The following is a 72,089-nucleotide window of genomic DNA, read 5'->3' as shown; positions in this document are numbered from 1 at the left end:
CTTTGTTCTTAGAAAGTACACTGTGAAACCAACATTTTTATGCTAGTCAGGTCGGCTTTGTGGTTAACATCTTGGATTGTCACCGCTAGCTGGCTGAGTGTCACATGTTGATGGCAGAATTCCAGTGTGACATCTGACAGTTTGAGAGAGAGAGAGAAAAAAAACACTGAAAATTATTTACACAGACAAACAAGATGCACCAGTACACTCTCTGAACATTTTGTTTTAGTTTATTTTTCAAAACAGTGTTGGTCTCATTACATGGTATTATGCTAACCACTAAATAAATGTAAAGATAAATTCTTACGTTTATCTTAAAATTAATGGTTTTGCATTTCTCTCTAATTTATTCTCTCTCTTGACTCTCTGAATAAGGAGGTATGGGTAGTGTTTTAGCCACTTGATGGATGAGCAAACTTATACTTTATGACTACTCAAAACAGTTTTCATCCCTAAACTGATGTTTAAGAGTCTAAATGGAGATAGTGCAGTAATTGAGAGTAACTGTTTATAAAACTTTAGAACAATTTGTCAGAGTAGTTGCATATCTACTTAATATTATAATAAAATGTGGTTTGTATTTTGTATGCCTTTTTATTTGTTTCATTTCCCTGGTCATTTTTTCAGTATATTTTACAAAAGTTATAGTTTGTGATGAATGGGGAAAACTGATAACCTCACAAGGGATAGTTTAAGAAGCAGTATTCTCGAAAGTTTTCAATGTAACCAAGGTCATTTGGCATATTTCACTTAGGTACTCGAGACCAATATACAGATTTACAAGGTAAATAAAAAAAAGCAATTCTTCAACTGACACCAGGAAGCTGAGATTTACTCAGTCTTATCTGAAGCATGGACATATGTATTTGAAAAAACACAACAAAAATTATCCTGATAACAAACCAACATAAAATAGCCAAGGCGGGTGGATCACCTGAGGTTAGGAGTTCAAGACCAGCCTGACCAACATGGTGAAACCCCGTCTTTAAAAAAAAAAAAATAGCTGTATCCTACGAATTGAGGCCTTAGGTTCCAGGATAACCTAGTACTATTCTCTTTAAAGTTCCCTAAAAGAGTTTATGATGATGACCAGGCAATTTCTCCTCCCTCAGAAGTGAGCTTCTAAGAGGGTCCACAATGGAGAAATGGTGCTTGGTGGGTTGAGGCTCCATCAGTAATGCTGGTGGTCTGCATGGTAACAGTTACCATGGTGGAGGAACACCTCCAAAAATGGCTGACATAGTGTAAGAGAGGGAATGCAGAATATTGAATTGCTGTGATGGCTACACTGCAAGTGTTTCTGTGCTTCTCTAGGGAGGAATCGTGGAGCTGCTCCCATCATATTTCCCTTAATTTTGGCACATTGTGTCACAACTTATTTTTGGTTTGGTTTCATAGTAAGCCAAATGAAAGCACCAAAAGTCTAGTTTGAACAGTTATGTGCAATAATCAATTCTTCATCATTCAGCTGACCTCAACTTCCAAGGAAATAATTTGAAAGTTGGATCCCTCAGAAACACTCTTAATTTAACAAAGAATTTTTACAGGAAAAGAAAACAAATTTGTAACACTCCAGAAAGTATTTTCGTTAAGGATGTTCACTATAACGCATGTCCAAATGGTTGTCTGTGTGGCTGCATACTTCTCAAAGGTTTATGGCTGTATTTTCCTCTGAACAGCACTTGTGTCACCCTGAATGAAATAAATGGGGTAAAGTTATTACATATCAGAATTATTTGTTATTATAAATTCAAATTAAATTGCAATAAGATTTTGCTTGTTTTTTTATATTTAATAAGGAAAATATAACTGCTTATGAATACCTGAAGAAATGGGGTAAAATTATTGAATATCAAAAATTATTTATTATAACTTCAAATTAAATTACAACAATATTTTTCTTGTTTTTTATATTTAATAAGGAAAATATAACTGATTATTAATATCTGAAGGTGAGGTCTAAGAATGTAAATATTTCTCTCTGATTATTAAAATATTTGTAATGTAACAACACAGGCTCCTGCTGATCTCTTCATAACAGCATCAGAGGTGCCTCAAAAGATCTAAGAAGGTTGAGGAATCCAAATAATAAGCATAAAAACTGATAAATTGCTAATGACTTAAGTTGCAGCTATCCTAAAGAGAGGCTGATTAGCAGTCTAATGGTAGGCATGAGGAGAAATTTCTTAATGTGCCCATTTCATTTTTTTATGCATTGCCCTGCATAGACGATTATTATCCTATTTCTAGTTCAAGTCAGATAAAAACAAAACAAAATAAAACAATCCACTCACATCACACTTTGAACATAATGCAAGATCCTGCCAGAACCCTGCTTGGACTGGGGACAGTTAACAACGGTTATTATGTCCAGTCAAACGGATCAGCCCAATCTCTTGACCAATCATCTCATCATATATATACTGAGAGCTGATTTAAACAAAGGTGATACAATATAAAAAGTATCTCTTGGGAATCAGTAGTAACAGAAAATTCCCCAAGGGCCAAGAATACCCTGTAGGGATGAAATCAAACAGGGAGAGATTGTAGTAATTGAAAATCTTTGTCTTGGGATGCCACCCCAACCAACATGTGGAATTCAAATTAAAGACGAAAGTTAAAGTGTGGGCTTTTAAACTGCCCCCAAATTATGCCACTCATACATTAGGTCAAATTCCTTCTTCACTAACTGAAGACATATCACCAACAATTACGATTTTTTCTTGCACCAGCAAGTTTTTTGCTCCCAACAGAAACATTACCATAAATATTCAAAATACTTATGTTTTTTACTACTTAAGAAAACCTTAACAGCCTATTTCTCATCAAGTCCGTTTGAAATTCAGAGCCAAATCTCTTCCCCATTAGAGCAAAATTCCTAGAAATAGTTGTCATTTTTGTGAATGACACTATCTCTCCTCCTTTTCTCTCTTATGTCCAGATTTCACCCTTACCACTTCTCTGTAATTGTTCTAATGAATTTCACCAATTCAGCAATACTGTCTTTTGTTGCCATGGTTATACCTTGAACCCATTATAAGCTGAAGATACCCAAGTTGAAATGCATTTAATATACATAACCCAGTGAACATCATAGCTTAGTATAGCCTACATCAAACATCCTTACAATATATACATTAGCACACAGTTGGACAAAATCATTTAACACAAAGCCTATTTCGTAATAAATTAACAAAATGTCATGTAATTTCCTGAATACTATAGTGAAAGTGAAAAACAAAATGATTGTATGGGTAACTGAACATACAGTATCTACTGAATGCATATTGTTTTCTTGCCATTGTAAGGTTGAAAAATTGTAAGTAGAATAATTGTAATCTCGAGACCATCTGTTTATAAAAATCTCTGGGGTGTAGCTAAAGCATACTTATAACTTTGAGATGTTTAAATTAGAAAATAAGAAAAAAGGCTAAAATTGGTAATATAAGCCTCCACCATAAAAACTTAGAAAGGCAAAAGCAATTTATTCTTAAACTGAGTAAAACAAAGAAAGTATTAAAAACATGATGACAGGCATAGTGTCTCACACCTGTAATCTTAGCACTTTGGGAAGCTGAGGTGGGCAGATGACCTGAGGTCAGGAGTTCGAGACCAGCCTTGCCAACATGGTGAAACCTTGTCTCTAAAAATACAAAAAAAAATTAGCTGGGCATAGTGGCAGGCACCTGTAATCCCAGCTACTTGGGAGGCTGAGGCAGGAGAATAGCTTGAACTCGAGAGGTGGAGGTTGCAGTGAGCCAAGATCACGCCACTACACTCCAGCCTAGGCAATGAGAGCAAAACTCTCTCTCAAAAAAAAAAAAAAAAAAAAAAAAAAGACCAGAAATTAATTAAATAGAAAGTGGGCAGTCAACAGAAAAAATCAACAAAACTAAACTGGTTTCATTAAAAAGAATAATAAAATTTTTGGACCTTTAGCCTGACTAATCAAAATAAAAAGGGAGAAAAGACAAATTACCAAAACTAAGAAAATAATCAAAGGCATTTGTAAAGATCCAATAGCCATCAAAAGAATAATAGAAACATAATATTTCTGCCTACACATTTAACAAACCCAGTAAAATAGACAAAAATTTGAAACCGTAAGTTATGAAAACTGATAGGAGAAATACTAGAAAATTCTGAATAGCCATAATTGAACATCTGAGACACAATAAAAAATACAATCATTATATCTTCTCTCATTTGTACTGTTAAATCGCAAAGAAAAATCATTACCTAAATGGTTGACTAACACAATATGATACCTACTTGCTTAGAATATTCCATTTGAGTGAAGAAATCATTGGAGCTAATAAGAGCCTTCATAAGGTTTGCCAGATATAAGATCGTCTCCAAAAAATAAAGCAGTCTTGGCACATCAAAATAATGACTAGAAAATGTAGAAATAATTTTAGATAGCAACTAATTAACTTAATAAAAATATGTGAGACCTTTTGTGTAAAGTTTCTAAACTATTAATTGCCAATTTTCAATGATCTAGATAAATAAGAAGATATGTCATGCTTATAAATAGAAAAACTTAACTTTTAAAAATATGTACATTTTTCCCACTAAACCAAAATTTAGTGTATCTCAGATCTTGGTTTTAAATATTTATTTTCATATTTTATGAAAATGAATACTTTATGCAAAAGAATAAATATCAACAAATACCAAAGAAAAATATAAGAAGAAAAATAAAAAGGAAGTAAATGCCCTATACATTATGCATTTTGCCCTGCAAAAGTATAGCAATGATTATATACATGAGAAAAGGCAAGTAAGCTAATTGGTAAAAATATTGAATACAGAAATACTTGAACCATTTTATTATTATTGTACTTTTAATTATCTGATATTTTTAAAAGTTTACCTCACTAAAGTGTTTGTGCTATTAAAACATATTTTAACCCTTGTTGTATGCTTAACGCATATAACAGTGCTTAATAAGTACTTAATGAAAAAAGTATTTAATGAATGATAGAAAAGATAATTAAATGTATGTGACAGAGATTAAACCATAAATCTATAGAAGACTTTGGAGAAGCTACTTACTATCTGAAGACAACATAAGGTCAGGTACATAATTTATACAACAAAATTATAGATGGATTTATGACTTAAATATCAAACAAAGAAGAAAATAAAATGAAATAATATCTTTATTATCTTGGGATAAGAATGGACTTCTTAGAAAAGAATCCAATAAAGTAAACACTTCAAATATCAAATCATCTAAATAACTGGACAGCAATTTTCAGAAAATAAGATGCCGGTGATTCCTTTTAAACATATACACTGGAAAATTTATGTGTCTTCATTTATATTTATATTTTCCTTTGGCATCCATTTATTTTAGTTAATTGAAAATTCACTGGAAATTCAATATACACAACTTTTCAGAAAAGAATAGCTAATACGTTTTTAATAAGACTACAGTGGTGATTGTTTCATTATCTCCCAATATTTGTTTTCCATTCTATTTTTTTATAGTAAACACTCTGATTTTTTTCAGTCATCTCTCCCCAGTAAAAGAGTAAGAGATAAAATAGAAAGAAAAGACAGAGAGGAAGAATAACAGAGGAAATATATGACCTTTTCAGATCTTTCTTCTATGTAGTTATGACCAAAAAGAGCTGTTCCAGCCAATGGAATGTGAAAGAGTGTGACATAAGCAACTTCTGGGTCAGGGCCATAAACACAGGGTGAAAGTTCTCCTATGATCTCTTTTCTATGCTGGTTAGACTGCAGGGTTATTATACTAGCAACTCTTCAGATCATGCATAATGGGAAGACATTCCACAAAGGGAGAAACCCACAGGATAGAAGAAACATACCTACTACATGAGATAGAACTTTAAGTGAGAGAGAGATGTGTCCATCTTGTTTATGAATAACAGAACAACATGTAACCAACTATAAAACCTTAGTTTATACAGAGATTGCATTCATTGGACAGTGTTCACTGTAACAAATGCTTGACTTTCAGAAGTATGGGTGCATTGTTTGTTTTGATTATATTTTTTACTTAATTAGATGTTGGTAAGTTCTCCACTGAATACTATAGCAAGGAGATTACTACAGTTTTTATTTTTAACTTTTATGAGGAATCTTAGGATAGTATTTTTTCATCTAATTGTAGTAAGGCACAATCACCCAAATTTCTCTGGTTGCAAGAGAAGCCAGCATGACAGTTAAAAGAGGTGAAACATAATAACCCCAGCTTCTTTTATGTCTTCTTGGAGAGAATGAAATCAATAGGTAGACAAAAAGCATGCATATGTCTTTTCAAAGAAAATAGGATAGAATGGGATTCTAATTGTAATTTAGAAACTCTGATTATCATGTATCATTTCTATTATGCAATATTCTAATGGATAGCAAATTCAGGATAACATTATCCTGTTACTATAAATTAAAGAAATTATCTTGGATAGAATGTATGTTAGGAAAGAAGGTAATGCTCAAATTCTGGAAAAGCATTTTGCAAACACAGAAGTTTGAAAGGCTACCATGGAATTAATAGCTACATGCTTTCTTTAGATTGTCATGTGAATGAGATCTTAGTTTGAACGCCTTTTTCTTTCCTAGAAGAAAAAAAATACACTAGAACAAAGGTTTGGATTTTTAATACAGGTTTATTTAATAGACAAAGAATGCATAGGAGTGTGAATAGCAGTATGCCAATTACACACAGTATCTTTTGTGAAGATTGAAACTTAAAGCTGACTATATTTGAAAGTTTCTGTGTTAGTTGACCATATATTTGAAAGTTTTCATCAAAGATTTTACACCTTAGGTTATATTTTTATTTCCATCACAGGTGAAGATAATGAGGGCTATAATTTAGAGTCACTAGTAAATAAAATTATCACATTATCATTAAGAAATAGTTATTATATAACAGATTTTTTAAAAAGAGCAGATACCAAGTTCATAAACACAAACACAAAAATTTTGAAACACATGCACACACACTCACAGACATACACATAAAAGAAAAAAGAAAAAATATTCACCAAACTTAACCATCATTGTTGCTTCCTCTCTTAGCCTATTTTTTGCTGCTGTATCAGAATACCACAGACTGGGTAATTTGTAATGAGAAGAAATTCATTTTCTCACAGTTGTGGAGACTGGAATAGCCAAGATAAAAAGGCCATCATCTTGCAAGACTTCCTGTAGCATTATCCCATGGCAAAAGGCAGAAGGGCAAGAGAGGGTGACAGAGAGAGAAATAATCCAAACTCATTATTATGTAAGGAACCCACTCTTATTATAACAAACCCACTCCCACAATAATGGTATTTATCCATTAATAAGGGCAGAGCCTTCATGGTGTAATCACCTTTTAAAGGTCCTATCTCTTAGCACTTATACGTTAGGAATCAAATTTTCAAACCATCAACTTTGTGGGACAAATTCAAACCATAGCACTGCCTATTCTAAATGATTTGGGCTTACTCTGTACAAATTAATCATATATAATAAAATATTATCTAAGGAATCAACTTTTTCAATAAAGTTTAAATTGCATTTCAAGACATTAGACTTCTCAGTTTCTCTCTCAATTTTTCAATAATGTTTGAATAATTTTTATCATAAAGAGAGGGGTGGACTTGAGAGGCTATACATAACTGAACATTTATTTATTAGCACACTCTTTAAAGTTTGGCATCAATCAAAAAGAATAATTTCTAAAAAATTAATATGAAGTGAGACATATAAGATAAAAAGTTTGAGAATAAGATCTCTTAGGTGAGGGCAAGATAAAAATGTGCTTATCTCTCATCTTGAAATATTGGGAAAGAAGATTTAGATCTGAAACTGTTACTTACTGAGATAGAGCCAATATGGACAGCTGTTATTCCTGTGAAGAAGTAAAATGATTGAATCTTGACTCTTGTTTTATATGAGGAATGAAGGGGATCAGATAGGGAGCTTACTAATATAAACAGCATATTATTCACAGTATAAATAATGTATTATTAACAGTACAAATAGTATGTTATATTATATTATACTGCATGTTTTTGTTTCCGCAAAATTCATATGTTGAGATCCTGATCCTCAAGGATGATATTAGTAGGTGCAGTTTGAGGGATGTAATTAGGTTTGAGAGATGTAAGTAGATTAGGTCATGAAGGTGCAGCCCTCATGATATCAATAGAATTAATATTCTTAGAAAAGCTAGGGTTTCCTCTCTTGGCCATCTGAAGAGACAGCAAGAAGCTGACTACAATTCGGGAAGCGGGTCCTCATCAGTAAGCTAATTGGCTGGCACCATAATCTTGAACTTATAACCTTGATAATTGTGAGAAATAAATGTTAGTTCTCTATGCCAGACAGTCTATGGTAATTTGTTATAGCAGACTGAGCTAAGACAGATATTATATTAGTAATTTCCTGTCTTTTACTCCTATAATTTAAGCTCTATCAGGACAAGGAAGGATTTTTGTCTGTTTGGTTCCCTGCTTTAGTCTCAGTGGTTCACACAAAACCTTATATGTAGTAAGCCCTCAATAAATACTAACTGATTTGAAATAATAGTCCTTTCACTGAGTTGCTAGGTGTCTTTGGTTAATCTTTTAGCTTCAGTTTTTTCATCTGTAAAATTTAGATACTATCACTCTCTTACCAGCCTCATAATATTTTTTGAGGATTAAATAAGATTCGTAATGCCAGAATATACTGAAAAATCATAAAGTCATATAAATATAAGGAATAAGGAATTACCCTTCCTTACTTCATTTTAATAAATCTGCTGTGCAAAATGCATGTTTTCTGGATTTATTTGCATTTAGCATAAGCTTAAATTACTTAGTAATTCATGCATTTAATGTAGAAATGTTAAAGTTTTTACCTAAATTGACACCTTTGAGTTTCAGTGTGAACTGATTGATGATCAGTTCATCAATCAATCATTATAATTGATTTATGAATTAAGGATTTTATATCTTGATAATATTCTATATCAACCAACATGAATTTTTGAGCCATTGGACTCAAAATATTGATTATTTTTTACCCATCATCCAGCTGTCACATAGAAAAGTTCCTGAGGAAATTTATGTGCAATAAACAAGACAAGGAAAACGATCATAATTTGCCTCTAGTGTTTTTGCCCCAAATGCTTGGGTAGTACTTATTACATTTGGCTTCATCAGTGAGTATGCAGAAAAGAGTCAGAATAAAGACTAAAAGTAAATGATGTTGATCCTTTCCCAGAAAGTTCTAGATTTTGGTTTTCACCACCCTGATAAGACAAAATGTAAGGCCTATGTTCCTGGATGTGTTAAATCCACGGCAGCATTGATCATCCCTGCAGCTGAGTTGGGAAGTGGAAGGTAAAGGGGAGCTGACAGCATAATCCCCTTCATCCTGATATTAATTTTTATGCTCAACTAACATTTCTATTTTGTGATAACTAGACAATAACATATATCTGTCTGAAATAATATGGGTTATAATTATCTGCACATAACATAAGATGCTAACAAATGTGCATCTATGAAACAAATGCCCTAGCATTATAATGACCCTATCAAAATTGTCTGGCAATTCATTGATATTAATAATATATTTTTGCGTAAGAAAACTAAGAGTTCCAAGCTTAAAAGTAATGAAAAGTCAAGAAGAGTTTACAGGATGAAAGGTATTTAAGTTAAATCTTAAGCAAACTATTACAAACCTCATATCTTTTTTTAGATATAGAGGTTTCTATTTGAATGAGAGATTTTCTGAAGCAAGATAACATAAAAAGGAAAATAAATACATAGGACAAAAGATGAACTATAAAGGAGATCATCTTGCCTTTAATATTTCCCCTGGTAATATGCTCAGGCCAATAGATTCTCTATGTGTTTTGCATTATAATTTCCTTAATGAATACTACATTGCCTGGCTAATGAAATGGCAAAAGACTTAGCTGAAAAAAAATCAAAATGTTAGAAGATGACTAAATAAATTTTTATTTATAACCAGTCTGAGCAATTTTCATGCTCTTGAGCTATCAGCAATTTAGATAATTATCTGAAATATTCGTTATTAATTCTGCACTAATAGGTAGAGAGTGAATACATTTTTTCTTATTGATCATTCATAGTAAGGAAAAGGTTCTGAATAAATGTTGACAGCAATTTGTCTCTGATAGTCTCAGCTCACCTATAACTTAAATCTTTTTTGACTTATTTCAAGTATATTATCTCAAATATACAATGGAAATTAAAATCGTATTTATCAAATGTTTTGATATGGTGAAATCATGCTGCTTTTATAAGCAAAGATTAACAACTATTGATCATGGCCTATACATTAAGAAGGAATTTCTTCAGTAAACCAGAGTTCTATCGACAGTTACCTCATCATAACTGTAAACAAATGAAGGCATGACCATTTCAGAACACAAAACAACAATATCTAGACTTGATAAAAGTGAAACTGCTGCAATTGGATTTTAGCAATCACCTATCTCCATAATCTCATTCCACAAACAGGGAAATTGAGATAGTTAAGTTAGAGAGCTGATCAATGACATAAATCAGAATCCATGTTCTCAAATGACACCTAAATTTTAGTATGTCCTTTGACTAAAACGTTTTTTGTTCTCCTGCTGCCCTACTTCTTGCTCTTATTCTGCTTAGGGAATTCCTTTTCATCACCCAATATGAAAATAAAATGTCACTTTTTTGAGGTGCAAAGGGCATTTCCTATACCAAGCCTGTATCTACTCATTGTTACCATTGCACATATGGGCACTAACATGCCAATAATTTTAATGTAAAACATTTAAGTCTGTTCCAACTATTTGTTTAAATTTGTCTCTGTGAGGCTAGAAACAATATCTTATTTACATTTGAAGCCCTGGGCCTAATGGAGCTTCTGTGACACAGACGACATACAAAGAATCTTCATTGGTTGACTAAGAGAGAAGCATATGCCACCAAGTGTGATGGGTTGAATACAAAATTTCATACTTCACTGGACAATGAAAGCTTTTAGTTGAATGACATAAAAAGTAGTATAGACATTATGAGGCAGTACTTTGATTCAATAACATTCTTGTTCTTTTACAGGCCTGTGTAATATACAAAAGCTATTTTTTCAAGTTTTCAAAGAAAGGGAGCTTTCTTTTCAGCCAGACAGGAATATGCAGAACCCAAGAAGAAGGAAAGCCAAATCTCATTAACATTTTCTGGACAATGTGCGGTAGGAATAGAGAGGAAAATAAATTCTGCAATATTAAAATAATTGGCAAAGATTGACATGAGAAATTAGATATTAAAACTTTTGTGTTGTTAGAATATTATCCCTACTATAACAGAATCATCAACTTGGTGAAAATTATCATGTACAAAGAAATGTATTTGGGAATAGTGTAGCATCAGGGAGAAGAAAGAAACCTGAGAAATACATCACAATCAGAACAATTTCTACCAGGCATATTTGCCTGAACTGTTCACTAGTATGTTTCTATTGCCCTATCACCTTAGAATATTACATTGGCAGGCTCACATGTGCACTCTACAAAAGACCACCCACAAAATCTCTTCAGTTGGGCTGAACTACCCCCTACTCATCTAAACTTATACTATCACCCCTACCCTGACGCACAGTTAGGTTGATGTTTTATCAAATGAGTAACATTTATTGAATTCTCATTATTGTTGGCCAGGACCTCGTATTTCTCCATGTCTTCTGAACAGTGACATTGCCAGATTTTACTTTGGACTGTCTTTTAAAGGATGTTTGTATAGCAAACAAGATTGCCGTTAGGGACAGTGTCTCACTCAGAAGAATAGAATTTATTTGTTTGCTGTCTAGAAAAATAATGAAAATATCTCCCTCCAAGACAAAGGTTGAGCAGGTCTGATTGAAGCCCTTTAAATGCTGTGATTTCCTAAAATGGGAGTTTCTCAGCTGTGACACAGACCCACTGCATATGCACAGTTCACCTAGGCTGCTCCACACTATCTCAAGGTTATCTGTTGAGGGGGGAACTAAGGCACACTAGAAGCAGATGCTGCCTGTTATTGTGTGTGTAATCAAGTTGTCTCTGTGCCAGAAATATCATGCCTTCTTCCAGCATCTATGACATGGAGGACAGACTAACTTATTAGCATTCAAGGAGAGTAAAATCTCTAATCCTTCAAAGTTCTTGACAATTACATATCCAATATGATTCCAGGTTCTATAAATGTAATAATTACTGGCCACTATGCCCTAATGAATTTTGCATTTCATAGAGAAAGAGAAACTAAAACCCATTTAAATAAAAAAGAACATGATAGCCATGTTTCCATACAAGTGCTGTAATGAAAGTCAACAGGGAGCTGGAAGAGGAAATAATTGCAGATATAAAGAGTGGGATAGTGAGAAAAAATATATCTGAATAAGTATTATTTAAACTGGGCCATGAATTATGAGTCTTCTACAAAAAATATAAGAAACAAGTGCTAGATATAAAATATAACAAGGGTTCTGGGGTGAAAAGAAGCTTGAATGTCAGATCGGTATGGCTAAAGTGAAGAGGGCACAAGAGTAAAGGGTATGGAAATTATGTAGGAGACGATGATAAGGATCAAATCATACAATCGGCTCTTGAAGAATTCAGTAAAAAAAAAAAAAAAAAAAAAAAAAAAAAAAAATCAGTATTCTGCCGGGCACAGTGGCTTACGCCTGTAATTCCAGCACTTTGCAGGTGGATCACCTGAGGTCAGAAGTTTGAGATCGGCCTGACCAACATGGAGAAACTCCATCTCTACTAAAAATACAAAATTAGCTGGGTGTGGTGGGGCATGCCTGTAATCCCACCTACTTGGGAGGCTGAGGCAGGAGAATTGCTTAAACCCAAGAGGTGGAGGTTGCAGTGAGCCAAGATCACGCTATTGCACTTACACTCCAGCCTAGGCAACAAGAGCAAAATTCTGTCCAAAAAAAAAAAAATCTGAGTATTCTAATCAAGTTGGATTTTTTTTTTTTTTTGAGAAAAAATCTCCCTTGGTTAGCCATGCTGGAGTGCAGTGGCACGATCTTTGATCACTACAACCTCCGCCTCCCAGGTACAAGCGATTCTCCTGCCTCAGCCTCCTGAATAGCTGGGATTACAGGCATGCACCACTACCATGCCAGGCTACTTTTTGTATTTTTGTATTTTAGTAGAGATGGGGTTTTGCCATGTTGGCCAGGCAGGTCTCAAACTCCTGGTCTCAAGTGATCTGCCCACTTGAGATTCCCAAAGTGCTAGGATTACAAGCACGAACCACTACACCCAACCTGGATTTTTCTTTTTAAGAGATGGTAAGTTATGGGATGTAATGATATTTTATTTCTGTTTTAAAAAGATGACTTGAGTTCTAGAAAGTAAATAGATTTCAAGAGACTAAGTAAAAGCAAAGAAATGGGAAGAAACAGAATTTAGGAGGCTATTACCAAGCTCTGGAAAACAGATGTATATTGAAGTGGGGTAATGGCAATGATGATGCAGAAAATTTAGACAGAATCCAAATGTATTTAGAATTAGCATTAATAGGATTGAGGTTCAGTGTGGGTGACAAGCGAAATAAAACAAAAATGTATGCCTAATTTGAAGGCAAAATCAACTGCAATTATTCTTTTCCTTTCTTCCTTCCTTCTCTCCTTCCTTCCTTCCTTCTTTCCTTCCATTAGCAATTTTTCAAGGATCATATAAATGTTAGGTACTATCTTAGGTCTTGAAGATAGAGCAGTAAACAAAATAAAATCCCTCAAATACTTTTGCTTTTCAATGGGAGGCAGAAAAAAATAAATAAAAATGAAAAATATTCAATGTGAGGAAGTGGTAAGAACCATGGGAGAAATATGAGGTAAGGTCACAATAAAGATGAAGAGGGTGCTATTTAGATTGTGTGGTGAGAAATGTCACCGAGGAGGAGACACTGGAAAAGAGACTGGCATGATAATGATGAGTGAGCTAGGCAGATATTGGCATGATACTTAGGGGTAGTAACGTCTCAGGCAAGAGGGCAAATATGCAAGTCTTGGGGTGGGTGTCCAGAGATTATGGTTTGATTTAAATTAGTGTCTCTGGCTTTAAGTCCTGAAAAAGAAGTTTTTCTTTTTCTTCTCTGAAAACTGTAAATAAATTAAATAAATAACCATCATACCTGTCTTGTTAACAAGAGGTATTCCTCTTTGCAGGGTGCCTAGCACAGATTTGGCTTTCAATATTCAGTTGCTTCCAAATTAACACCTCTTTCTCCAGCAAAATCAGTACTGTTTTTAAAAAGTAAAATTTGAAAAAAATCCCTTTGTATATTTTTTATTTAAACTTAGTGTCACTAATAAATAATTTAATTTTCATGGCCTCTGCCTACCGTCCTATGAATTGCTGTTTCCCTTGACCTCTCAAGAGATTTAGCATGATCTCGTTCAGCTGAATTTTTGCCATCTGCATACAAACTTCCCTTAACTTAGCCTATCATTTTAAAATCTCACTTGTCTTCAGCATGTCTCCAGATACCACCCTGTGTTGTATGACACACCTCACAATAAAGCTATTCAGAGTCAGGTCTGGTTGCTTCCTCCTCATGGCCTGTCTGTTCTTGGTAAAGATTGTTGACTTGGGCCCTTTCTGTATTTTCCTAGTCAAGATTGAAAGGGGCATGTTCATGTTATTATTCTTTTAAGATAATCAGTTTTGCTTTTGTTTAAGATCTGTTTTATCTCTACTTAATTAATTTCTGCTCTTTTAATAATAAGGGCTAACCAGATATTACTGAGTAAAATCCTGACACCCTGTATCCTTTCTATATTTTCTTATTCAGTCCTCACCACAGCTCTGTGAGGCAGGTACTATTACTATCACCCATACATTATAAATGAGGAAAGTGGAGAGCTTAAGTTACTCACTCAAGGTCAAAACACTAGGAAAGGGGATAACAGATTCACACGTAGACAACCTGGCTTCAAAGACAGTGCCTCTTTATTAACGTCTACTTTCATTTTCTTTGGGTTTATTCTATCGTTTTTGTCTTTTAATCTTTAAAGTTGGTTGCTTAGCTCATTAAACTTAGCCTTTCTGTCTCTTTTTTTTCCAGTATAAAATTTAAGCCTATATATTCCCACCTGAGTTTCATTTTATTTATATTGCACAAGTTTGGATACATAATAATTTTAAAAATAAGTTTTATTTTCTAATACCTATTTTGATTTTTGTTGACCTGTCAATTACTTAGAACAGTGCTTTTAGATTTCTAAATTCATAGAAGTTTCTTGCTTAGCTCGTTTGTGGCAGCTTTCTAACGTAACAGAATCATTGCTGGATAGTGCTGACTGTAAGATACTTGTCATTAAAATTGGTTAAGCCTTCTTTTAGAGCATAGGATGAAGTCACTTTTTATAAAGGTTCACGTATGATTGAAAAGAAAATTACTGGATCTCTACTATTTGGATTAATATCTTTCATATTTCCAACATTCATTGTGCTGGTCAAATCTGTAGCATTGTTGCTGTTATTTGACCAGTTTGATCTATACATTGCTAAGATAGTTAAGTAATATATCCAAATGTGAGTGTATATTTTCTTTCAATGTTTCTATAAACTTTTATACTACATACTTTTTCGTTAAAAATGGAGAAACTGAATAGAATACTATATCCAGGGAAAGAATCCAAAAATAGCATTTCATGAAATACATAGAATAGTTTAACACTAGCACACCCTTATAAAGGGTATTCTTATAAAATTCTTTTAAACAGAATAAAAATAATCACATGAAAATTTTGATTTTCAAAGAGGAACGAAAAGCAAAAAAGTGGTGTTTTTTTTTTATTCTTTCACTGGATATGTAGTATTCTGGTTTCTACTCAAGTGTTAACTCGTCAGAGAGGTTTTGTCTTACCCCAACCTTTACTTTCTATCCTGAGTATCTATTCATTTCAGTTTCTCTCACCTGGAGTGCATTTATTGGTATATTTGCTCTTGTTTCCCATCCCTACTGGAATGTAAACTTCAATAGCAAAAGGGGTCTGTTAGGTTCACTATTAATTCTTCAGGAACTAAAACAATGTCTGGTCAGTGATAAGCCCTCAAGGATATTTGTTTTAAGACTAAATCTGGAATTAAGAAACTCATAAGATTATGATGATGCTAATATTTACCAGGAGTATGGAGATCTTTTCCTCCTGGTTAACTTGTATTCTCATTGCCTAGATTGTGCTTAGAAAGGTCAGGTCTTCACTAAATCATTATAGATTAATAAATGAATGAGTAAATAAGCCAAAATCCTTTATTTTATATAAACAAGGCTAAGGAAACCAAAATGAATACTGGAGATAATAGAAAATCATGAGGTTTTATTTCTCAAACCCTAACTTCTTTGTTTTACATTACCTGATAGAGAGTACAAGCAGTTTATCAAAGTATTCTTGGAATCTGACCAAGATGTGGCAGCATTAGTGGACATTTTCTTATGAGGCAATAGTCAACTTTTAAAGACAAGGTGCTTTCTCTTACACTTATGTCCAATCAGTTAATACCACAAAGAGATATGTATCTATAGAGCAACCTAGGAACAAAAAGTCAAATACACTGATAAAAAGTGAACCTGTGCAGAAAAAATATGGAGATGTTTCATTAATTTGTGACAGATGTTCTAAGTCTAAAGAAATTAGCAATAATCAGTATGCAATATGTGGGACAAAGGGTTACAATCATTTTTACATTAGCCTAAAAAATAGTCTCATCAATGATGACCTTCCTCCTGAGAGTTTGGATTTCAAAAACAAGTAAAATTTTGCACGTTACTCCCATATATCAATAAGACATGTAGGGTTAGCTTTAGTAATATTTGCCATCATGGATATAAAAAGACAGCAAATTATCACTATGTAGTCACATAAGGAAAACTTCTTCATAATAAAAATGTAAGAAATAATCTCACAATAAAACACTCATTTAAATTGAATACATTCTATGCTTATGAAAACTTCACTAATTTATCTTTTTTTATTTCTCTTTTATGTTTTTTTCAGGTAAAATATTATTACAGAATGTAGTGAGCCATTAGTCAGTAATCTAAAAACGAAACCAGAACTATGTATTTTATCATCTCTTCTCTGGTTTAGCAATTCCCATGCCTAATCAAGCACTTATTTTTTTATCCACTCTGTGAATATTCCAATCAGACCTATTGATAATAGACAAATCATAACAGGAATAGTTAAAATTGTTTTTTTATTGTTGCCCAATTCAAAAAATTACAAATGTTCTTTTTATTTTCCAAATAAATATTATTTATATATTAAATAAGGGGCCATGGGCAAAATATTAATATGAAGATAGAAGATGGTAGAGAAGAAAGAGGTAATACAGAAAAAAAAATTAAATAGGTATTTGGCACTGCCAAACAAGCAAGATGATAAATATCTATGACAAAAGCTCGTTTCGTCTCCTATAACACAATGAAAAGGTTTATGATCCATGCTGCACCTTCCCTTCAGCTTCTTCATAAATACTTCCTCTATGGAAGTGTTCATATCTTCAGTTCTTCAATCTAAATCATCATGTGTGATTGAACAATCACAATATAACTGAGTATAGTACTAAAGATCTAACTTGATTTAAAGTTAAAGAATCTACCACTCATAGCTGTTTGCTTTCTTTTATCAAGATTCTTTTCATTCTGTTTTGATTCAGTTGTCCTCAAATCTGTGTTAAACCAATTCTGATGCCCCAGACACACAAAGATATAAACCATAGGCTCACTTTAACTCAAACATCTCATTCCTTTTTAAGTGAACTACATTTTCTGGAAATGTAAATCACACAAGATAAAGACTCTGACAATGTCTATAAAGTGAAGTTGTATTTATTTTTTAAAGCTGTATTTGCAATAATCTAATTGAAACAGCTAGTTGTAGCTATGCATTAATCAAGATTTTTTTTTATGAAATGTAATATGCCAAGGTTATGACTAAGGGTTGCATTCTCTGTGCAATATCAAAAATAATACCAAAGATATTATCAAAGATAATAGCTAAACTTCAAAAGATTTCTGCTCATATGACTTCCCCAAACATAATTTCATGTACATTTAACTTTTTACTTTATTTTGTGTTTTGTATATTTGTAAAAATTTTTGAAGGCAAAATGAACTCTAATGGTAGACATTATGCCTATCTGGGTTATGTCCCTGGTTCTCTGAGACATATGAAATGGGAAGAAATAAAATTGCATCTATTATTTAAATATTTTGCATTGTTCATCTTTATTTGCAATGAATCAGAAATAATTTGCATGTACCTTTAATAGAAGGGTCTAGCAAATGTGAAGTATTCATTCTTTCATTGAAAAACTATTTTTAAGCACATACTCTTTGACAGACATTGCTGAGAATACTGAAGACATATCAATAAGTGATACAAAGTTCCTCTTTCATAAAACTTAAAAGTCATTTTGTTCACCTAATTCATCAAGAATTTGCTGTGAGTTCTAAAATAACAGCCATATGTAATAGAATTCGTATCTTTATAAATAAAATTGACAAATGGCTTCTAAATTTTAGATGATCTAGTATGTCATTAAATATGGAACAATGTCAGAAAAATTGTTAAAAATTATTTCATGAATGTATTTTTAGGCTATGCTCATGGGGGTATCATTTAAGGGTACAGTATAAGAACAAACTAAAAGGTCAATGTGGAGCTGACTGGAACAAAAATCATATTATGCTATTAACTTATTTTTAATTTTAAAAATATATTTAACATTCTAATACCATTTTTCATAGGATTGTGTAGCAAATTTTGAAAATGTATATTTAATTATCAGATATTAACAGATATTGCTTAGAATATTTAAAAATTTATTGATAACTACTAAATGGCTCACAAATATATATATATAGGCACTTCTGGAACATATACAATTGAGGTAATTATCTAAATTCAAATGTACCATATTAATCCAACACACCTTGCAAAACAGGAGAAACATGTTCTTTGAGACTGCACTAATAAGCCATTTGCCTCAATTATCCACTCCACTGCACAGAACAAAATTACAATATTTTCAGCTAAGCTTCAGCAGATAATTTCTGATACAGATTTATAAATAACCCAAAAATCAGTTTATTTCTTTAATATGGTTTATCCAAATTCCCCTTAAATCCATAGATTGTAATTCCCCTTAAATCCAAAAGCTATATATGAGTGTTGAGATATCAGAATATGTGCAATTTGGAAACACAATTATCTAAAAGTTTCATGTCATTCTTTATAAGCTATTTCTTAGTTAACTCTTTCCTAGCATTCCAAGCAAGAGTTAATTTGATTATTTATCAAAAATAATCAGATTCCAGAATTGTCACACTAATGATCTTTACCTTTTATTTGTTTGGTTCTGGAAAAAAACAGTGATTCCATCTACCTTCTAATTAGTTCTGAATTCTGTTCAATAGACTCTTATTTCAAAATATTTTGAGATTGGACTACATGCATTGAATATGTGATTTATACTGTTTAATATTATTTCATTTTATAATGATCACTTGATTATAATTATGATTCAAAAATAGTTATGCGGTATATCATATGTAATATAATAATATAGTATTTAGTAACAGTATTTAAATAATAATACATTTTTATAAACATGGTTAGTGTGCTCTTATCTTTTTCTATATCCATCTATTCTACTGTGATCCTTGGTTCCATGGAGAATGAGATTTTCCATGCTACTTATATTTAGAATTTGTATTTTATTTTCTATGACATTTGCTTCTTTTCTGACAAGCTGCATTGATTATTCTTACATCTGACTACTGCACAATTCTCTGCCTTGCCAGTTTATTGCCAATGTGTTTTCAGTGTCCAAAAGATAGCAACATCCAAGAATAAATGATTTTTTCTTAACTTGCATTTTAACTTCAGGAGTACATGTGCAGGTTTATTATATGGGTAAATTTGTGTCATGGGGTTTTTTTGTACAGATTCTTTTGTCACCCAGGTGTTTAGCCTAGTACGCTTTGTTTTTCCTGATGCTCTCTCTCCTCCCAACCACCATCCTCCAATAGGCCTCACTGTGTGTTGTTCACCTCTATGTGTCCATGTGTTCTCATCATTTAGCTCCCACTTATAAGTTAGAACATGTGGCATTTGGTTTTCTGTCCCTGCCTCAGTTTCTAAGAATAACGGCCTCCAGCTCAATCCAAGTTCCTGCAAAGGACAAATCTTGTTCTTTTTGTGGCTGCATAATATTCCATGGTGTATATATACTATATTTTATTTTTTCAGTGTACCATTGCTGGTCCTTTAGGTTTATTCCATGTCTTTGCTATTGTGAATAGTGCTTCAGAGAATATACACATGCATGTGTCTTTATAATAGAATGATTTCTAATTCTTTGAGTATGTACCCAGCAATGGAATTGCTGGGTTGAATGGTATTTCTATATTTAAGTCTTTGAAGAGTCATCCCATTGTCTTCCACAACGGATGAACTAATTACACTCCCACCAATAGTGTATAAGTATTTCTTTTTCTCTGCAAACTCACCAGCATTTGTTATCTTTTTTGATTTTAGTAATAGCCATTGTGACAGGTGAGAGATAGTATCTCATTGTCATTTTGATTGATATTTTTCTAATGATTAATGATGCTCAGCTTTTTTTCATATGATTCCTGACCGCAAATATGTCTTTTGAAAAATAGCTGTTCATGTTCTTTGCCCACTTTTTAATGGGGTTGTTTGGTTTTTTTCCTTGTAAATGTTTTAAGTTCCTTATAGATGCTGGGTATTTCATTTGTCAGATGCATAGTTTGCAAAATTTTTTTTCCATTCTGTAGATTGTCTGTTCACTCTATCATTAGTTTTCTTTGCTGTACAGATATTCTTTAGTTTAAGTAGATCCCATTTGTCAATATTTGTTTTTGTTGCTATTGCTTTGATGTGTTTATCATGAAATCTTTGCCCATTACTAGTCCAGAATAGTATTGCCTAAGTCGTCTTTCAGAGCTCTCATAGTTTTGTGTTTTACATTTAGGTATTTAATCATTCTCAAGTTGATTTTTATATATGGTGTGAGGAAAGGGTCCAGTTTTAGTCTTCTGCATGTGGCTAGCCAATTGTCCCAGCACCATTCAGTGAATAGACAATCTTTTTCCCATTGCTTGTTTTTGTCAAGTTTGACAAAGATCAGATAGTTGTAGGTGTGTAGGCTTATTTTTGAGTTTTCCATTTTGTTCCATTGGTCTATGTGTCTGTTTTTGTACTAGTACCATGCTGCTTTGGTTACTGTAGCCCAATAGTATAGTTTGAAGTCCAGTAGCATGATGCTTCCAGGTTTGTTCCTTATGCTTAGGGTCATCTTGGCTATCCAATCTCTTTTTTGGTTTCATATAAATTTTAGAATTTTTCTTCTGGTTCTGTGAAGAATATTGATGGTAGTTTAATAGGAGTAGTATGGATTCTACACATTTCTTTGGGGAGTATGGCCATTTGAATGATATTGATCCTTTCTCTTCACGAGCCTGGAATGTAAGGAAGAGCTGGTATCAATCCTAATGAAACGATTCCAAAAAATGGAGGAGGAGCGACTCCTCTGTAACTCATTCTATGAGGCCAGCATTATTCTGATACCAAAACTTGGCAGAGACATAACAACAACAAAAACTTCAGGGCAGTACCCTTTATGAACATTGATGCAAAAAATTCTCAATGAAATACTGGCAAACCGAATATAGCAGCACATTGAAAAGCTTATCCACCCTGATCAAGTAGGCTTTATCCCTGAGAAGCAAGATTGGTTCAACATACACAAATCAATAAATGTGATTCATCACGTAACAGAACTAAAGGAAAAAAACGCATGATTATCTACCTCAATAGATGCAGAAAAAGCTTTTGATGATGTTCAACATCTCTTCATGTTAAAAACTCTTAATAAACTAAGTTTTGAAGGAACATACCTCAAAATGATAAGAGCCACTGTGACAAAACCACAACCAACACTATACTGAATAGGCAAAAACTGGAAGCATTCCCCTTGAAAATCGGCACAAGACGGGAATGGCCTCTCTCACCACCTCTATTCAACATAGTATTGTAAGTCCTGTCCCCAGAAATCAGGCAAGAGAAAGAAATAAAGAGCATCTCAATAAGAAGAGAGAAAGTCAAACTATCTCTGTTTGCAGACGACATCATCCTGTATCTACGAAACCACATAGTCGCTGCCCAAAAGCTCTTTACACTGATTAGCAACTTCAGCAGTCCCAGGATACAAAATAAATATGCAAAAATCGCTAACATTCATATGTACCAACAACAGTCAAGCCAAGAGCCAAATCAGGAATGCAATCTCATTCACAATTGCCACACAGAAAAATAAAATACCTAGGAACAGAGCTAACAAGAGAGGTGAAAGATCTCTATAAGGAAAACTACAAAACACTAAGGCAGTGCTCAAAGAAATCAGAGATGACACAAATGGAAAAATGGATGTTGTTAAATCTGTGACTGATAGTAATTTTATTTAAATGATACTTACCATTTTCCAGAGATTCATTTGGGGCCAAGAACTATCATCAGACTTCAGAGATTCTGGTCATGATTTAGCTATTGTAGCAAGAGTGCTATAGGAGCTAAATAATGACTATTATTTAAGTACAAAACTTTTTCAAAACTAAAAGAATACAGAGATTTACACAGTTGTGTTGTTAATATGAAGAAAAAAGAATAGCAATACTTCACTTGGGGGATGTGAATTATTTATAGTACACAATTTTACTACATGACACATGGATTATTTCTCAACCCCCTGCATTGATTGTGTAGCATTAATTGTCAAATTTAATAAAGGTCATAATGGACATTTGGAAGCTTTGATTAACCTCATAGCAATCAAGGACTAAGCCAAAGCCAACCACACATTCAGCTGTTGTTGTTTTTTTTTAAATATTTTTTAATAAAGAAACTGTTTACAGAACTATGAGGAAGACTAAGAGAACCAAGAAGAAATATTGAAGCATCCATTGACCAATAACAGCAGAAAGACAATGTCATATGTCGGTCCCATGGACAAGTAAAGGAAACTGTTAGAATTTTATTGAGAGCTGCAACGTAGGAAGAAGGACAACCTGACATGAGCTGTCAACAAAAGAACATTTCTGCAAAAACTGTGAAGCAGCAGGGAAGGAACAAAAGGAGTAATTATCCTAAGTCTTCTCTCTTCCCATGCTTGGATCTCTTGTGGATAACTCCCATTGGCCAAACATAACTGGGAACCACTATGCCAGGAAGCCTGGCGATAGGCGCTCCTTAAGGAAAAATCTGTCAGGGCACACAGTAGAGTAAATAAGATAGGGGAGTGGGTAGGAACAGAGAGCCAATATAATGCACTTTAGAAGATCTGATTTATTAATATATATAATAAACAAGACTTACCCAGTGAGAAAATACTTTGAGGTCTCAATAACAATGTGATCCTGTTGTTTTTATAGTCTAAATTATTTCTCATTAGAACTACAATAATAAATACTGATTAGCCATCCAGATGTGATAGACAAGTAGATATTTTAATATGGTTGCTACAGAAGCCTCTTTTGTGTCCTTCCCTGGTCATACACCCTTTCTTTGTTCTTGAAATTATCCTTTCTCCTAACTTTCTGGCAAATATGTCTTTGATCTCTTTTTACTTTTACCACCACCTTTGTGCACCCCACTGACTACTTTGAAACTTCATAGGAATGGAAAATACCATTTATATAAATTTGTTTTGAGTTTTCAAAACATCTTTATTGAAATAGAAATTATAATTTATAAAATTCACTCTTTTAAAATGGGTAATTCAGTGGATTTTAGTATATGCATTTCTGTTATCAACACCTCTATCTAGTTTTAGAATATTTTTATTATGTCAAAAAGAAATGCCATGTCCATGAGCAATCATTCTCCATTCCCACTTTTCCTTAGATCCTGACAACCACAAATCTACTTCTGTCTCTATGAGTTTGCCTATTTAAGACACTTCATATACATAGGATTATACTACATGTGTCCTTTTGGGTGTGCCTTCTTCCACTTAAAATAATTTTTGCAAACACATTTTTAAAAAATGTGTTTCTTGGCCATGTATATTTTCTCCTTGGTAAAGTGTCTGTATTTTTTTTTTTTTTGCCTTTCTTACATTGGATCACTTCTGCTTTTAATAGTGATTTAAGATATTTTAAAAACATTCTGGAAATGACTAATAGTTTGCCTAATATTGACTCTGAGTTTTTGAAAAGTTTATAAATATTTACTCTAATTATGTATTAATACATTTTTGGCCTACTGCTTCATTCATTTAGTATGTTTTAATGAATAGAAATTCTTAAGCTCAGTGTAAGTGAATTTATTATTTTTAACAAGAAGGTGTGTGACCTATTCACAGTACTCTTCCATTCTTCACCACAAAATATTTTTTCTATAGTGCTTTTCCGTTTATTTCCATAAGTACCGCTCACTCCATTTACCCTTTCACTCCTGTGGCAGGCTCCATCTCAATGGTCTCCCGTTGGCCACTGCAGATACTGCTTTGTAGATAGTCCTCTCCAGTCTTCACCTCAGCACCACTACTCACGTAAAGTTGTGCTTTCAGTTCCACAAAGGATCCTAGTTCTCTCCCTAGTCAGAGCCTTTCCTTTTGTTATTTTGTCAGCTACTTTCCTTTACTATTGTATTGTCTAATCCCAATTACTCTTCGATTTCAAATGTAATAATTATATTTAACAAAGACAGTTTTAACCCTATAATGTTAATTTCATCATACATTATGTTCTTACTGATTACTCTGTGTTATTTTCATAAAACCTTAATTTGACTTATTTTTATGTTATTTAATATTTTCTAAATTAAACTACATGTTTCACATGAATGTTGGTTATGCTAATACAATTTTTTTCTAATATTGGACATAATGTCACATAACAGATAAATAGTAAACATTTATTAATTTAGTGAGCAGGTAAATAAACAAGAGAATAGATAAGTAATGAAGTATTTTAAGCATGTCTCTAAACTTAACTTTTGTTTAAGCAAGGTAAGAATTTTTTAACAATTTCTTTATGATTTAAACTTATACTATTTTAATGTATTTTCACTTACCTATATTTTGACATAGAGAGGTAAGTACTTATTTCTGTTCATATTTCTTTACCCTCCTCAAATGATTTCTCAATTTGTTTTTTAAAGAAAACAAAAGTTAGATCAAAACAAAAAACAAAAGTTAGATCTATAATTTAAATATATATTTCTTATTCTTATAACACAATTATTAAAGTATATACAAGGCATTTTCTCATTTACAGTTATTTTATCCACATTGAATTTGAAATTATTTTCAGTGGCTTCCTTGTATTCTTATTACCACTTTCATTGTAAATCTTAGGCATACATAATATTTAATTAATTTAACACCATAGCATATTCAATTATATGAACTTATTTGAGAACCAGCATTCAACTTAACAAGTAGAAGTGTGTGTGTAGAGTTGACTGTTATCACTAGCTCAGCATGTACATCACAGTCTGAAAATTCATAAGTTTTACAGACTGTGAAGTGTAATAGTTAATCTGCAAATCCTATATATATATATATATATTTTTTTTTTATTGTACTTTAGGTTCTGGGGTACATGTGCAGATCATGCAGGATTGTTGCATAGGTACACATATGGCAATGTGGTTTGCTGCCTGCATCCCCTCATCACCCACATTTGGCATTTCTACCCATGTTATCCCTCCCTGACACCCCCACTCCCCCACTGTCCCTCCCTTGGCCCCCCCAACTGCCCCCAGTGTGTGATGCTCCTCTCCCTAAGTCCACGTGTTCTCATTGTTCAAAACCCACCTATGAGTGAGAACATGTAGTGTTTGATTTTCTGTTCTTGTGTCAGTTTGCTGAGAATTATGCTTTCCAGATTCATCCATGTCCCTACAAAGGACACACATTCATCATTTTTTATGGCTGCATAGTATTCCATGGTGTATTTTGCCACATTTTCCTTGTCCAGTCTATCATTGATGGGCAGTTGGGTTAGTTACAGGTCTTTGCTATTGTAAACAGTGCCACTATGAATGTATGTGTGCATGTGTCTTTATAATAGGATGATTTATAATCCGTTGGGTATATAACCAGTAATGGGATTGCTGGGTCAAATGGAATTTTTATTTCTAGGTCCTTGAGGAAGCACCTCACTGTCTTCCACAGTGGTTGAACTAGTTTACACTCCCACCAACAGTGTAAAAGTGTTCCTATTTCTCCACATCCTCTCCAGTATCTGTTGTCTCCAGATTTTTTTAATGATTGCCATTCTAACTGGTGTGAGGTGGTATCTCAATGTGGTTTTGATTTGCATTTCTCTAATAATCAGTGATAATGAGCATTTTTTCATATGTTTGCTGTCCTCATATATGTCTTCTTTTGAAAAATGTCTGTTCATATCCTTCTCCTACTTTTGGATGGGTTTGTATGTTTTTTTCTTGTAAATCTGTTTTAGTTCTTTGTAGATTCTGGATATTAGCCCTTTGTCAGATGGGTAGATTGAAAAAATGTTTTTCCCATTCTTTTGGTTGCTGGTTCACTCTAATGACTTTCTTTTGCTGTACAGAAGCTCTGGAATTTAATTAGGTCCCATTTGTCTATTTTGGCTTTTGTTGCCAATGCTTTTGGTGTTCTAGTAATTTCAAGTCAGTTAACAAATTTCTACTATTTTCCTTTAGAAGATATTTTATTCAATAAACCATAGAGAATTTTCAAATTTATAAAGATAGAAGAAAAATGTATCATAAGTAGTTATATAAATGTGTCAGCCTTTAAAAGATGCTACCCTAAATTTTTTTCAGTATTTATAGTATAACTGTACATTAACAGCAAAGAACTACCGTTACCTGAAATTTTCATGCTGATTTTAGTCAAAACGCTGTTTATATCATTAAATTATCTGTCTCTATTATAAACTATAAAATCTTTCTATTGGAACAAAATTATACTTAAAAATAAGAGCCCTTTAACCAAATGATAAGGATCATAGATCAGCACTAATAGCTTCTTTCATTTATTATTTTGTTGTCCAATTCCAGTTATTCTTTGGTTTCAAATGTAATAATCATATTTAAGAAAGACTATTTTGCCCCACAAGGTTAATTTCATCATCTTATATATTATTCCTTATTATTCTGTATTATTTTTATAAAATAAATGTACCTCCTGTTAAGACGCTATCTGAAGATCACATCACCTCTACGGGGTTCTAGCCCCAAATACATAGCCTCGGTATAATTGTGAGAAAACATTTGAGAAACACAAATTGATGGACTTCGAAAAAATATCTGACCAATGTTCTTCAAAGGTGTAAGTTATGAAAAATGAGAAAAAAATGGACAAATGGTCACAGATTAGAAGAGATTGAAACATGACAACTAAATGCAGCACTGTATCATGAATTTGATACCAAAAAAGAAAAAGAACATCGGGAAAATTGGTGAACTCTAAGTAAGGCCTGTCATTGACTTAATAGTGTAATTTACTTAGTGTTAATTTCCTAGTTCTAATAAAGGTCTGAGGGAGTATATTCTCTTCCTGAGTCCACAAGGGGGGGCATAGTTTCAAGGGCAAGAACTTCCTGGCACCATGCCTTCTCCACCTCTCCATCCCAGGATTAGAGGTCTTTGTTTAAATTTTTGCTCACACTGGAAAAATCAAAGATCAATCACTCCAGTGGAAGTTTAAAGGAATTCCTTTCATAGGCCTGGAAACTTATAGGGGGAGGGAATTCCTCCCAGGTTAAAAATCCCTGTCCCTCACATCTGGGCAGATTCCATATTTGGAGTCTCGTGGAAGCTTTTCTCTATCTTTTTCTTTCCTTTTTCTCTGTCTCTGCCTAAATAAATCACTTTCTGCAAAAACTCTTTGGGGTTCGATATTTACTTGTGAGCACACTGAAGCCTGGCATGGACCCCTCTCCCATTCTTGGGTGAGTGAGAGACCAAGAGCCTGGAAGAACATCCTCTCAGGAGAGCTGAGTCTCCCCTGCACCCCTTACATAAGTTGTTAACACTAAGCAATGCTAGGTGAAAGGTATATGGAATCTCTTTACTCTCTATGCAACTCTTCTGTAAATACAAAAGCATTTCAAAATTAAAACATGTTTTAAAAAAGCAAGCTTTTTTTCTCTGAAAAGCTATTATAATATGTGGTTCCTTAAATGTGTCAAATATCAATTTTTTTCTGTAATGATATACCCAGCAAATGCTTGTAGGTGATCAAATTCTAATCCATGTCATGTGCACTGTTGTCCCAATGTGTCACTGTTTATGTCATTTTCTGGCAGTTATAATTCCTCCTGGGAAAAGTGCTGAACCTGTTTCTTAAATATATTTCTGATTAACCTTGAGTACAATTAGAAAAGTTATAAAAACTCCAGCTTTATTATAGTTAGGATATTTTTAAGAATTATTTTATCCAGAAAATTAGCCTTCTGGCATCTAAAGTACATTCACTACACTGTGGCCAGAATGAGACTTGAGTATATTTTAATACTGAAAGATAAGTCTGGTGGAATGTGACAGCCTAATTCATCTGGTTTGTTTTGTGCTTTATCACAATGTACAGCACCCAGCTAGATTAAGTAGTTGGACTTCAACATATCAAACAAAAACTTTGCTATGAACTTGTTTGCTTGGTTAAACTTGTGAGACAGCCTGTACTCTAAATTCTGAAAATAAATACAACATTATTTGGAAAGATATTTTAAGTGTTCAAGTTAGTTAACGCTGATAACCCTCGTCTTAGAATCTCACCGTAATAAGAACAATAACTTACAATAATCATTACAAGTTATACTCAAGAAGATAGCCATCAGAATCTTATTGGTAAATGAAAAATACTGAAACAGCCTATACATCCAAAGAGGGAAAAACAATTTAGTAAATTTTGTATAGACAAATAAAGAAATAATAAACAGTAGAATATGCTATTATGGACTATAACTTTATCTTACATTTCTGACATAAAAAGAAGTTTTAAATTATTACCTCTGTTCTCTGAAATTGTAAAATAAGCATTAAAGCAAAATTAAATGTAGTGTAAATAAAGAATAGCCTTTTTGCTTTGTTTTGATATAAAACTGAATTCACAGAGAAAATTTGGCTCCCACTGTTATAAAACATTTGAATTAATTTTGAACTCAGCTTGAAGAATTTTCATGTTAAGTCTACATATAAAACATTTTTGTACTGTAATTCTAAATATGCTAAATTTTGGGCATGTACAAAATTTAGATTTTTTCCTACTTTTTAATATATAGTCTTTATGTAAAATAATTTATCTATATCATTCAGATATATTGAATAAACATAAAATGTTTACTTACTGTATAGGCAACAAATAGTTGTTTATATAAAATGAAGGACTGAAATTTCTGGTTTAGGTTTCTTCAGATAAAAGCCAACCAAATTTATTGTTAGAACTTTTCTCCTAGAGTTATTTCTTTTTTCTACTTAGGTCCTGGTCAGAGTGCATGTTGTTTAATTTTAATTCACTCTCTAAAACAAATCATTTTACTTGGTTCTGTGTTATTACCTATAGATCAACCTTACTTTAGAGGATTTTATGTGAGAAACCCTGGATAAGATGAAGATAATTTGTTACCATGGAATCATAGAAGTAAAAATAGCACCCGGTGAGTTGGTGCACTCAGCTATCATCTCAAAGAGAATATTTCAAGCAAAGTAGCATTAGACTCAGGGATTTCATTTCATTGTTTAAATCCCATTAGTCAGAAGATGGTTGTGCTTTTCAAACTGCAAGGCAGCTAAAAGTTTAGATAAAATGAAATATAGTACTACTACTAATGTATAAGACAATGCAACCTGAGAAATTTCAGTAATGATGTAATTTGGAAAACACGTCTCACACAGCATGCGTTTAAAATATTTACCATGTAATAATTGTTTATTGCAATGTTGATTGTTTAAATATTTTCATTTAATAATGAAATTGTCCCCTAGCTGCAAACTTTTCATTTAGTTTTTCCTAAGAATGATTGATGCATCATATCATTTCATATTTTTCAAGATTGCCAAGTCACTGATGTTTTTAGTGGTTTACTTAAATACATGACATAAAGAAACTTTCTTAAAAACTTGTAATATATTCTTTTAAATTTAAGATGTCATTAAACATTGAACTATATACTATTATTCATTAGTTAGTAAACTAATTAGGACTTATATGTTAACCATCAATTTACATGTATTAACCAGGACAAGTAGAAAAAAATTACATAAACAACGATGAAGTAACATTTAATGAGAAAAAAACTTATTTTTAGATCTAAATGTTAAAATAGAATGGAAAAGGCTCTTCCTCAAGAAAAAGAGAAAAATATTTTCTAAGTACCTTTATCACATTTTTTCCCTTTTTTAAATTTCTTAATCTGTTTTTATTATAATTACATTTTGTTTTCAACTTTCAATTGTATCACTCATAAACTTGTTTAAATCTTATCTTTTAACTTCAGACAGAGAAAATTAAAATTTATTCTAAAGAAAATAAATTCTAAATAATTTGTCAATGGTATACTTTTAAAAATTAAACATTTTAGATATTTAGAAAAATGGAAGATTTTACTTAAAAGATTTTAAAATTCAACTTCACCTTTTATTTTACAGCTGATCTCTCTGATGCTCATTTTATCCTTTTATTCAATAGAACCACTTAAACGATAGTGGTCATATTAGTTTCTTTTGTTTTCAATTTCATACCTTTTTAAAATCTATTATTTAATTTTTTTAAGTATTAGGTAGTATCTTAAATATTATTGTTTATTTCTTCTATCTCTGTATTATCAACCTGCAGTGGAAATTGGATAATATATCTTAAAAATAATCTATTTTTTTCTACCAAGGTGACTACATATAGATTGCTTACTGTCACAGAAACCAGAGGGCCAATGCATAGTTATCCTTACTGATACATCACATGGAATAAAAACAAACAATATTATATTTTTATAATTGGTATATTGGTTATTTTTTCAATTAACTATCTGCATGAATTTTTATTAGTGAAAGTGAGACAAATTCATTTACATAGATTACATTTAGGATAAATGTCCTAAACCATGGATAACTAGGGAATTAAAAAGGGTGTTGTTTATTTGTTATGAAATAATTCATTGTCTTCTACTAGGTTTCCATCAGGTCTATACACAGCAGTTTTAGAAAATCTATTTGGCTTTTTATTTCTCTTAAAGACTCATCTAACAATATCTGATGTTCAGACTCCTGATACTACATTTCTAATGTCTTTATTTCCTTGGGAGATTGTGGGGAAAACTGGAAAAGTTTTTATTTACCAAAGAACACAGGAGAATAAAAGGAGAGAGAGAAAGATCTGGGTAGTGTGGGGACTGTGATAAAAACCAAACAAATGTAGAACAACAAAGAGATGGAAGACAGGAGAATAGTAGCAAAGAAAGTAGCAATCATGTGGCATACAGTATGGGGTAATATGTGCTTCTCATCTGGACCATCTCTCATGGTCAAGGTGAGTGATGGTCCACTGGTAACAATGGATCAGTTTAATTAACATACATGAGTTAACACCTTAAATAAGATTTTTCTGTTCTGTTTTAAAAATAACAATGAATTTATAGGCATAAAAGAGAAAAAATAAATCTGTGCCAACTGGCTGTGTGTCAGATGTACCTAGAATATTTTAAAATTATTTTAATATTTAGATTTTTGTCAATTTAGAAAGAAAAAAATGCATTTTTATCACTGGCATTATAACCAGATCTCTAATGTGAGTATAATATATCTACATTTCTCACAGTGTCTCTAAGTAATTTTTCAGCAACGAGATCACCAGACATTCCCTGTATTCATTTAACATAGTTATGGTGTATATATGTATTTTTTTCTTTTTTTGAAATGGAGTCTTACTGTTGTCGCCCAGGCTGGAGTGCAGTGGCACAATCTCTGCTCACTGCAATATCCGCCTCCCAGGTTCAAGTAATTCATCTGCCACAGTCTCCTGATTAGCTGGTGCCCACTGCCACTCCTGGCTAATTTTTGAATTTTTAGTAGAGACAGGTTTTACCACATTGGCCTGGCTGGTCTCAAACTCCTGACCTCAGGTGATCCCCCAGCCTTGGCCTCCTAAAGGGCTGAGATTACAGGGGTGAGCCACTGCCCCTGCAAGTTATGCTAATTTTAAAAGTTGACCTAATTACCAACCTATAGAACTGGACAACTGTTTGTGTTCATGTATCATTACCCCAAACCTCGTTAAAGCTATCTTACTCTACAGGTTATTATGGGCCTGCTATAATCTCTTATTTTTTGTGGGTAGAATCTATTTCCTCCCTCGATTATCTCCAGGCTCTAATTGAATAGTTCCTTTTTAGTTTGAAGGGTAGTGCATTGATGGTATTTTTATTATTCAACTCCCTGAGGGTATTATAGAGGGGACTGGGACAATGACAGCTATAACTTGAGGATATTTTGGTGTGTAAATATATTTAGGCACCCAGTGCCATGTCTACTATGTGAATGCCAATTTTTACATGCTTCTTGGTGAGTTAATCACTTAGATGAGAATTAAGGTTAAAAATAAATTTGTCAACTCATAGGCCTTTTTCTTTTCCTTCCTCCCCTCCCCACCCCAGGCCAAACCTTATTTTTCTTCACCTCTACTCTGGAGCTTGCAAATATGCTTGCCTCCAGAATTAATCTCTTAAGAGGGTGAGTCAGAGAGAAAAAAAAAAGAGGAGAGCTCTTCTCCTACTCCCATACTCATACATTTCTCCTCCAACCTCCTCACTCCTGATAGTCCCTGTGTGTGAGTAACCTGAGGACATAGCTCTGATTTTTTATCTTACCCAAATTCCTACCTAAGGGGTCTAGGAGCCATACTCTACAAACCATTGTTAGATATAGTGAACTCCAACTTTCTCTTCAAAGAATCAGTATGTCAGTATGTTCAGGTCTCTTAGTCTTTAATTCTCCATTTTAAAGTTTAACTTCCTTGTGGTTTCAGTAAACAACCTTTTCCATCAGTTCTAATTAGTTCACATCTCTTCCCCCAACCCCTGCTCCATCCTGACTCATCCTGGTCACCTGCTCCAGTCACCTGCTCTGGTCACCTGCTTTGACCTGAGTTACCCCTGGTACCTGTCCCATAACTGTCATTCCTGCCAAACTACCCACTCTGCCACACTGGCTCATTCTCCTGTTCTCTTTAAAATAGCCAATTGGAATTAGCCTAGACTGTGCAGTCTAACACTAGTCAATAGGGGAACGACACAGCAGTAGGGCTACTTTTGTTAGAAATAAGAACCACTTCCCCTCCCTTGTCCAGGTGAGTGCTCACCATTGTTCCATCTGTGAGCTGCACCCTTTTATAGAGGTAAATTGCCTTGCTGAGGAAATTTATATTCAAGTGCTATTTCTTTTGTGGCGCTAAACATTTACATGTAACACCATAAATTCTCATCAGATGGGTTTTATTTGGCCCTATATATTGTGACTTACTTTTTAATCTGACTCTGGCATAACATTATGAGACAAGGAAAAAATATTAACCCTTAAATATATTTCCTTGTCACACCTCAAAATTGCCCTGCAAAGTCTCTTGGGAGAAAAAAAAAACACATTCAGTACAGAATCTCCTTCCCCATTTGTTTTCCTTCCTTTCTTTCCAGATCCAGGAGATAATCAACTAAGAGCTAGACACCCTTTTAAGTCCAATAAGAAACAATTTACAACCTGCTCTCTCTGAAGTCTGCTATCTAAGAGCTTCATCTGCATAATAAAACTTGGTCACCACAATCCTTTATCTTTAACTTGAACGTTCCTCTCTATCAATCCCAGGTCTTTAGAGAAACTCAACCCATTGTCAACAAGAAAATGTTTAAATTTACTTATAGCCTGAAAGCCTTTGAGTTGTCCCACCTTTTTGAACCAAACCAATGTATTGCTTAAATGTATTTGATTGATGTCTCATGCCTTCCTAACATATATAAAACCAAGCTGTACCCTGACCACCTTGGGCATATGTTCTCAGGACCTCCTGGGGGCTGTGTCATGGGCCATGGTCACTCATATTTAGCACAGAATAAATCACTTAAAATATTTTACAGAGTTTGACTCTTCATCAACAAACCCCATTCAAGTTGTAGACCACAAAGTCTTTAAGAATATTGTCCACTTCTTCATCAAAGGTTATTCTATGTTCATAAATGAAATTCATGAATCATATCCTGCCTTTCCTTATTTCTTCTATTCAACTATATTTTATTTTATGACTTTGGCATAGACCTTGTTAAATGGTAATTAGGCTCTTCTCTAGTTGGAATTTAAATGAAGTTTTTTTTGACAAGTATACCTGCACTCCCTCTGCTGTTTCTCCAAGTTTTCTCTAACTTTAAATAAAATTTGATGTCTAAAAGTCTACATGAAATTTGAAGTATAATAATAAAAATATCCATACAAATTGAATTAAATTATTGAATTATTTTGTTTTGTTTTACATGTGTCTGTACACACAACCATGTGTACACAGAAGTAGCCAGCATTATTAGACAAGACATATGGAATGAGCATAGTAAAATGATTCTATTCACAGAAAACTGTCCCTGCCAGTTTTAAATAATCTAAATTTATTTATTTACATAAATTTTTATTTGTTAGAGACATGTTCATACCTCACTGCAGCCTCGAACTCTTGGGCTCAAGCAATCCTCCTGCCTCAGCCTTCTGAGAACTGAGCTGGGACTACAGACACAAGCCACCACACCAGGCTAATTTTTAAAATGTTTTTGTAGAAACAGGGTCTCACTGTGTTGCCCAGGCTGTTCTTGAATTCCTTCTGGCCTCAGTGATCCTCTTGACTTGACTTCCCAAAGCTCTGGAATTACAGGTGGTCACTGTGCCTGGCAAAAAATCTAAAAATTATGCTTCTCACTAAGTATTACATTACTATTGTCATGGGCAATAAAAATGAAAACTGAGTGTTCAGGTAATTGTTTATTACATTAAGTAAAATAACTTTTCAAATTTTGTAAAGTTGATAAGAAATTAAAATTAGAGAAAGGAGCATGCTTTTTTTTTTTTTTTTTTTTAACTCCAAATGACTTTAAAAAATAGTTGAAATTTCTTTCATAAGAAATATATAGGAGTTTATCATTTAGGAGACTTATTTAGAGTGTTAGGGTGGAATATTACAGTCCCAGTGTTCTACTTTTTGGAATACTCAGTTTTCATCCCACAAGAAGCCCAGAGCACAAATTACTGAACAGTTTTGAAATTTCTTCATTAGTTGAAAATATTTGTTAAGTGCATTAGATTCTTTCTCTGGTCAATTTCTGAAACACTTTTTAAAAAAGTATGTTTGGTTTTCATGTATTTAGAAGTAAGTAAATATCCTATTTCTTCTCACTTGATAAGGAAAGATCATAAAACCATTCTCTTTATTCATTTGATTTAGGCATGCTATTTGAAAAGGCTGATTTCTTTTATACATTAACATAACCAGTCTGTAGAACTAGACAATTTTATATACTAATGTAATATTACATAAACATCATTGAATCTATCTTACAGTGTATGTGATCTAATAAAATTAATTTAGCACATGCTTTAAAAGACTCAAGAAGCAAATTTGACTTAATTATTTTTGACATATGTACAAGGCAGAAAATTCAGAACTACCTGAACTCAACATAAGGCAGAAACATAGCAAGCTGCAGAAATAAGTGTACATCAGTGTGGCCAAGTTATACTCAGTGTTTTCTCACTTCTAATTTTTTATCCTTGTGACAGCCTTTCTTTGTAGAGATCTAAGGGCTTCTAGCCCATTCAAAAGTAGCTGTTACATATTTAAAAACTGTCAACACACTGAAACATTCAATTAAAATTTTTCTACTTTCTGTGACATTCCCTGAGGGATTTTCTATTTCAATTATAAAGTTATTGTATGTTCAAAATGTAACTAATTCATGTTAACAACGTAAATAGAAAAGTGATTTTTTATTCCAAGTATTACTATGTACCCATGATAGCAAATAATCAACAATGACTTCAACAACATGTAACATTTTTGATTTTTTGTAATATAATAATATATAATAGACAAATTGAAAACACTTGTACTACCAAGCAAATTCCAATAAGTGTCACAGAGATCTGTGAATGTTGTCTTCTGGTTGAGATGATGACAGATGGCTTTAGAGAGAATGAAGCTACATATCTGAGTTTTGAGGACTAGATACAATTTGTGAAAACACAGATGGAGAGAAAGACTACTTTCAATAATAGCAATAATAAAAAGACATAATGTAAAAATGTTAAGCATCTTTTGGGGAACAGAATGGAGCGATATAGTTTGGAGACAGTGAACTTTTTTTGTAAAAATGTTGCAAGAAAGGCAAGAAAGTGCAAGAAAGTGAATATACAGGGGAATGTATTGAGAAGTGAAGTGTCTCCTGAAAGGGAAAGTAGTGAATGGTACACTAAAATTTTTCTTGTTGATGTTTGGTTCTATTTTATTTTCAATTTGATGCCCCCTTAATATTTTAAATTTCATGCAGTGATTTTTATTTTATTATTAACTTGACTCAGTGGAAACCAGAATTTCAATGACAATCAAACTAGTTGCTTTCAAGTGAGTAATATTACCCTAATTTTTACTGTTATTTATTTATTTATTTTTGAGACAGAGTCTTGTTGTGTCACCTAGGGTGTGATCTCAGCTCATTGCAACCTCTGCCTCCTAGGTCAAGCAATTATCCTGTCTCAGCTTCCCTAGTAGCTGAAATTACAGGTGCCTGTCACCATGCCTGGCTATTTTTTTTTGTACTTTTAGTAGAGAGGAGGTTTAGCCATGTTGTCCAGGCTGGTCTTGAACTCTTGACCTCAGGTGATCCACCTGCCTCATCCTCCCAAAGTGCTAGGATTAAAGGTGTGAGCCACCACGCCCAGCCTGTTTATTTCAAAGTGACTTTTTTTTATTGAAATGCATTTCAAATATAGATACCAAAAAATAAATAACGTATGAGTGTAACTAAGTGAGTGCTTACCTAGTGAGCATACCTGTGTAATCACAGTACAGATGAAGTAGAACATTAGTAATTCCCAGTAGTCTCATTTCTTTTTAGTTACTGTGTCCCCTACAAAGTTTATTGATGTACTGACTTCTAACATCATATTAGATTATGATTGTCTGTTTATGAATGTTATATAAATGGAATAATAACTGTAAATTTACTATTTAGTGTCTGACTTCTGTAACTTAACAGGAGGCTGGTAGCATTCATTCACACATGCATTATATGTAGCAAAATTTCTTACTTTCTCATTGTCATATAGTATCCCATAGTCCATGTTAAGAACATATCACAATATAATTATTCATTTTACTATGGTTATTTATGTTATCTCACATTCTTGGCTACTGTGAATAGTGTAGGAATGAACACTCACTGATATAAACTGAACTCTTCCCCGCACTTTCTCAAATTTATATGTTAAAGCCCTAATCCTCAATGTCACTGTATTTAAAGGTAGGACCTTTAGTAAGTAGGTAGTTAAGGTTAAATGAGGTCATTGGGGTGGGGACCTAGTTACATAGCATTCGTGGCCTCATAAGAGCATGAGACACCAGCTAGATCTCTCTCTCTCTCTCTCTCCATCTCTTTCTCTTTGTTTGAAAAAGCAGAGGACGCAATGAGAGGGTGGCTATCTACATGTCAGAAATAGAAACTTTACCAAAAACCAGCTAAGAATCTTGAACTTAAATTTCTAGTCTCCACAACTGTGAGGCAATAAATGTGTCATTGTTTAAGCCACTCAGTCTGTGGGATTTTGTCATGACTGCACAAGCAAACTAATGCATTGCCATACATAAATATTACAAAATCCTTGTATTCACTTAAGGTAGAAATGTTGCACATTTTTCATCAATCTCATTCCTAGGTAATTGAGGTTTTCTCAAACTACTATAAATGCTAACAGTCTTTAAATTTTACTTTTTAATTTTAATTTTCAATATATTATATAATTATATTTTAATTGGCTTTGTATATAATTCCCTGAAAAATTTATCTTTTAAGTTATAATAGTTTCTCTCTAAATTATCGCAGATTTTCTATGTACACATTAAGTAATTTCAAAATAATCAGTGTTTTCTTCTTTTTTAATTCTTATAATTTATATTTTCTTTTTTTGTTGTTGTACCAGCTAGGATTTTCAACAAAATGATTAATAAAGCTGGTAATAGTAAGCATGCTTGTTTTATTCTTGATCTCACAATGAACATTTTCTACATTTCATTGTTAAATATGATATATAATGGAGGTAATTTAGAAATACTCTTTAGCAAATTAAGAAAGTCCTTTTCTATTTCTAGCTTACTAAGAGGCTTCTTCATATAGTTATCAAATAATAAAATGTACCTCCTGAGTATTGTATATTTTTCTTTTTATTTGTATCAGACATAGTGTTATCAGAGAAGCAGACCCACTAGAAGTGATGTCACATGAAAGAATTGTTATGTGGCTTTGATCTTATCATTGTGATAATTAGACAGGCAGTTTATTAGTTCTGTTGAGTCAGAGTCTGGTACAGTACTGGAAAGCACCTGCATCAGGAGTGCAGGCAGTTAGGAAGGAAGATGATCAGAAGGTAGAGAAGACTCAGGAAAAACTAGAGTCCATGAAGACAAGCTAGAACCCACAAAAATAAATTGCAACCAAGTTAGTCTCTTGCCATATCTAAGCTTCTAACTTCTACATATGAGTGACCTGTAGGAGAAGATGGTGCCTTTTCAACTGTCCCACTAGTCAAAGGAGCAAGAGAGAGTGGCCTAGAAGCTGGAGGACCTGCTACCGCATACCAACAACATAGGCCAGTTGATAGATGACAACCTGCATGAGCAGCAAGAGTGCCTAACCCTGCATGGAATTCCCAGCATAAACATGGCAGCTGTGTAATTTTTCACCTTCCAAATGTTGCACAGATTTCTCTCATAACAAGTCCCAGGCAAGCAGCACATGAGAAAGAGAATTTTGGGAAACATAATTCCAGCTGAGCTATATTGACACATAACACACTTAAGTTGACATCCATGTATACACTGTCATTGACAAATAACTTCCAAATAAAAACAATAGCAAAAACATAGTTCTGCATGATACAGTATCATTAAAGCTATTGTAGCAGAAAACATTTTGGTAACTGTCAATCTAAGCCTTACCCCTAACGATCTCTCTCCTTAAAGTAGCAGATGTCAGGGTGGAGTGGGAGGAAAGAATTGGGGTATGGAGGAGAGAACTGTTCTCTGTCAATAAGCAACGTATTGCATTTAATTTTAGTTTTGAGCAACTGCCTGCAATGCTCAATCAAACACACCTGTAATGTTTGTCATCCACCTAGAGTTCCACATCCTTGTTGCTAATACCATACATTTCAACCTTGGGAACCTCCTGACTTGCTAACTACAGGCATGTTGGCTTTAGTCCAGGCAGGACTTGCTGTCCTGTTGTCATCGTAACACACCTCTCTCCTCCTGTCTCAAGGAGAGTGGACAGTCATCAAAGCACCGCTGGGGCAGCTTGTTTTAATTTGAAATCTCACTGTTTATTCTCTAAACATTTATTAACAGGTAGGGGAGTGAGGGACCCTTAACACTCCTTCCCACTCACGTTTGGATGAGAGCATTTGCTAACAGCTCTGAATGAGAATTTTTACATTCCCCATGTCATCTCACAAGGACATCATTCTTTCTCTTCCAGAAAATCATGTATCTGTCAGCACTTTATCCTCATTGCTGAAACTTTCAATAACTATAAAGAATCTAAAATATTGCTCTACTTGCAAACTAGCATGTTGTTATTCCACTATTTAATGGATGCTGGAGAGAGGCATGAGATGACTAGGCCAGGATAAAAAGTTGTTACTCACAAAGATAACAGAAGCCAGAGTATCAGTTTCTGTTTCTTGTTACTTGAGCCACAATTACCACAGAGTAATTCAACGGGGGCTACAGTATGCCTGTACATGTTGCAGGTTGTATTATAGTTGAGAAATCCTAAGTTTGGAAAAGTCTAAATCCTTTATAATGGCCAGTAAGTCTGCCTGATCTTTGCTCTGGAGAAAGACATTATCTCTGCTATTTTAGATTGCAGTCAGGCCTCTAATTTTCTCCATAGGGAGACACCACATCTTCCAAAGCTGTTTACTAAACAAACATTCTTTAAAAGATTGGGTGGAACAGGATCAGTTATTGCCTTTGTTTACAGACCATGCAGAAACGTGAAAGAGCCATGGAGATTTAACCCTCAATAGTCAAAGGAACTGCCCTGAGACTAGATTATGTAACCCACTAGATTATGTAACTAGCTAGATTTTGTAACCCACTTATGACTTTAGGACCTCCCCAAGCCCAATCTTGTTTATGTCACTTCCATTTGATGAGGGAGTATTGCTGTGCACATCTACCTTTAAAGTTTGGCAGGTGGTTAACATGTGACTCATTATGGGAAGCTCAGATTGCATGGTAATTGCATGCTGTATGGCCAGAAGCTGGATAAGGCACCACTTTACTGTAACTTTCTAAGAATTAACCCAAGGCTCTAAGCAGCATCCTTGTTCTGCCAATGACAATTCATGCAAAATGGAATATTCTGGGCCATGTGGCTAAGTGGCAGAAGGTTTCTGTGGAACATAGTGTCTTTTGCAGGGAATTTTATTATTTGGAGTCCTGTTCAAAACTAGCAACTTTGAAAGTAACTTATGACTTTAGGACCTAAGCATGGGTCACTAAAATGGGGCATATGGAGGCACCAATATGCAAAAGTATCCATAAATATTGTGCCTTGTTTTCTAGTGGTAGAAGGTGCTGGAAGAAAAACCTATCTTTCCACACTGAAAGATATATCTTCATGTCCTGAACAATGGGACCCCAAAAGATTTCGCCTAAGTAACAAGCCCCTAAACTTCTGTGGGATTTATTTCCCATTCTCTGGAGTACAAGAATCTTACAAAGGATTTTAGAATATGTGCTACTTTCTGCTCACCACATGAAGAGAACATGTTATCATCAATGCAGTGGAGCAGCATGATGTCCTTTAGAATAGAGAAGCAATCAAGGTTGGAAAGCTGAAATAGCCCTGAGGGGACAGACAGGTAGACAAATGGTATCATTTGCCCTGGCTGCTTAAAGAAAATGGCTTCAAATAATCTCTCTCTCTTTTTTTCTTTTTTTTTTTTTTGAGACAGAGTCTTGCTCTGTCACCCAAACTGGAGTGCAGTGTTATGATCTCAGCTCACTGCAACTTCCGGCTCCTGGGTTCAAGCAATTCTCCTGTCTCAACCTCCTGAGTAGCTGGGACTATGGGCTCAGGCCACCATGCCGGCTAATTTTTGTATTTTTAGTAGAGACGGGTTTCACCATATTGGTCAGGCTGGTCTTGAACTCCTGACCTCAGGTGATCTACCCGCTTCAGCCTATCAACTGATAATCTTTAAGTAATAAATATTGAGGAAAAAAAATTCTCCAGATTCATAGCCACATACCAGGTCCCAGTGGATATGTTTATTTCTTCTGGCAATGAAATCACAGCTGAAAAAGCCATTGTAATTAGAATAAAGACCCAATTAAGTTTACAATAATGAACTGCTAATATCTAAAATCCATCTGTTTTCTGCATAGACCAAATTATAAGTTGAAAGCCTATGTAGTAGTATTTATTATCCCTGCATCTTTCAAGTTTCTAATGGTGGCACTGATCCCTGCAATCCCTCCAGTAATGTGCTATGTGGAATCTATTTTATTTTAACATTATTGTACTGAGAAGCAGTTTTGGTGGTTCTGTTTGGCTTACTCCAACACCATGTTTCCCCCTTTACAAGTCAGGAAGTCCCTGTGGCCACTCTGCATGTTATAGAATAAGTCTATTTCTATCAGCATTCCATACCAAGGATCTATTCACAGAGAGAATTCACAGTCCATTGGGTCCACTGTGAGAATGGCTCAAGTCAAAATTTCATTTATATCATAACCTGTAAAAGTCCCTAGTATGACTGTGAACCACAGCTGTGTTCCTGGGGTCTCCAGGAATTATCATTTCAAAGTAATGAATCCAGTAATATCCCAAAATTCTGATCATTTCTCTTTCTCAAATGCTTAGTCATGCTGGTAAATAAATGGTCGTATATCCCTTTGTAGAAGACCTGGGAGAAATACAAAGGAAAGCTTTTGGCTGTATAGCAGGAGCCTTCCTCAAGGGGCCAGAGAATATCCTGAATCCAAGGTGCTCTTGAGCTGTGAACTAGCTCAAGATTGTAATTGTGGAGCTGTTTTAACTATTGTGGTGATTCAAGTCAGACTTCTGTTCACCAGAGCTAGAGATTTTCAGGGTTTACAAATCAAACATTAAGCTTCTACCATCTGAATCACTTCTTGGGTCATATTATTATCTAGCCAACCTCAAAGACTTCTGAGGGTCAGAATACTCTGGTCACTGCCTTGTCCCTGCTGTGCAGAAATGATGTGCAGGCTTATTGTGTTTTTGTTCATTTGTGCCACCTCTTTGAATGCCTGTTTGTCAAGTCTGTTAATTTGTGCCACCTCTTTGGCAGCCTGTTTGTCAAGTCTGTCTTTTAGCCCTAAATTTATTATGCCTTCTTACCTACTTTATGTGTACCCACCTGTTATGCACCATGAAAAATAAACATCTGTACACCTGTGCATGCAAACACATACAATCATACAGATATGCTGAGGAAATTGCCTTAAAATTATGTGCTGTTATGCCTAGAAGAGTACTTTGCACATGGTGTAGTCTCCTGAATATGCTTTAATTTAAATTTCCTCAAAATTAATAGATGATTTTGAAATTTAAATCAATTCCTCCCAAATATTACTTCTGATAGAAAACCGGGTCAATATAGCTTAAGTGTAAAGGAGACAGTTGCCTCCTGTAACTGATCTGTAGAAATGGCAGCAGTGGCCGGGCATGGTGGCTCACTCCAGTAATCCCAGCACTGCAGGAGGCCAAGAGGGCGGATCACGAGGTCAAGCAAGCCAGACCATCCTGGCCAACATGGTGAAACCCCGTCTCTACTGAAAACACAAAAACTAGCCAGGCGTGGTGGTGCACACCTATAGTTCCAGCTGCTCAGGATGCTGAGGCAGGAGAATCGCTTGAACCCAGGAGGCAGAGGTTGTAGTGAGCCGAGATTGCGCCACTGCACTCCAGCCTGGTGACAGAGTAAGGCTCGTCTCAAAAAGAAAAAAGAAAAAAGAGGAGAGTAGAGGGGAGGGGAGGTGAAGGGAGGGGAGGGGAAGGGAGGAGGCAGCAGTACAACCTCACCTTTGGTGTACTGGGAGCTCTTTGTTACTCTATAATCCGGAATTTTGTCTCCATTGTTTGTTTTCATTTCTCTCTGTATGTCAGTTTAATTTTCCCCGATTAGTTTTCTCAACTTTGGTCATCACTGTAACCATTAGAATATGTTAGACTTACATGTTTGCCCTTTTATCACTAGAGTAGAGTAGAGGATAAACAGGATGAAGTGAACTAGGTAATAAAATTGGTAGTCAATTCCTGGAATACGTTATTGGTATAAAATTGTATAAAACTGGTATAAAATTGAGAGAAATGTTCTCTCAAAAGTGAGATACACTGTTCAATAGAGAGGAATTATATATAGATAAAGCAATAGTCAAGTATTACTAATAAAAAAGGGCTATTATATTCAATTACCTATGAATCTTGTATACAACACTGAAAAACATTTTAAGATTGAAAAAAATAAGGGAATGCTTTTTGTTCATGGAAACATTGCATAACATAGAAACTGTAAGTTGCATGTTATGCACAGGTGTATAAGTATATACATATACATGAACATGCTTGTATATGTATATATATATGCATGCATGTGGATAGATTGATAAATAGTTTATTTAAATCTTGTAAGAAAAACAATCGTGTCAAGAAAATGCAAAATACTTTAATAAGGACGTAAAAATGTGTTACCTCAGTTGTATTCAATGAACTAAGAAAAATCATTTAAATCACTGAGCAAAATAAATGATCCCAATTTGAAATGATCTCAAAAGCCATCTATGCTCATTGTACATTACCTGATTATGTTATCTTATAACAAAGTTGGGAAATTTCTTTACAGTATTAAAAGACAAAATAGAATTGTAAACTGATGTTAAGTGTATGTGTATGCATATAAATATTTGCATAGTTATATACATACACACATGGGAAAACATTATTTAAATATTTTATATTTGCAGTAGTTTAATAAGTAATTGTTTAAAAAATGAGTGTACACATTTTAACATAAATCTACAGGCCTATACTATACTTTGACAATGTAACAAAGAGTGCTGCATATTAAAACTTGTGTTGAGTGTAGCAATGGGTTCACATTGCCATGCTCCAATTGAGTTGAGAAGTGGACTTTAGACTGAGACCTGACCATGCAACCTACTGATTAAAGAGCTGTTTCACAGAGGACTTATTCACAAAATAATGACTGTGATATAGATTGGTTAAAGACACTGTCATTTTATGGCTAGCTCTGTTTGGACTCCAAATAGCCAGTGACAATTCAGTGGGGTAATTTAGATTTTTGCCTCACAAAGATATGATATGTTAGGGAATATGTAGTTAGGGAAATTTTCAATTTATTCAAAGTAAAACTACTTCTCTTTTCTTAGATGAAAACAATTTAGATTGTATAAATTATGCCACTTATAGCCATAGAGTATAGGAAGATGGTTGGTCGATTTTGTAGTTTGGACATAGATATTGCTCTTATCTCTGTATTCAAACATGATTATAAAGCCCTTCTGTTTTATCTTGATCCAGTACAGAGAGTTGCCTTGTTTGATATTAGTGTTTTATGAAATGGTTTATGTTCAACAGTAGAATATGACGGCCTAGCAGTTAGAAGCAAACCAGACTCTAACAACCCCAAGGCCAAGCTGATAAGGCCAGGCCAACTCCTATCTGTCAGGAGGTTGATTTTATATGGAAAAGTAGATCTGCAAAACTTATCTAAAAATCATGACAGTAGAATGAAAAAGTAAAGATGTCATTTGATTGAGTTCTGAATCTAACGCATCAGCTAGATTCTCTTAGACTATTTACCTTGTGGAATTAAGCACGTATCTAACAAAAAATACAAGTATTATTGGATTCTGGAAATATTTCTGAGATCTGCTCAGGTTATAACAATCACTTTAATTATATTACTAAGTGAACATTTTGTCTAAGGCATACATAATTTTATATTGCACAATATTATTAGTTAATGGTTTTATTGTGTATTAGTCACGTTTCCCACCGAATATTTTCAATTGTTCAATGGCAGTTACTGTGCCATATACTTCTTTCTATACTCTATATACCATTTACTTATGGTTAGCATTAGAGTAGATCTTAAGAAACATCTAAGTACTTAATTGTGGGGTATAAAACAGAGCTGGATTAAAAGGAAAAGTGACTTCTTCAAATTATTGTAATTCCTGACCCCAGTGACTTCAGAAAATCATTTTATTTTGAACTAGTTTCAAAATGCAATTTGTAGAATATGTTATTTATATCTTTCTCTTCTTTGAAGGCCTACCCACAATAACTATATAAGCTGCTACTGAAGATGATGACTTTTTAATATTGTTTTCAATTGTCTCAGAAAATTTAAGGATAACAGGGTTACTTAGGCATTCAGCCTTAATAAGCATTTGTGCAGTGACCTCTGACTCCTGGGATTGCTGCCTAACTGTAGTGCTTCCTATTGAAGAGTAATTGGATTGTCATACACCCACATGACCTACCTCCTGGAAGCTTGCTAATAAGAATAGTTTCAAAAAGTTATCAAAACTTTATTATTCATGAGAAACACCTGGACAGCTTGTAAACTAGTAGTTTTTGGGATACCACTCTCAGAGTTCCTGATTCAATACATTCCCAGGTGGTGTAAACACTACTGGTCTGGGTACTACATTTTGAGAAATATGAATTTGGACATTAACAGATTTATTTTGAGAACTACTGATTTAGGTATTGTGGTAGGCAGCACACATACCCCAAAGATATGCACATTCTGATTCCTTGAACTGTTAATATGTTACAGTAAATAGAAAAAGACATTTCTTCTGAGGTGATTAAGGATAAGGAGGGGAGCTGACCTAGGTTAAGAAAGTGGACTAGTATTAACAGATTGGTCCTTAGAAGTGGATAACCTTCTCAACTGTATCAGAGGGAAGAAGATATGATGAAAAACAACAGTCAGAGAAGTGAAACATCATTGCAAAATGGAAGAAGGGCACCATTATCCAAAGAATATGGGTGACCTCTAAAAGCTGGGGGGAAAGAAAATAAGTACATGGATTATCACTTGGGGCCTTTAGAAAGAAACACAGTCATGCCAACACCTTGATTTTAGGCCAGTGGGACTTCTGTTGAATTTCTGACCTACAGAACTGTATGATCACAAATTTGTACATTTTTATTCCACTAGGTTTGTGGTCATTTGTTACAGCAAAAGTAGAAAAATAATACAGATATTTAAAACTTCCATCACTTAGAATTACACATTCTTATCTGTTTTTTCCTGATGCTTCACACACCATAAATCTAAAATTTAGATGGCCATCATAGCAGCGAAAGCCCTGAACTTGATAGCAGAAAACCAGCATTTGAAACATCTATCCACTACTTACCATCTGTATTACTTTAGACAAGATTATTTCTTCATTTAATTGACAATTATTTGAGAACCTTTCTATGAAAACTGAATTTGTGTTAGGACAGAGAAATCAAATTAGATGTACCTGCTGTCTTTAAGTGGCTTTAATGTTGGTGACAGGGTAGGAAATCAAAACACATTAATAGCATGAATTGACCTAAATACTGATGTGCACAACTGTGATATAGAGGCCCAGAGGAAGGGTGTTTCAACTCATCTTTCCCAGGTCCAATGTTTTATATATAAAATAAAGCAAATTATAGTTGCCACAAGGAAGGTACTATAGTCTGAATGTTTGTGTACCTCAAAATGTGTATGTTGAAATCCAACCCCCAAGACAATAGTACTAGAACATGGGGATTTGGGGAGCTGATTAGGTCATGAGAACAGAGTCTGCACGAGTGGGATTAGTATCTTTATAAAGGAGACCCCAGAGAGCTGTCACATAACTTTCACCATGTAAAGACACAGCAAGAAGAAAACCGTGTGTGAACCAGAAAGCAGGCCCTCAGCAGATACTTGATCTGCTGCCACCTTGATCTTGGAATTTCCAGCTTCCAGAACTGTGAAAAATAAACTTCTGATGTTTATAAGTCACCCAGTCAATAATAGCTTGCTCTAGCAACCCAAACAGACTAAGACAGAAGGCAACCAATATTATTGAGGTCTGTCAGAGCTGCTAGGTATCTGGATAGTCAATTAGAAAAATGTGCCAAAATAAAAGTAGCAACAAAGCATTTATTCACTGACTGCAATGGTATAAAAAAGACACACACGCACACACAAATGGAGTGCCAGCTTCCCCCTGCTTTTTCTCCCCTGACAGACCAAGCATTAGGTGAGAGTCAGGTGACGCACAATGCAGATGAGAGAAAGTGCCCTGGACAAAAGGCTGTGGATGATTTATGGTCCTAGAGGACTCAGGGGAAAGAAAAAGCAAGGGCTAGGAGGGGAAAAGTACCATGCCATCTTAGTCAACGCCCCTAAACAAGGAGATCCTTGCGGAGGGGCCTTAAAAATACCTTAGTAAAGCCCTCTCTTTTACCTCCAATTAGGAAACCTCCAAACGAGGTGCCTAGACTATTAATGCTGATATATGCATGATACATATAGGAGCATGACCAGCCATGGGAGCCTGTAGCTGCAGCACCCACCGAAGACTGAAATGTCCTGGCTCTGCATCAAATTTAGAGTGCAGAGGACAACTTTCTCCCATGAGGCCTGCCAGGCAAAGCCTTTGTAGTTGCTTGTGGTTGAGCCCTAAAGATCACACATAGGATTTTGGCCTGGAGTTGAAATCCTCAAGGTCCTGTGTAGACCAGTGCTGTAAAAAAGAAATGTAATTTGAGCCACTTACACAATTTTAAACTTTACAGTAGCCATATTGAAAAAAATTACGAAGAAACAGATAAAATTAATTTTAATAGCATAGTTAATTTGAACTAGTATAACTGTATTAGTCCAGGTTCTCTAGAGGGACAGAGCTAACAGGATAAATGTATATATACACGGGGGTAATTAAGGAGTGTTCACTCACATGATCACAAGGTGAAGTTCCGCAATAGGCCATCTTCAAACTGAGGAGCAAGAAAGCCAGTCCGAGTTGCAACACCTGAAAAGTAGGAAAGCCAACAGTGCAGCCTTCAGGACTGTGGTTGAAGGTCCGAGTCCCAGTGTTGAAGAACCTGAAATCCGATGTTTGAGGGCAGGAAGCATCCAGTACAGGAGAAAGATGGAGGCTGGAAGACTAAGCCAGGCTAGTCCTTCCACGTTCCTATGCCTGCTTTTATCCTAGCCATGCTGACTGCTGATTAGATGGTGCCCACCCAGACTGAGGGTGGATCTGCCTCTCCCAGCCCACTGACTCAAATGTTAATCTCCTCGGCAACACCCTCACAGATACACCCAGGATCAGTTCTTTGTATTCTTCAGTCAAATCAAGTTGACACTCAATGTTAACCATCACAATAACCAAAATGTTATTTCAAATTATATTTAAAATTAAGAATTATTCATGGAGCATATTACATTCTTTATTTCCATGCTAAATCTTCTAAATCAAGTAAGTATTACATATTTATAGAACATCTAAGTTGGGACTATACTTCAAGTGTTCAATAACCACATTACCAGTATCTATTACATTGTCAGCACAGAATAGAGACATTTCTAAGTACTTTTTTTAAAAGGCACAAAGGTGTAGTCTAGAATCTTCCAATATCAGTTTTCAGTTTCAGCTTCTTAATTCTTTATTAGGCATGTGGCCATAAACACATTTCTTGACTTCTTTGAGTTCATATATATTAAGTACCTAGTAAAGGGTCTAATATGCTTTGGGACTCAAAACATATAGCTTTCTTTTACCTCAAATTCCCTAAACTTTGTACAGATTATCTTAATTTTAAAGGATCACCATGAACCTTTTGATAAGATAAAATATATTAATGTTTTGGATGTTGTGCAGAAAAGAGTTACTATAGTAGATCTGAAACTGTTATGTTCAGAGGAGCCTGCTTGTGACATCAGCCTTTGGCTGACTTCTGGGAACTTAGCCTTTTATCTGTTCCCAAACTGATCAAGGGTAAATCACTGTGTATAGACTCTTTGTACAAATAATAAGATTCATGGTAAATAACTGTTTTCCTTCTTAGAATCTGTAATTTGAACATCCTGACAGAGAGTGCTTGTGTGACCAGCCTAAGAAAATCTCAGGTGCTGAGTCCCTCCTGGGTTCCCTAGGAAGAACTATTGTACACATTTTATTGCATTTTTGATCGTCAATAAAAGGATCATCCCCAATTTGCTCCATCAAGGAAGAAGAAACCATAATAAAACCTGTGAATGGATTTCTACAGACACTACCTGTCCCGTGTCTTTTTCCCTTGCTAATCCTGTCATAAATCCCTTCTCTATAAGCCTTAGCTGCAAATCCATCTGGTGACTCACTCAACCTGAGGGTGGTCTTGGGGAACATTTGAAACATGTGGCATTTTAAACTTTAATAAAATATGTTAATAGAAGTCTCTCTAATAAAAGTATTTCCACTTTATTATACTATGGTTTGAATAACAAGCAAAATTAAATAAAACAAATACAGTTTCTATGTAGAAAAATTCAGAAAATGGGGTTGAAGAAGGACTTCTGGCAGAATTGTCGGGAGTTTTGATAGCATCTACAATGGAACCCCCACCAGACACTGTGATTTGATGCCACAGGTTCAAAATTATTCAGGCCCACAGCTAAGAATAAAATCAAATGTTTTCTTCAAAACTCTGATATTAGTTTCATGAAGGTGTATTAAAACAACTGAACTTAGGTCATCACAATAAATTTACATTTAAAAGTCTCATCAAAAGTAGCAAATGGCACTATTTCAGTATAAATAACTGCCCTAGACAAATTGCTGACTCTTGCCATGGTGGGCATTTGTTGATGGGAAATACCTAAACTAGAACTATACATCCTAGTATTCTTTATCCAAGTAGGACTACATGATGAGTCATTATTAAAACATGAGTGGAAATGATGTGCCATGTCTAAGTTGGACTTAAAAAAAAAAAAGCAGGTGTCCTTTGCTACTGTCTCCCGCCCTGTTAACTGGGCAGAAGCGGGAGAATCCAATATTGTAGAGGATGATAAAACAAACAAAAATGAAGATCCCATGCTTTGATTCATATAATAGGACTACGAGCTGGCCAGGAACATCCATATTGGACTGTTACAGAAATAATAAATAAACATTAATTGTTGAAGATTTTTAAATTGTAGGAATATTTATTATAGTAGCTGTTACTCAAATTAACACAGAAAAATCTCAGGAAATAGACTTACAAACTTTACCCATTTTCTTCAACATTCAAATACACCTCGACAAAATTTTAGCTCTAGAATGGCCTGTTATTTCTGGACACAATACTGCATAACAAGACAATAATGTGGACACTCTTTTTGGTAAACATTTTTTACAAAAGGTTGAAATGCTGTTCATGTAGTTCAATCCTAGATTAGAGTTGCTTTTAAAGAATCATAAATCAAAAAGTGATAGCAATTTTTTTTTTTTTTTTTTGAGATGGAGTCTCACTCTGTTGCCCATGTGGGAGTGCAGTGGTGCTATCTTGGCTCATTGCCACCTCTGCCTCCCAGGTTCAAGAGATTCTCCTGTCTCAGCCTACAGAGTAGCTGGGACTGCAGGCATGCACCACCACACCCAGCTAAATTTTGTATTTTTAATAGAGATGGGGTTTCACAATGTTGACCAGGCTGGTCTCAAACTCCTGACCTAAAGTGATCCTGACCTCAAGTGATCTGCCCCCTTGGCCTCCCAAAGTGCTGGGATTACAGGTGTGAGCCACTGCACCTAGCTGAGATATTAAATATTGAATCCTGGTTATTTCATGAATATTTAAGGAGATTGTGTAACAGAGAGACACCTACAAATCTTAAACAATCTTCATCTATCTTTTAATATCTAGATGCTCCCTGTCTCTAAAGCCTTGCACTCTCGCTCACTGTTACCCTAAATAATCTTCCGTTCTTGGTGTTCTATAGATTCCTTCATCCCTCTCATTTACTAAAATGTGGGTTGCAGTGGGCAGAAATGTGAACTCCATCAGCATGAAAATTTCAAAAGGACATCTGTGAAGTAGAATATACAATGTTAAAACAGATTTTTATATATGCAATGAATTATATTTTGGTTTCCAATTTGACATTCATCTATTTTTATTTTCATATTTCTACATAGTAATCTTAGTCATTTCTATGTCTCTTCTGAAGAGTTTAAAAAACAAAATCAAAACCAGCTCTATCTGTAGATGCCTGAAAATATTTTTTTAAATGTGATATGTTAAATGTAGCAACATATTTTTTCTTTTCTAGGTATATACTTTTTATCTGATACTTCTTACTGGATAAGACTCTGAGCCCAGGAGATTTCTGCAAGGTAAAATTAACTTCATGAATTTAAACTTTATTTTCATGCCACTTAATGATGTTTTAAAGAATGTCACCAAATTCTAAAATAGATGTATTTACAAAAAGAGACAAAATAGGCTATGCTCAGACTAGCTTGACTCTTATTTTATGAAAATGTGAATCTGTAAAAGCTTCAGAGTGACAATACTAAGATCATGTGAATTTGATTGATAGCATAGTTGAAATTAGCCTTCAAGATCCTTCAAAATCTCTTTTACTTTTTTCTCCCAAATTGTCTTCCAGAACCTGAAAAGTATATAGGATGAAATAAATAAGCACTAAATAAATCATTTTATCTCTATTTGGACAAAACATAGGAAAATATCTTGACATTTCTTGAAAATACGTACATTTACTTTCCACTTTTATAATAACAAAATGAGAAAAATAACATGATTTATAGTAGGAAAGATTATGTAATAGACAATTTTAGTTTTCAGGAAAACTTTTATCTTGGAATGCCCAAGATAGTTCAATTCTAAAAACAATATTTTAAAATTCTTTTAGAATTTAGATGAAATCTGCAGTGGAAGTTTCTAAATAAAATAAAAATCACCTACTGTGATTTATATTGCTCTGAATGACACATTTAAATAGTTTTTATTTTTAATGTGAAACCAACCTTATGGAACTTTTATAATAACGACTAGTAGTCTGTGTTATCTCATTTCATTATCAACTTTTTTCACATTTAAAAAAATATTATTATACAGACTCTGCTTTTCTCTTTGTGAAACAAAATCAAATTCTGAATTCCAAAATGAGCACCTGTCAGGTCAGGCAGAATAATTTGTGTTATTTTACCACTTTTGATCTTTGTTACAAGGATAAATCTAGAAATAATTGGTGAAATACTATCCCATGTATACCTTGGGGCTCTTCAATGAGTCACAATGATTTGGCAGTAATTTACAAAGGAAAATAACAAAAATTACTATGTAGAGGATAACCAGTTTATTATTTAGCTTGTTCTCCCAAAAATGACTCTAGATTAAATGTGGAGTAAAGAAGAAATCTAGTTCAATCTTAAGCCAAGGGGTAATAGAGTGCCTTCATTTTTGGTCCTGGAAAGTGTTCATTTCTTTCCAGGGTCAAAATGTTTACTTTTCATTTAGAAAGGAATTTGTAAGTGATGTATAAAATATTGATTTTTTGCAAGAAGTTTATTTAAGAATTGTACTGGAATACCCAAGAAAATGCCATACTTCCAAACCAGATTAAATATCATATTTTTTAATAGAAAAATGCTTTTAGAGTGACACAATAAAACCTAGAACAGTAAAAACATGGTGATGGTACCTAGTAAATTTAGTTGAATAAATTAGAAATAATTGATGAACGAATAAAGCAATAAATAAATTAATAACCAAGGGGCATGGATGGATGATGTGATTTATTTAGTAACTTGTTAGGAAGTGGGAACCTCTTAAAATGGCATTTTGAACAAACAAGTGCTGTACAGGGGAGGGAAGAATTAGTTCACTCTTCCTTATCATCCATATTGTTAAGTCAAATTGAATTATTTTAACACTGACCCACATGGAAAAAAATGAAGAGAGTGGATCTAACTCAATGCAGAAGACATAAGAGAAATTGCGTAAACTTCAATAGCTGACTCATTCTCTAGTGCTTTGCACAAAGTGGAGTGCTAAGACAATCAGGTTGTTTTCCGTCGGTGAAAACATAGCTCAATAGCGGGAATGGTACATACCTCAGCTATACCACAACATATTGATGGCATACTTTCTTTGGCAATTGCTTTTGTTTTTAAGAGTTAAGTAATGAAGTGGAGTTAGAGCTCAATACAACATTTGAACAAGTTAAGTGATCAGAAAAGCAGTTCCATCACTGGCAAGAGTTGGTGTTTTTAGAATGATCTTTGCCATGTTATTGTGCATGGTGGCAAAGCCCAATTCTTCTAGCTGCTTTGTCTAAATTTGAGCTTTCTGCTACTTACTTGCTACTTATCTGTGAGCCTAAAACTATTTCACAGGAAGATAGATACTAGTTTAATATTGGTTGAATATTTATCTTAAAGAGAAAAAATATTTGAAATAAAAATATTCTTTATGTACAGTCTCATTATCCAAAAAATAATTATATCTAACTTCTGAACATATAATAACATTCTTCACCAAGATATACTTGATTACCTCCTTTCCATGGTAAAAAGAAATCACAGATATAAAATTTTAGGAAAGACACAAACAACGACATCTGCTCTTTTTCCTCATCTCACAAAACAAGGTATCTTAAACAGGACTCTTGAAAGTATCTTGGCAAATTTGATTAAAATTATTGATATTTATAAGTAGGTTAAATGTACTCCTTCCATTATCTTTTAATGTACTTATATTTTAAGCTGCTTTCCTACTATATTGACCCTATGTATGTACTTTCCTACTATATTGATTCTTTGTAACTTGAGGTAACTAAATATCAAATAGTTTTTAATATTTTTCTATGCAAAGTCAAGCCTTAGGCTTTTAGACTTTTTATTGAGCAAGCTGCTTTAGTAGGTTCATTGATATTTTTCAAGAGAAAGCATTTATTGGAGCAAGCAACTAAGCACTTTTATGCCTTGTGTATTGTTTAATATGGGAGCAGAATTGTCTTGGTATTGTTTAATATAGAAACAAACAGGAAAATATTTGGTATAATAGTTGGTACAGGTTCTCAGTCATTGGTTCAAAGTGAAATACCAGTTAGCGATGGAGCTAGAATGAGAATTCAGTACTTGTAACTTTTGCTATTCCAGATATTAGAAGATAGTCATCACTACCAGTTCAAACTTTAACGGAAAACATATAGTTCACTCTGCTTTACCATCACAGAAAACAAAACAAACAAAAACTTTCTCAGAAATAATGAAGTCAGTATGTCAGCCTTCAATATAAATAAACTTTAAAATTGTAATGATTGCTATGAAAATGTATACTTACATATTTTAGTGTATGAAACACATAGTGGAAAGAAAACATAGATTATTCACCAATCCAAAGCATTCATGAAAAGGAGCAAATAATTCACTCAAAAGCAGTTAATGTGTATTAAGTATATTTTACATGCATCTGTGGAAAGAAAATAATCATGCAAATAATTAACATCAACACATTTATAAGAATCAGTTTTCAAGTTATCTTTAAAATACAATCTTTATAAAAGTTCATCAGTAAACTTCCTTATTTAAATGTACAGTATATCGTCTTGCACTGTGCACTGACATTCCTAAAACTAAGTAAGAGACACTGCAGCAGTTACATATTGCTTTTCAAAATCTGTAGATTTTCTCATTCTTAAAAAACATACCATTGAAAAGTACCGCATAAACATCACAGCAATTTGAAGACAAGTAAGGGCATGCCATGAAAGCTGGTTTTCAAAAGCAAAGATCTATCAAGTATTCTTGAAAGAAAGAGCTTTACACTGCTTCTGCAAGCCAAATCCATCCCTGCTAATGAGTTTTCTTTAGCCAAAGCAGAATTTTTGCTTTACTTTGGTTTGACTGGATTTGTTATTATCAAATTGCAATACCTTTGGTGGCAATGGGGAAAGGAATCTGTTCTTTCATGTTTGCTGAGCATGACACCGCTCAATTCTGGTGAACCAGCACGCAACCTGTCTAGAATTGGAAAATATTTAATTTTGTGACTGTATGTTTTAGTAACACAGCACTTAATGGTGTTTAACCTACTTAGCACAGACTTCCAAAGACAAAGTAAAAAACAGGTAAGTAGAGGAGTTGATATTTCAGTTGATGAACATGACACAATAGTAACTAGATTTCTGATGTATAGAGGAATTGCTAAATTAAAAAGTCTAGGTGACAGCCAGATTATATAATATTTTAAATTCAAACAACTGAGATTAATTTTTAGTAGCAATGGCAAGTTATCAACTGGTATTAAAGAGCTATATAACTTGATCAATGTCTTATTTTAGAAAATAAGTTTGTACTGTGACATAGGATTGATTGAAACAGGGAGAGTGGGAAGGCAAAGATGGTATGTAGAGACACAGTTACCAATGAAACAACATGAATAGGAGAGAGAGTTCTGAGGACATTTTGGCCAAGAAGAAACAAGTGAGACAAAGAAAAGGCATCAATAAGACAGAAACAGGACTTATAATACTTATAATACTAGGAGAATGATGATGTTATTAGTTACAATAAAGTAGACAGGATTAAATATTATTATAAAATATAATAAACTGTTTTTAATACAAGTATTAACTCACTGATGTAGAGAAGGTAACCCCCAAGTTGGAGATTAGCCTGGGAAGATTCTTGGCTTCACCCTGGGAAGAATTCAAGGGCGAGCTAGTGGTTTGAGAAAGCAACTTGTATTGAACCAGTGGTGCTTCATGCAGAGCAGAGCTAACCCATAGGCAGTGTACTCAGAGTTGGTGCCTGTGGGCTGCTAGCTAGCTGGATTTACACCCACTTTTAATTATATGCTAATTAAGTGGCCAGTTATTCAGAACTTTCTGGAAAAAAGGTAGGGAGTTTCTGGAACCATAGAAAGTAATTTCTGGGCCGTTGCTATGGTGTGTTGCCATGGCATTTGGAAGTGGTCATGGCGCAGGTGAGAGTGTCTTGATGCTAATGAGCAATAACAGCAACTAGAGGACACTTGTTTTTAAATCTTATTGTAAGTTTAGGGGTACATATGCTTGTTACGTAGGTAAACTTGTGTCATGGGTTTTTTGTACAGATTATTTCATCACCCAGGTATTAAGTTTAGTACCCATTCATTATTTTTCCAGATCCTCTCCCTCCTCCCACCCCACAACCCTCTGATAGATGCCAGTGTGTTGTTCCCCCGTAGAGGTCACTTCCATTGCCATCTGTTGGGTTTGGCTGGCTTCAACGCTGCATCCCCTTTTAACCTGATCCTGCTCCAATCAGCAGGTCACACAGGAAAATTAAGTCCTGCCAGTCTCTGACCTCATCACCATTTCATATCAGAGAAATGCCCAGTATGTCATCAGAAATACAAACTCCATTACTATTTACACACTATTGAAGATTTATGTAAAATACTGATTTAATTAACCAGCCATTTTTTTTCTTTTGCATAAACAGCTATCAATGTTTAATAAAGAAGTATAGCATCAATAAGACATTATTTTCAAAAATAAAGAAAAAAGAGACCTATGAAAAATGACAGGTCACATGAAAATATGCAAAAAAATGTATATGCATTTTTTTCACCTCTTTTTCTAGTTCACTGATCCCACATCTCCCACCTGGTTAATTTAAGACCATCATATATCCTGGAAAATTACCTTTTTTTTTTTTATAATCCACTGGAAATCTGCATGAACCATGTAAAATTATTAGAAAAGTAATTATTATAACAATCTTATCATTTAAATTTGAAGACTATCCTTACTCATCTTTACCAATCTGGCAAATTAAGGGGTTGACCCAAGCTGTGGCCTAAAATTGTGGTTCTTCATTTTTAATTCAAAAACTCCTCTGAGACTTTTCGGAGTTTTGCCCAAGGAAAATATATGTGCAACATTTTTGCATCAACCTTCCACATTATTTGTACATTTCCTGAGGTGTATTATAAACAACAGTTTTAGAATCCCTGAGATAAGGTGTGTAGCCCATATGCAAACCCTATTTTCTCTTTGAAAATCTAATTGCTAAGCAGTTTCAACATCTTGCTCAGTTCTCTAAAACTCATCTCTACACAACTTTAAATTTTCAGAACCTTGGAAATGTTTAGAATCTTGAATTTGTAACAAAATTTACATTTGGAATTTCCCACTCACTGTTTGTCTAACATATAGAAGGAGTTTTGAGTAGTTGACTTCAAAAAATAACTACCATCCAATTATTTTATATATCTCCTAATGAGAATTCTAGTTGGGCCAACCAGTGATAAGGTATTAAAATTACTTTTTCAGTATATTACTAAATCTTTCTATTTATTTCATGATATTTCAAACCATTAATCCTCCATGGCTGGAATCTGTCTGAGCTCTTGGTTTACTTTCGTTTAAATAATTGCCACTTACTCTTTAACCTTCATACTTAGCTTTTTATTACAGCTGCCTATTTTCATATTCAAAGCCATGCATTTAAGGTAAATACACATTTAATTAGCTATTTATCCATTTTTAAAATTTTTCAATTAATTAAAATGTTAGGCTTTATATTAAAATAATCCTGCTCTGATTATACCATAAAAGTATAGTTTTTTTGCTTTCTGAAATTGAAGCATTTTTGCCTGAGCTTCGTTCCCAAAAACGTGACCACCTTAAACACATGATTCTACTTTCCTCTACTAATTTTCTTCTATTTTTAGATATACCAATTTTACACTTAAAAGCATTTAACAAGAAAAAAAATTAAATTATACACACTAAGTAGTAATTGCATTTCATTTTATGTCCCTTCTTAATTATCTTGCAGCCACTTGAAAATGAAAAGGTCAAGTTTGAAGTTCAATCTTTTCTTGATATGCTGCTCTAGGAGTAATTTCCCCACCTTGGTAGGAAGTACAATTGAGATAACTGTAATTTCTCAGTATTTTATTTATGCTTCAGTTTTCCTCATTCACTTCAATATAGTTTTAAGGCTTCCTTTCATTTCTAATAGAACCATTGTCCTACACAATATCTGTCTGATTTCTTTATTTCTCTGGAAGTGGAGAACTGCAAATCTAATTGCACCTTATGTTTTCACTATACCTGCACCTATATTTTAACTCATAACTATACTAAAGAACTTTTTGAGCCATTGTTAAGCCATCACACACTTCAATTACTGTAGAAGGAAATATAACATATTTCCTTATAACACATAACATATAACAAGGGAATATGTTATATATATGTTATATATATATATATTCCTTGTATAAGGAAACATAACATATTTTTATAACATATTTCCTTCTATAGTAATTTGAATAAATATAGTTCTTATACGCATATTTGCAAGATTATCTCTATATCAAATTGTTTAAGTGTAAGAAAAAAAGTTTGCACCTGTCTTTCCACAGCCTGTGGGATAAATTTTCCATATTCTAACGACTGAATTTTGAGACTTCATTTTCCCCACAATTCCCACGTTATTTTAGATATTCAATTGGAACCAGAGAATTCTCTATAAGGAAGATAATCAGATTATTTTTCTGTGGGCTTGAGTGGGGTCATAGTCAATGGCCTGGACAAGAAGTGTTTAATTTAATGCCTGAAACAGAGCAGCTAACTGTCACTATGGCTCATTGTCACAAAAGTCGGGAGACACCAAGAAAATGATCAACTGAAATATCTCAGTTAGAAATTCTCACAATTAAAGGACCAGGGCAAGAAAAAACTGTAAAATAATAATAATAAATAAAAATTAAAAAAGAAGAAATTTTCCCTTGCTTACATCATTGCTATAAGGTCAATTAAATTGTGTAAAAATTATATTATTACAAAGCAAATTGTTGACCATGCTAATTTAACAAAAGATCAAACACTAAACAACATTCTTTTAAATTTTAGATAAAATTAATGAAAGTCGGAGTAACAACTCCAAGGTTACATTATCTAATATGGTAAGCATTAGTCACATGTGTCTGTTTTGATATAAAATCTAAATTAATTAAAATATAATAAGATTTAAAAATTAATTGTTCAACTGAACTTGGTATATTTTATGTACTCAGCAGACACATACATTTCCATCATCACAGAAACTTTTATTGAACAGTGCTGATAAAGTATAAAGAATTACACTCCAACTTAAATTTTACTTTATATTGCAAAGCAATTTTTCTCTTTTAAGTGCATGGAAGCCAGCAGAAATGCCTTTGATCAGTCATAGACAAAGATAGTGATTAGTTTAGATAAACAAACTCAGCTAGTTTTGCACTAATAAATAATCACTTTTATGTTTGTCAGTCATATCACGTATCAGCACATGTAGGACAGTGTTCCCATAAGGTTATAATGCTGTATTTTTTCTGTGCCTTTTTCATTTTTATATACGCTTAGATACACAAATACTTGTCATTGTATTACAATTACTGACAATATTCAATACAGTAGCATGTTTTACAGATTTATAGCCTATAAGCGATAGGTTACACCAGATAACCACGGTGTGTAGTAACTAATACTGTCTAGGTTTGTGGAAGTACATTCCATGGTGTTTACCCAACAAAATCGCCTGACATATTTCTCAGAATATTTTCATATTATTAAGTGAAGCATGACTGTATTTAATTTAACAATGACAAATCACTGTTCCCAGAGAACTTCCGCAAAAAATTCCCATGTCCAAAATTGTAAGTTGTGAACCATACCTTTCCTTTTTAAAAGCATGGAGAAAAAAATAGCAAACAGAATGCCAACACCAAACTGGCACATCCATACAGTATTACTTTTATAACTACTACTAGAAGTATAAGAACTTTGTTCTGCCACAGTTGTTTGTGGAAATAGAAAGAAAAAAATTGTACTTTTTAGTTTCATGTTTTTTTAATAAATGCAAGTTCACATTTAAATTCCAAAACACAACTTGAAATCTTGGCTATCTTTCAGAGAATATAAATCACAGAGTTTACTTTTCAAACCTGCAGGAAAGAATTTATAAAATCACCAAAATTAGAAGAGAACAATGTATCTATAAAAGGCAATATATATCGGGAGGCTGAGGCAGGAGAATTGCCTGAACCCAGGAGGCGGAGGTTGCGGTGAGCCGAGATCGCGCCATTGCACTCCAGCCTGGGTAACAAGAGCGGAACTCCGTCTCAAAAAAAAAAAAAAAAAAAAAAAAGGCAATATATAAAGAGTGAACATTTAAGACTGAACTGCAGAAACATTCTATCATTTTTCACAACAAGCAAAACAAAAATCTGTTTTCACAATACTACTACCAATATGCGCTTGTACACACATATTTTATAAACTATTATAATTGTAAGAAACAAATCCACCAAACTACAATTTCTGAAAATTTTTGTTTCAATTGTGTTGAAAATACTTCAAATCTTCTTTTCTGAATATTTTGAAATATACAATGTTATTGTTAGCTGTAGTCACCTTACTGTGCTAAATGCCCTGATTGAATTAATACCTATTGTGTGCATGTGTTGAAATATTACATATACCCCATAAATATATACTATTATGTATCAATAAAATACAATTTTTATTATACACAGAAAGAAAAATTATCTGTCACAGAAATAATGCAAGTGTATGCATCTTAACAGCTACTCATTGTATTTTAATAAAATTCCGGTTTAGAGAAAAAAGTTCAGTTTTATGTCCCATCGAATAATTTACATAAAAATAAGATTTATAGAAAGCTTATATATATATATATATATATATATATAAAGCTTATATATACGTATATTTTTATGTGGAAATACACTCAGAGTCTTAACTTGTGCAACAAAGCTTTACATTGATTTCTTGATGATTTTCACTGCATGGAAATATTGAAAGGACAAAGGCTAGGTAGGATGATTGAGACAAAAATTCTGGACTTCAAAATTTCAAATTTTTCGTATTTATTCACAATAGACCTGAAAATTAATTACAGAGAAAGGTTAGTATGTCAACTTTTTTTTTGCTTATCTGGAATTGGGAAATAAATGGGAATTTCCGACTCATGGTATTCAGGAAGTTTGAACTAATTAATTTCAAGGTATTTTGATTTTCCAGTGCCTCATAATAGAAACATAAAAATGTTTATTTCTATTTATTTCTCTGGATCTACTCCAGAAATCACTAAACTATTTTTAAAATAGTTTATCCAGGGGAAAGATTCTTATTAACTAATTCTGTAACAGTAAAGATCAAACAAAATTTTGCTATAATCATGGTTGTTTAAAAGTAATCTCTGTCCTCTAATGGTAGCGTACAGCTACCTTACCTAGGATGAGAGATGGATGACTGATACTTGAAATTTTAACTGGTGGTACATATTTGCTTCATACAAATCAAAATGTTGCATATGTTGGCTACTTGCAGTTGAAACTATTTTCAGTCCAGTACTTTGGTCATATATCTATATAATCATATATATGGTTAATACTATATATAAAATATATATGGTTATTTAGATATATAAAACCATATATATATTATATAACCAAAGTACGGGACTAAAAATAGTTTGATATATATGATGTATTTAACCAAAGTACATATATATGTATATATATGTATATGTGTGTGTGTATATATGTGTATATGTGTGTATGTATATATATGTATAGATGCACCTTGGTTATATATATATATATGTTATATATATATATATATATATAAAAGCTTTATTTAACCTTAATACTATACTACTATGTATAATAATGGTTATATAAAAAAATAAGGTGCATTTTCTTCAAAACTTGATTGTTAAAAAATAACTTTCAGGAAAGTGTCCCTTTTTTGGAAGTTATTAAGTGTCCATACACTGAATCTTACTTAGCAACACCAGATTTTCTCATTTCTATAACAAAGTAAAATTATTTGATGTTTTTTCTTTTAATGCCACTGTACTTTGAGAACCACATTGTATTTTTAACCTCATAAAGCTTTCCTAGGATACATAGAGTCATGTTTCATCATTTAAGTTTTAACTTATTCTTTATGAAGATGGCATGAAGCTCTTTTTGAAGTGTCATGATAATCTATTGAGATATGCTTAAATTAAATATAATGGGCTTCACCAATTTTTTTAGGAATTAAATTTCGTAATGTCAACCAATCAAAAAATATGTCTTTTGTCTGCACATTTTATTATTTGAAACAATCTGGTATACATAAATTATGAATTATGGAACTGTGAATAATCCTGTTTATGAAATTTCCTTATAGTCTAAGTGCACTAATTCTCTGTGTCGTCCTGTACAAATAATTCACATTCTTAAAACAAGCGCCAGATTCCATAGCAGGTAAACTATTCTCAATTGCTGTGTAAATGTTACATAAACTTTAGGACCTTAGGATCTCATATTATATAGCAAAATGAGATAATTTATTTCACTTGAGCAAATATTTTACTCCAAAGTTCAGGTTATATCTTAGAAAATTATGTCTAAAATTTTTATTTGTTGCTTTCCTTTGATTTCCATCTCTCACCTGAAGAGTTAAAGGTCTCAGTTTCACTGTTTTGCAATATTACCATGATTAATGTTTCTTCTACTGAATGAAATAAATACAGCAGAGGATGGCCTAGAATAAATAATTCTAGAGTCTCCACCTCAAGGTTTTGTTGTATCAGCCTCTGAATTTGTTTTCCCTATTTTTTAAGTAACTTGTCATGAAATTCCTCATTTTAAAACATACTTTTGTACTTATTTTATTATATTTAATCTTTTACACATATTATTTCTTTGGTTTCATTAAAGTTAGAAAACACCAAATTTGTATATTGAACATTCAAGAAGAATAATGGTTTCCAGTTTGTCTGTTCTCTGACATAATTCTCTGAATCTTCTCTACCTATTCTTTGATTCCTTTCTCTTGGAGTGTTCAATATAGCAGTAGTAGTAGAAATAATAAGAAATTATAGAAAAACAAAGGTTATACAAATGTTTGTTATTTCGAATTCATTTTTAAACAAACTAAAATGACATAATATAAATCTGTTAAAATAATAAGCCAAACTCCTGAAAGAAATCAGAAAATAATACTTTTCAACTTTGTAATATTAGAAAAAAGGACACATGACATAAATGCAATCAACCCTGTAAATTACATGTTTATGGTCTTCAGCAGGTTATATCAAAAAATACATATATATTAATTTATATATGTTTAGCTATTTACTTTACATGACAGGAAGGGAGATTCACTTATTCCTGTTAAGGAAAATTAATGTCAAAGAATTGTAAATGGGCAACGAATATTACTGCGTCTATTAAGTAGCTTCTGGGGATTGGTCATTGGATCATTTTGGCATTTTTATATTCTATGGAGGTGTGTACCTTGGATTGATTTTGATTTGTTAGGCCGTTTTACAGTTCTGTAGGATAAGAAATTAATTTACAGAAAACTGCTAGCAATGCAAATGTTTCATCTGCAGCAATGCAAATGAATTTTGTCTAGTAGAGAAAACAAACTTTGGAATGTCATTCTCATTAAAGTTGTTTTAAACTCCTTAAGGTTTTCCTCACATACACACACACAAAATGGGTTTAATACAATTTTTGATAGTTTTTATTTAATATGTACATAAAAATCATGCTTTACATTTTAATAATTATATTATAAAATTTATAACTAAAAGAAGCTGACTTTAAGAGATATTAAATATAAACTAAACTTTGAAAAAAGAAGAGGAGATTAAATAGAATTTGGAATTTCCTATTGTATATGACTGTTTGGCACCTAAATCTCCTGTATTGCCAAAATATATTTTAGAGCAGTGTTTTTTATTTTTTTATATGCTGTGGGAAACTTCTCTTAAAGAACATGGAGGCCCAAACACTACTCTGGCTGAAGCTGAGTGAGTCCATTTAAGCCACTCCTGAGCCACTTCCTATGTGGTTTCAAAGGATAATTCACAATACACACTGTATTTCAGCCCAGAGTAGTTCAAGTGGAAAGTTAGTATCTTTGCATTTGCTGGAGCTATTTTAATTTTAGAGAGTATAGAAAACTAGAGGATAACAGGGTGATTGGTATTAGCTCCATCTAAGAACTTTCTCTACAGGTACCATCATATCAATTGAAATATTTATTATATGGTAATATAGATACCATTTAATATTTCTCTCATGTTTTAAAAAATATATAACTGGGAGACAACATCAATGTGTTTCAAAAGTGTTAGTGATATTCAAATTATATCATAAAGGTTATTTTATCTTCAAGAACTTTTTGAGAATTTAAAAAATATTAAACTCTCTTGATAGTAATATAATGACATTACAGCTGTGCTTTCACTTACAAAGTGTTGCAGAAAAATGTAATTTGTCACTTCAATCAAGACATTTCTTTTATTGTGATTTGTAAATATTTCTGAATAGGCACCATTGAAAGAGCTTACAAATAAAGCCATCTTCTGTTTGTGGTGACACATTTAATGCTTTGAATATGATCAAGGGGACTACAAAACTGACTAAAATAAAATACATATAAAACTTTAAATGAATCCCAAATTAGAAGGCATGATCTAACGTTAGAAATAGTAATACATATAGGCTAATGGAAAATACATAATATCTAAAATCAAATTAAATAAATGTCTGTATAAAGATTGTATTGAGAATTAGAACGGAAATATGTTAATAAAGATATTGGCATTTAACATAAAAAGGCATTTTCTTTATTATCTGTAACATTTCATCTAAATAGGTGAAGTAATGGAAATAGAATAGACTGAGAGCGAAAGGCAGAATATAAGTAACCTTTAGTATAATAGGCTTACACACATCTCTTTTTGTAATTTTTTAAAGCCAGCTTACACACATCTCTTTTTGTAATTTTTTAAAGTATCAGTGACATTTTTTGTCTATAAATTTTCCTTTAATCTTGGCTTTTATTCTGATATATATTATTAATAGTTGCAAACGAACTTATCTAAGCAAGTTTTTGGCAATTTCAGTTTAATTCTATCACAGCTTCAGAAACATAAACACCCCCACTTATAAACAGACAGCATTTTTTGTAAGATACATCAATATTTTTTACCAAGCATAAAAAAAATCGTTATTTACTAAGCATAAAAATCATTAATATTTTTTAATAAGCCTGCATTTTTTCACCATGTACCAGAACGATATTATGACAGCACATGAAATTCTCCAATTATCCACACCATTTCTTTTGATGCCAGTGCAAGAGTATTCCATCCTTCTCAGAATTTCTGATTGTCTTAGCCAAACTGAAAGAAACAAGAAAACAAAAGACAATGCATCACTTGGAGAGAGTAAATATCATATATATTGGAAGGATGGTGAAAGAGACTGAAGCTACATTTTGTGTAGCACAAAGGGAAATGTCATAACTCCTAATTCTATGCAATTTACTTCATCGCTCGAGAATAAACTCTCAGTTTAAGTGTTTGGGGGCTTCCATTTTGAGTACGTTTGGCTATAAATTTTTTATATTGCCTCTCCCACCGTCCCTTTAAATGTATGTAATAAACATTAGCCTTCCAATGACTTCCCACTATACTCAGTATAATACACAGCTTCAAATACGGCTGACAATCTTATTTAACTGGTCCCATTCTATGCTTGACCCTTTCTTCATAAACCTCTCACCTTCATTCATCAGTTCATAAGCTGTTTCCCAGGGCTTTCTCTCTGAGACTGCTTCTTATTTCTTTATGTGTTTGGATATTTTATTGTTCATTTGTTTGCATTTCCGGTCTCAGAATAACAGTCAACTTCTCAAGAGGCATTCAATAACCACTCTGTTTTAATTAGCACACTTGGTACTGCATTCTGTTTGTCTATCAAAGATGTGTATCTTGATTTGCAATGGTGTTCTATGCTTCTGTGAATTTTTTCCAGTGTTGCAGACCTTTGTGACAAATATAGACAAGGTTTCTTAGGCCATGATCAATGTTAGCTAGCACGCATTTATTGTAAAAACCCAAAGTTACTGGTAATATTTTTTAAATAGAAAATTTAATATAGTAGTTCTACTGGCTTTTCTTAAAACACGGAAAATCTCACATCACTAGGTCTGTAACTTCTCATAGAATAAACTGATATATATATATGTGTGTATGTATATATATATATATATATATATGCTACTGTCTGTACATATATATATACACAGAGAGAGAGAGAGAGAGAGTAGCAGTTGTACCTCTGAAGGAGCCAGTGCTTTTCAATCAATAATAGATCCACCATCCTTTTTTATATCTCTAAAATTGTTGACTTCACTGATCTGTGACCTCTTGGCCTGGGTGAAGGCTTGTGTTTCTCACTGTTGGCTTATCCATTTATTGTTCGTGTTATCAAGATTTCCTTGGAAGGTGGGAAACGTATCTGTTTGTTTCACCACTCTAATATATTGGCTTCTATATGCTGCTAAATATGTGATCAGTGAATAAATGAATAAATAAGTGACAGAATTAATATTCTGTTAGAAACTAAGAATATTTTACACTAAATTCAGGTTTGGTAAAACTAACATAAAAACTCATGGCTAAAGTGTGCTATACAAATAAACAAATCAAACTTACTTTTCGGAAGGTAGTTGAAATGATTACTGATTCCCTTCTCCGGCTGTATTCTCTCTTCTTTAGTATATAAACTGTTTTTATGAGGAAACAAAACATTGCCTATACATTACTTTCATTTACAATGTTAGTCTATTTTGAGACAAATAGCCTTGACTTTGTTCTGCTCCCATCTTTGCTCTCAGCAGTACTTGTCTTCCAATGTTGTGAGCCTAAGACTCACAAAGCAAATGGACAAGAAGAGGAAGCCTAGATTTTTAGGAGAGAGAGAATACACTGGATTTTTTTTATACCTTTTATCTCATATAATTGGTAGAAAACTAAGCTTCTGTAAAAACATAAAATGTCAATGGATCAACGGAGCTTACCAATAAGCAAAGTTTGTGAAACATGAATAATTGGTGAGAAATTTTAGACCTGAATTCTTTCATATTGTAGTAGTGAATATGAAATTGCCCTCAAAGAATCTGGTACCAAAATCAACCCATGTGTTCTGACTCTTGATAAAACCAACTAGGTTTGGAGATGTTTCTCTTTAATTAAGGGTAATTTTAATAAACTAATATAGCTCTTTTTTTTTGAGGTGGAGTCTTACTCCATCACAGGCAGGAGTTCAGTGGTGCTATCTTGGCTCACTGCAATCTCTGCCTAGATTCAAGCGATTCTCCTGCTTCAGCCTCTGGAGTAGCTGGGATTACAGGTGCACACCACTATACCGAGCTAATTTTTGTACTTGTATTTTAAGTAGAGACAGGGTTTGCCATGTTGGCCAGGCTGGTCTTGAGCTCCTAACCTCAAGTGATTTGCCTGCCTTGGCCTCCCAAAGTATTAGGATTACAGGCATGAGCCACCCAGCCTGCTCTTACGAATATTAAACAGAAATAAGTGTTTTATGAAAAATTACCCTATGGCAAGATGTGAAAATCTATCTTTAAAGTAAGTCTAATTTCAGAAAGGACATGAATGTAGATATGATTATGAACATGATTGCAATAGGAGTTCCAGAAAAATTGTTACTGATATGTTACATTTTCAGTATGGTACTAGATAAGACACAGATATAGCTAATGAGAAAAGTAAAAACTAATAAGGATATGCAAAGGCTGTACACTATAGTGAAGATAGAAAAAGGGAAGCAAAAGCATAATAAAAATATTAATAATGCTAGTAATGTGGCCTATTGAAAGTCAATTTGAAGACAATAATAGTCTTGGAACTGTAGAGGTAATGGGGTATTGATTTGGAAAATAAAATAGAATTGAACAGACTGGAGTTATGGAGACCAGTTAACATGTCATTTGTAGTACCTAAGCAAGAATTAATGAAGACATAAATAATAGTGATGAGGAATCAGAGGAGACAGAACAGGTAAACAGATTGAGTCACAATGAAATCTAAGGATTCCTAAGTCGAAGAATGTGGTGGATGAAGATGTCATTAACTGGGATGTAGACCAGTCATGGGAGGATGGCAGGTAAATAACTATTGGCAATTCTTTTGCAAATGTATAAATTTACATGTTTGAAGCATACCTGGGACAATATTTTAACTTGATAGAGAGTTGAAAAATGTGGTTCTAAAGCTCAGGGGAGAAATATAAACTACAGATTAAAAATTTAGCTATTCTTCATAAAATAAGATTGAATAAATAGGGGGAACAGATACTGAAAAAGCATTAAAACGAGAATTCCTGCCTCTACAATGTTGTTCTTCATAACCGACAACTGTAATTCAAATTTCTTGTATAGGTTGAATGAGTCACTATTACTCTGATTTTAGGAATTTCTCCAGTGTTATTCCCCATTAGTTACTGTACCTCTATTTTCAATTTTTAATAAGAAACATCCCATATTTCTACACATGACCTCTGTTGCATGGCTCCTTGTCTGCCCTTGCATTTTTCACTTAGCCTGGAATGATTTATCTATGTTGCATTACAGTGAACTATGATTGAACCTTTAATTTTATTTCAGATATGTTTCCCACAGAAATATTTTTCTGAGCTCTTAGGCTAGACTTAGGTCTACCTATTTGTGTTCTGGTAGCACCTGCAATTAATTTTCACTTAGCACCTACCAAGACATATTTATTATAGATACAGGAAATTATGCCATTCATTATTTCACCATCAGTGCTTACTATAGTGCCAGATACATATAATGTAATCAAGTCCTTTTAAGTCTCTTTTTAAAGTAGTTGAGAAGAAAACCATGGCAATCACAGTGTTTAATATTTATAGATAGATTTTAGTGAATTACCAAATAATTTATGTCCATTATAGAGAGTTTGAGATACACAAATATGCATGAAGAAGAAAGTGCAAATCACCTGTTAATTCTTCACCCAGGGAAGATCACTGTTAATGATTCCATGTATGTTGGCGTTTTGTTCTCTGCACACTCATGTACATATAATACTGTTAAATTTAGACAGTGCTGTGTCTTTTGCTTTTAAAATTGCTTCTTTTATCTTGCAATGGATTATAAATATTTCTTCTACAAAATAATTACCATTAATATATTGTATTCCATACAATGTATTATGTAATACTATATCATATTTTATTTAACCAGTTATTTGGTTTTCGACATTGGATTTGTTTAATCTATATAATTAAGAATAATAATACAAATTGGTAAATAGCCTCAGAATTAAATTTTGTTATATAATTGTGATAACTTCATAATACTACATGAAAAAAGGAATAATTTGCCCAATTAGAATGCATGGTTTAAGACAATATAACTTGAAAATTACTGAACCAAAAAGAAGTACCAATTTAGTTAGTTTCTACAGCCCTGCATGAAAGCATGCATGTATGGAAGTATTCCTGTCCTCTATTAGAATTGTCTCATTTTTTAATATGATAGACAAATGGTGATATCTAATACCATCAGTTTAATAATTATGCTGATTACTAAAGCAATAGAACATTTTTAAATGTTCTACTTGATTTTAAAAATTTGTGTACTTTTAACATTTTCTACTAGACTTTGTAAGTTTATAAGACAGCTTTATAAAATTAACATATTCACTCATAATTTGAAATGTATTTAACATCTCTCAGATTATTGTTTCATTTAAACACGTTCCTTTTTGATGTTTCTTAGAAGCCCTGCAGTGGAAAATTTCATTTAGGTTGATTTAAATCTGTTTCCTCTAATTTTGTGTTGCTAGTAGGCTCTTAATTTTTCATATTAACATAGATTATGTTTGATGCTATTGGAATTGTTCAAGAAATACCTTGTGAGGCTATATTTTATATATATATATATATATATATTTTTTTTTTTTTTTTTTTTGAGATGAAGTTCTGCTCTTGTTGCCCAGGCTGGAGTACAGTGGCAAGATCTCAGCTCACTACAACCTCTGCCCCCTGGGTTCAAGCGATTCTCCTGCCTCAGCCTCCCGAGTAGCTGGGGTTACAGGTGCCAGCCATCACACCCAGCTAATTTTTTGTATTTTTAGTAGAGAGGGTGTTTCACCATGTTGGCCAGGCTGGTCTTGAACTCTGACCTCAGGTGATCTGCCCTCCTTAGCCTCCCAAAGTGCTGAGATTACAGGTATGAGCCATTGTGCCTGACCTCCAAGGCAATATTTTTATAGAGAAATTTTATATGTAAAATTTAAAATTTTAAGAATACATATATAAATCATTTTCAGAGAGACAAATGAAATTAGATGAGAATAGTCTCTGCAAATAAGCAAAGGCAATAATTTTCAGCACCCTGCATGGTCAGGAGGACTAAATATTACAGAATGGTAAGATAGGATGAACATGGAACGAGGCACTGGACAGGGAACAAAGCCAGCTCTTGTTTTATATTAGCCACAAATTATGAATAATTAGGAAGGTCTTTTTTCTCATTAAAAATATATACTGGTAAAATAAGTGTAGTAGATAGTTCACACCCATATAGATTTTATTTTGTTTTTATTCAAGAATAACAACGTATCAAAAATATATTTTAAAAACTTCCCTGAGGCTATCTTGATGACAGTGAAAAATACTTCATGATATGATTAATATACCTCTCCTGGAAATGATGTTTTTCTATCACTCACTATTAACATGCTATTTTTAAAAATTCCTCGAGGGTAATTATCCTGAATAATGTCTAGCCATATGTATAGAATAGAACTTGACTAACATTTTTATATATTTGAATAAGTCATGGACTTCTAATGTTGTATCTATTAAATAGAAATTCAACTGAATGGCAGAAATACAATCAAGAGTTTTCCTGAAGTATTTTTCACTTTTGAAGGTTGTTAAGGTTGTTATTATTATTTTTTTTTGAGAGAGTCTCTCTCTATTGCCAGGTTGGAGTGCAGTGGTGCTATCATCGCTCACTGCAACCTCCGCCTCCCGGGTTCAAGCAATTCTCCTGCCTTCGCCTCCTGAGTAGCTGGAACTACAGGTGCATGCCACCACGCCCAACTAATTTTTGTATTTTTAGTAGAGACAGGGTTTCACCATGTTGGCCAGGATGGTCTCAGTCTCTTGACCTTGTGATCCACCTGCCTCCAGAAGTACTGAGATTACAGGTGTGAACCACTACACTTGGCTGTGGTTGTTTTCTTACTTGAGATAGAGATTGGTCTTATCATATACATATAAAATGCTTAACATGCAAATTTCAAAAAATAGATACTTTAAAACACATTTCTATAATTATTATTTTTATTTTTTTCCGAGATGGTCTCACTCTGTTGCCCAGGCTGGAGTGCAGTGGTGTGATCTCTGCTCACTGCAACCTCTGCCTCCCGGGTTCAAGCAATTCTCCTGCCTCAGCCTCCTGAGTAGCTGGGATTACAGGTGCCGTCCACCACACTGGCTAATTTTTTTATTTTTAGTAGATCAGGGTTTCACCATGTTGGTCAGGCTGGTCTTGAACTCCTTGTCATTGCTTGCCTTGGCCTAGGCTTGAGCCACCATACTTGGCCTTAAAACATGTTTCTTTAGGCAAGTATATTGAATAATAATCGGGTGTTATAGCACCACAGTAAACCTATTGGATTCTTTGAAATATAGAAGTAGGGGCTTGGGGACAAGGAACAATAGAAAATATAAAATCTTTCATGCTTGAGCGTTGTAGGCAAGGTGGTTTCAAGGCAACAGTCAGTTTTTAATATTTTAAGATCTTTTGTC

Source organism: Aotus nancymaae, unplaced genomic scaffold (genome assembly GCF_030222135.1).
Source record: "Aotus nancymaae isolate 86718 unplaced genomic scaffold, 86718_ANA_hifiasm-v0.15.2.pri h1tg000088l, whole genome shotgun sequence".
NCBI lineage: Eukaryota > Metazoa > Chordata > Mammalia > Primates > Aotidae > Aotus > Aotus nancymaae.
This window is presented reverse-complemented; position numbering follows the sequence as displayed.